The sequence below is a fragment of the Mesocricetus auratus genome, unplaced genomic scaffold (assembly GCF_017639785.1).
Source record: "Mesocricetus auratus isolate SY011 unplaced genomic scaffold, BCM_Maur_2.0 Super-Scaffold_100027, whole genome shotgun sequence".
Classification (NCBI taxonomy): Eukaryota; Metazoa; Chordata; class Mammalia; order Rodentia; family Cricetidae; genus Mesocricetus; species Mesocricetus auratus.
Window position 1 is genome coordinate 10,792,233 of NW_024429208.1, and position 72,089 is coordinate 10,864,321.

General features: G+C 46.1%; 1 protein-coding gene across 2 annotated transcripts; it reads right to left on the minus strand.

Annotated features, from left to right (window-relative positions):
* Nucleotides 1-8,101: 8,101 nt before the first annotated feature.
* Nucleotides 8,102-40,140, minus strand: Upb1 (beta-ureidopropionase 1). 2 transcript variants are annotated; one of them, XM_040732440.1, is made up of 10 exons: nt 39,900-40,140; nt 32,045-32,216; nt 29,275-29,362; nt 21,696-21,790; nt 17,952-18,113; nt 16,155-16,324; nt 11,397-11,478; nt 10,775-10,817; nt 9,719-9,873; nt 8,102-8,417 (listed from the first exon to the last, which is right to left on the minus strand). In XM_040732440.1, exons 1-10 carry the CDS (start codon nt 40,001-40,003, stop codon nt 8,316-8,318), a joined length of 1,173 nt encoding a protein of 390 aa, XP_040588374.1. In that variant the 5' UTR covers nt 40,004-40,140; the 3' UTR covers nt 8,102-8,315. The 2 variants fall into 2 exon arrangements, with proteins under 2 accessions (XP_040588374.1, XP_040588375.1); XM_040732441.1 differs by having other exon boundaries at nt 39,932-40,079.
* Nucleotides 40,141-72,089: the final 31,949 nt, after the last annotated feature.

Sequence of the window (72,089 nt, forward strand, 5' to 3'; positions counted from 1 at the left end):
TGACTTTGGGGGCTCTGAGCATGCCAGACAAGCACTGTGCCTCTGAACTACTTGTCTAGGTCTTGTTTTGTCAACACAAAGTCTCACTGTATAGTTCAGGCTAGCCTTGAGCTTGCTAAGTAGACCAGGGTAACCTTGGACTCCTGTCCTAGTTTGCTTCTCTGTTGTTGGGACAAACAACATGGTCAAAACCAAATTGGGGAAGCAAAGGGTTTATTTGGCTGACACTTAAACATTACGGTCCATCATTAAGACAGGAAGTCAAGGTAGGAACTCAGATAGGAACCGGGAGGCAGGAACTGAAGCAGAGTTCATGGAGGAATACCGTTTCCTGGCTTGCTTCCCATGTCTTGCTCAGCTTGCTTTCTTTTTAAAAAACAGTTTTAAGTTAAAATAGAATTATGTCACTCCCCCCATTTCCTCTCTACAGCCCCTCAAGTTGATTGTGTGTGTGTGTGTGTGTGTGTGTGTGCATGCACACGTGCAACCTGCTGAGCCTGATTTTGTTGTTGGTGTTGTGTGTAATGGTTTCAAGGCTGAGCATCTGCACTGGACAACCAATAAGGACCTCATCCCTGGGAAAAGCTAACACTCCTTCCCCAGTAGTCAACAGCTGCCCGTAGTCCTTTGTCTAAGACGGAGAGCCTGTGAAATTTCCCCCCTTTCGTGTTAACATGCTCATTGGTATTTCCATTGTTCCAGTTTGTTTATGTAGCCATTTTTAGGAGAGACTGTTTCACAGCAGACTTCCTGGTATTCTGGCTCTCGTAATCCTTCCCCCTCTTCCACAATGCCCCGTAAGTCAAAGGAGCAAAAGCTGTGATGTAGACGTATCCACTGGGGCTGGGCTCCCCACGATCTGCCGATCTCTGCATTGGGTTCCGTTGTGGTTTTCTGTGACGGTCTCCATCTTCTGTAGAGAGAAGCTTTTTGGATGGAGAGATGACCTCACTTATCTATGGGCACAAGGATAAGATTCCCTTGGGTCTGAAGCATGGGTCCTGGACATGGCTGTGCCCATGGCAACCACACACATTCACTCAGGACTTCACTTCCTCATTATACATATGCTCAAGGCATCTTTGGTCCCCCCATGCCTGGGTGCTCACAAACACTGGGCAGCACCCAAATGTCGCCACTCTCCATGACACTTATGGTCCTAACTTCAAATGAATTTTACAGTTATACATTTACATAAATTCCTGCGACGTTCCTTAAAATGAAGAGCATGGCTGATGAAACAGCTCAGCGGGTAAAGGTGCTTGCCGTGCAAAGTGGGAAAACCTCAGTCTGCCCCTCCTGACCAGGAAGAGGTGGGAGAGAATCAACTTTACACTGTCCTCTTACTCTATGCATGTGCCGTGACACACAAGTGCTCTTAACCGCCGAGCCAGGTCTCCAGCCTCTCCACCTTCGCTTCTGAGACAGGGTTTCCCACTAAACTTGCCAAGGGGCTGGCTTGTTAACTGGCTGCCTGTGCAAGTCCCTGAAATTCTCCACATCTTCGGGCCCGGCATTACAGGCACATACTATCACAGCCAGCTTTTGGGAATGCCAAGTCATGCTTCTGGGGCAAGCGCGTTACCAGCTGAGCCATCTCCTTAGCCTGTGGAGAGATTATGACAATAAAACACCTGTTGCTGTGACGCAGTGCAGTAACTATAGCGGCTTCTCCTCTCCAACATGTTTTTGTTTTGATTATCTTGCTTTCCCATGCATTGGTGTTTCTAGGGTCTTATCAGCAGTCCTTCCTTACCAGCTGACGTCTGCCCATTATCTCGATCTCCTTTCAACATGTTGCTCTTAGGATGTGTCTTGGAGCCTGTGCTCCTACTCTGCTGTGTGGCTGCCATGCTGGAATCTCCTGCCAGCATTGCTGGGGAATCCCCTTGCCTCCTTCCCGTGATGGGTGTCTGCTTCCGGGACCCGTCTTCTCCTTTTGCGCACTCTCCCCTTCCTTCTCCTGGATGTCATGCATACTGTAGGAGCTTGCCGAGAGGACATGTGGGACACTGTCCTTCAAAGTCTTGCCTGTCTGAAGGTATCTAACGCTTGGTTACAACAAGCACAGTTCCAGGTGAGAAGCCATCCTGCCTGAGAGCAGCGTGGCCATTATCTCCCAGCACAGCCCATGGTCTTCGAGCCTCCAGAGCGGCAGCTGAGGAGGCTAAGTCATTCTGATCCCTGACTGTGTGTGTGACCTTCCCGGGTTTCCTTGTCTCAGCATTAGGAACCGTCACCGTGAGCTGCCTGTCGTGCTGGCCACTCAGTGTCCCTTTCATACTGAAAATTCGTGTCCTTTGCCACTGGGATGATTTCTTCAGTTGTTTCATTTCCCTGGTTGTGCTTCTAAAATTCCTGTTATTCTCACACTGCGGTGAGTTTTGCATCTGTTCATTCCTAATTCTGTCCCTGCTTGACTTTCTAGGAAATCTCCTTATTTTTGCCCTCTATATGGGAGTTCTGTATGGCCTGGATGATGATCTAAACAGCTCTGCTTTTAGTTTCAAATGAGTGAGTTTGTTAAGCACGTGGAAAACAAAAGCAAAAGAATAAGTAGCAAAAAGCACACAGACAGAAGCAGCAGATGGCCGGCAAAGTAGCATCAAGTCAGGTGTTTGTTAGGTCTCAAAGAAACCTGTGGCAAATGGCTATCAAGGGTGCCTACTAACATACCAAAGTGGACGCTGCCCACCAGACCCCCAGCACAGCAAGTATCAGTTACAGAGTCCTCCTGGCTGGCGTGCCCTGTTCCCTACCCTAAACCTCTCCAGCCCCTGAGCTTCCTTCCCTAGCTCCTCGGATTTCTATATAACCCAGCCATTTGACTATATGTCCCGTTGGCTCTTGGCCCTTCTCTCCGTTCTTGATTCCTCTTTTAGCCTCCTCTCCTCTCTTTCCTGTCTCGTTCTCCCTGCTCCTCTTGCCTCTCATGCCCCAGTTCAGTCTGGATTCTTCCAGATGCCCCTGTCTGTGCCCTCCCTCCCGTCTACACCAAAACCATTCTCCCCAACGATACCTAGGAATCGTCATGTCGTCATTTTTCATTCACTTGTAACACTGAACAGAAAACTAAGAGCAAATACAGCGTCATCAAACCCAGGCTTCCAGCAGCCAACAGAAACCAACAAGGACAGCCACGTTAAGCCAATCAGCTGGGGTTCACAATTGAGAGTTTTCTCCACGGATGAGTTTCTAACTCCCAATTCCCATTGCAGACATTTTTATGTAACTGGAGGTTTCCTGTCCCAACTGCCCGGTCACAAACAACCTACTCAAAGGCTGAATATGGATTATAAATGCTCAGGCAATAGCTCAGACTTACTAATAGCTAGCTCTTACTTTTAACTTTACCCGTTTCTATTAGTCTATGTATTGCCGCGTGGTTCCTGGCTTTCTTGTCCTCCAGCATCTTGCTTCCCCATTGGCTGGCTCGTCTTTCCTGACTCTGTCCTTCTTCATCTCAGTCCACAGTCTGATTGCCCCGCCTAGGTATCCTGTTCAGCTAAAGGCTAAACAGCGTCTTTATTAACCAATGAGAGCAACACGTATTCACAGTGTATAGAGGGATTATCCGACAGCACTTCTACGCAGGAAATAAATAATAGTAACCTCTAGGAATGGTTCGCCTCACTTCTAGCTCTTCTAAAGCATGTAATGCTTCCACTACTCTTTGCTGTTCCTGTCTCCTACATCAGGTCTCTCCCCAAAATGTGTTTTGTCCTGCGGCCACCGCAGACCCACTATACACCTGAAACAGAGGGACTCCCTGAGCCCTGGATCATTTTACAAGAGTCCAGCAGTATTTCACAGGCATGTCAAACAGAAGCCCCATCTGTAGGAATCCCCAACGGGCAGACATGGGGCCTCATGGAGTCTACAAGTCTTTGGTGGCCAGGACACCCTTGAGTCCATGGGCTCTGGTACAGAAAGAGATTCAGGGTCCCTAACTGTCACCTTAGTTAGTTATCAGGGATCAGAATACAAACTCCCTAAGGGTCTGCCCTCAATGTCCTCCCAGGACTTGTTTCCCTCGGCGCCCCTCCCCCACGTCTCAGCAAGCTGCTTCCTGCACCAGCACCCTGTTTTGCTTGTGCTATCTGTGTCTGCTTCTAACAGCTGGCCCCAGCCTGGCAGCCCCTAGCTCAGGGGATTATCCAATTATCCCATTAGCCCAGCGTGCCCTTCCTTCCTCTGAGCTCTTAGCTCCCCCATCTCCCTCTCCCTTTCCCAGGGCTCCTCATAGCCTCCCTTACTATTTCCTTAGCCAGCCCTAGAGCTGAGTCAATCCCCAGTCACGAGGGACACGCACATTCATCCATCTGCTTCACTGTGCAAGGAAGGGACGTTCCTCTCAAAACCAGGGTCACGTGGCCAGTTGATGGCTGAGGAGAGTAACACCTAGACCTCTTGACATCGTGGCTGTGCCTTCTGCTTTCTCTCCGCATGAGTGACACATCTCACCGAGTGCTCGTTAGGGCGGCCCCTGGGATGGAGGAGACGCTAACACGACTAATGCTGCCCAGAGCCACAGAAGAGCTGCAGAACGATGGGAGCTGTAGGCATCACGGCAGCGACAGAAGTGAAGCCACAAGAAAAGCACTCACAGGACCTAACAGTGGAGGGACAGGCAGCTTCAACATCAGCAGCAACAAGCAACACTCACAATAAGACTGAAACCAGGAGGAGGGGAAGAGGCAGACAAAGGACGTATCCCAGTCAGCTCACACGGCCCAGAAAAGGGGTGTTTGCACCAAGCACAGTAGGCTTTTATTCAAAGTAAGGGCTATGTTTTTTTTTGTTGTTTTTTTTTTGTTTGTTTGTTTGTTTTACGAGACAGGGTTTCTCCGTGTTGTTTCCGAGGCTATCGGTCCAGCCTGGCCTCCAACTCACAGAGATCCGCTTGCCTCTGCCTCCCGAGTGCTGGAATTAAAGGCGTGCGCCACCACCGCCCGGCGTAAGGGCTATGTTTATGCCCACCACAGTTATCTGTCCCTGTTGCACCAGCCACGAGGGTCCTGCTAGGCCCCCAGGGGAAATGACCTTCTGTTCAGGGTGGAAATGGCTTCTGGACATCTCTAGTCGCTGGGACTTGAGATGACAAAAGGTACAGTACAGAGTGAAACCGTTGAGGCTGGGGCTTTGCCTTCAGGGGGCAGGGTTAAGCTTTAGCAGTTAGCAGCTGCAACTACTTTATAGTTTCGTCAAGCCTTCTGTGCTGGCACAGGGGACAACATCTGGTTGGCTGCTTGGCTGACTGGACCTCGCAGCCATGACTCCAGGGAAATACAGCTGTCAAATGGGGAGTCAAACCACCCTCCCCTTCAATGTCTTTGCTCATTTGAAGGACAAAGGGCTTCTCCATAAGTGATTTATAACAGTGCTTTGTAAAAACAGGACTCACATCCTTCCTGATCTTTCGGTGTCTGGAGTGTGTGTTGTTGAGGTGTAGCTTGCTGGTAGGGCACCCGTTTCTCATCTATGAGACTGATTTTGCTTTTGCCATTGATCCCCCCCCCCTTTTTTAAGACTTGTTTTATGGGCTGTAACTTAGTTGGAAGATATAGCTTACCTGGAATGTAGGAAGCCCCTGGTTCAATCCCAGCACCATAAAGATTTCTTGTAGCATACCAACTACTTTGGGGGATGCTGTTTTGTTGTTTGTGTAGTATAATTTGGCCAGCGTAACTCCACCACAGATGCCAATGGGCAAGGTCAGGAAGCTTGACACATTTTGCTGAGTCAGAGGCCTACGTCTTACTGGGTCTTTTCTGCAGCCTGTCATGGCTGTCAAAGCAGGGAACTAGGGAACTGGGTGGGGGTCTAGTCCCTTCACAGTTAAGTTGCTGGCCAAGAGCTTTACTTCTGTGGCACAACTATTTAACAGAAATAGGACCATGGGTCTGATTCCCTAGCATCAAAATAAAGGAATCTGTGGTCTGGGAGAAAGCTGCTTGCTAGACAGAGCCTCAGTGCCTGTGATGTAAAGTGGGAAACCGAGGGTCAAAAGGCTTCATTTAAGACGATACAGGCACCCGCAGGACTACAAGTGATGGACACTTGACCAATACCGTCCTTGCCCAAGAGTCGGCTTGGTGACATCAGGCACGGTCACATAAAATCTCCATCCCCAGGCTCATTCAACAAATGTTTACCAAGCATCTACACGTTCCAGACATGAGCCCAGCCCTGAAGCTCCACTTCCACAGGGTCTGCCTCCCTGAAGACAGGCCTGACTATTCTTTTCCAGACAATGACAAGAATGGATCATCAAACAATGGCTGGCGTCTCGACTCAGCGTTTCTGAGTCTTACAGGCTTCTTCCAGAAAGCACAGGCACACCGGTTATGGATGCTGAAGGGCCTTATCAGAAAGTTCACCACATCCACAGAGATGATCTAACACACACTGAGGTCCGAGGGCCGTTGTTCCTGCAGCGGGAGGGTTAAGGTTGACAGTGCAAACATGGTCAGGTAGTTCCACGGGACCATGCCACCCTAGGGACACCTGTCCCCAACATGGGTTGTTCATATAATTTAGCTACTGAGCATCAAGGTTGCCTTCTCTGATGAGGAACAGGGAGGGTGGGGCTCTGAAGCACCGCCTCCCACCCCTGACTCTGACCAACTACAGTCTGAGGTTCAGCGCTCTACCCCTGAGCTACACCTTCTGCACCTGGGCTTGGTATAAGGGCACAGCCACACAGGCACTGCACTGACAACTGCCAAGGACCTTCACGGAACATCTAAGTCTTTCTCTCTCTCACAACCATGCTGGAACCTAAAGCAGGACAGCCACGTGACTCCATTATACCAGCACACAGGCAGAGAACTGAGTGACCTAATTGTAAGTCAGGGTCAGCCACTGAAGTGGGAACCGTGAGAAAATGGACAGAAATAAAAGACAGCAAGAGACTCAGTAGAAAGCATTTTCTGATGTCGCGATGGGGCCGGTTAGGAAAGACTGAGACCCACAGGGAAGGCCATCAGGAAGGTCAGGTTGGGACTCTCGGGCACTGGCTGGTGACCTGCCCTACCCACATACAGATGCTTATGGTAATAGCATCCATCATGCCATGGGCAACCACTTCTGATTTTACCATAGCAAAGAGTGTCATTAATGTCTTTAAACCAAGTCTAGTGAATAGAATTCCAGAAACCCAGAACCAAAGAGGAAAACTCATCCTTAAGATTCTGTTCTTTGGGATTGCTTTTGGCATCAGAGGCAGGACTCACAGGGGATATATTAGGGGACATTATGAGGACGTGAAGGGAGCAATGGCGGGACAGGGAGCCAGGTTGAACCTCTCACCAGGGCTTGAGCTGCCGTCTAAATACAATCCCTTCCCCTCCCCGCCACAGAAGGTTCAAGACAGTTCCTTAGCACTGTAAACAGATTGAGTTAGGTCCACCTTGGTTTTATGGCATGATCTCACTCAATCAACAGGCTATAGACTTTAATTGCACTTGTAAGATACCTTAACACAATGCTGGACATGGTGGCACATTCCCGTAGTCCTAGCTACTAGGAAGACTATGACAGGATGATGGGCTGAAACTAAGAGTTCAAGACCAGTCAGGGAAATATGATAGGACCATGCCTCCTACGTCAAACCCTTTAAATACCCTAGGTGTGTGGCTGCCTGAAGAGCTGGGCTATGGCTGAGTTGACTCAAGGCATCCTAAGGGCAGCCCACCTGTTCACGGTCATGCTGTACTCTCTCGTGACTCTCGGCTGCCCTCATCCTCTCCCTACCAGCACAGGGTTTCCCACACTGACCCTCAAGAAGCTGCTGGAACCTTGAGACTGTGCCAGGATGGAGGAGAGGAGGATGACAACAGGTAAATGCAGAGAAGACTCGAAGTTGGAAGTCAGTCTGACATCTGCCTGGTCCGTGTGGCATCTCATTACAGACAGAGATAGAGAGCAGAGTGGAAATCTGGGGAGTCTATCTAAGTCCCTCCTTCCCAGGTATAACCCCATCTCCCATCCTCCTCTGCACCAGCTCCTTTCAATGGCCTGGATATGAGCTCGTAGCACCTGGGGATTTTGTAGACTGAGGTAGAATTTGCATAGCACAAAACAAAACACTTCCAAAGTATGAACTCTAGTTATATTTAATACATTTCAAAGTTGTTGAATCACCTTTTGAATCCCAAAACATTTGCAAGTCCCCAGAAGAAAACCATGCATTCATTACTAGCAGTTATCCCCCCCCCCACAGTTGCCCCTTCTACCGTCTCCCTGCCTGAGTATTGAACCCCACTCCCACCCCATCCCTGTATACATTTTAAAACTTAGCCTCATAACACGAGCTAGGGGGCTGGAACCAGGTCTTCCTTCACAATGTTGGGACTGTAGTTGGGTTTAACCGCCTCAGCAAGTTCCCGGGCATACATCTCAAGTCGGCCTGTCATCTGAAAACAAAACATACATACTTGGGAAGATTGTCTATTCCTCGATTGTCACCACATCTGGCCACTAGGGGGCTGCCACGGGGCAGAGAATATATCCAGCATGCTGATTGCCAGGGCTGTTTCAGACAGCAATAAAGAGGAGCAATTGCATTATGACCTCTGCATGGATGCCAGGGAAGTTGAGGGGTGCGAGATGACTCACACAGCCCAGCCCACTTGACTGTGACCCTCTCGGTCCGGGAGGTGTGGTCAGGCCTGAGGCAGGATGGAGGAGAGGGGAATGAGCTCACATTCATCATCACTGGGAAGGCTTTTGTTTCCAGAAAGGGTCTAAAGAGGAAACCACTCTGCTTGTTACTCCTGGGGATACCTGGTAAAAAGAGCTGGCCACATCCGTGGCTCCAACTTCTGACTGAAGTGGAACCCTGCATTAACCTCGGCTGCCCAAGAAGAGGACAGGGAGACCTTCTCATGGGCAGTACCTCATCTGTCCAATGAGAATCTGAGTCTCTGGGATATGAGCAAGGACTCACACTCAGGAATAGAGTCCAGAGTCCACATCTGGGCTCCTCCGGTCACACTTGGCAAAGCCACCCAGGTACACAGAGAGGGGACAGGAATTTTCTGTCTGTGCACTGCTGGAGGCCAGGGTAGCAAACCTTGCAGCCAGGAGCCCTTCCAAGGGTCCCGGCCTCGGCCACCCCTGTGTCATCCCAGCGTGGCAGGCACCTGCTCTCTCACACTGCTGACACCACAGGCAGCATTTGAGACGGCTCCTGAGGCTTAGGGACAGAAGATGTTTGCCCCAAAGGGATCTTGTAAGGTGGAGTCAGAGCCAGGCAGAGATCCAGTTTTCCCATGTGACCCGATTCCCACTATTGTCTCAATGTCTAGACTGTGGAGCCTGGTCACAGGCAGAGCCAGACATGCACATTTATCTTGTGACAAATGCAAATGCCAAGACAAATGCAAATGGAAAGAAAAAATGGATTCCGGAAGCCAACCCACTGTTTTCTCTAGACAAATGAAATTGAGATTAATTTGTGTGAAGACGCCCAGAATCTAAATCAAATGCAAGGAGGATGCATCGATCCCTCTGCCTGTGCATCAGTCCACACGGTGACTCCTCCCACAGCCGGCGGAGTCCTGTTCCTCTGCTCAGGAAGGAGCTGCATAGTGGGGAGTTGGCGCGTCCCTCCAAGGGCCTGTAGAGCAGACCTGGTCTCCGGAGTCCGCAGCTGCAGACTGGATGGGGGCCAAAGCCAAGCAGCAGGGAGGCAGAGGGGGACTTGGGTGCTCACCTTGAAAGTCCAGAAGTCATTCATCTGCTGGCAGAGGTTGAGGTTGAGCTCGGTGACCAGCAACCCGTCCTGATTGCGCGAGAGGCCGGGGGTCCGGCTGCCGTCAGGAGCTGCCAGGTAGCTTGAGCCATAGAAGTAGCCGAGGTCACGATGTGCTTTAGAAACCAAAGGGAAGCAGCCGTGAGCTCATCCACGGTATGGACTGTGAAGAAAGACAGGCAGGCAGGCACACGGCCAGACTCCCGAGAGGAAGCGGTCCTGAGTGCCACCCCCGTGCCTGCCGAATGCCAGTCTCCCTCCTCATGCCTAAAGGCCTCAGAGGGCCGCAGAGCTCACTTTCACGTCACTCTCCCCTCCCTGGGAGCAGCTCGGGGCCACCACAGCTGAGCCAGGTGGCCCCTCTAAGACGGGTTCCAGAACCTGCTTTCCCACATCTCTGTCTGCTCATCGTCTGGACGCATCTGAGGTCGGAACTCTACGAGTTTGGGGTGCCATGTGAGACTTCAGACGGAGGGATCTTTCTGAGGGAGACACACCGAGCCAGGAGAAACACCCTCTTGGTAAATGAAGAGGCCCTTCCCTCTCAGATCCTTGTCTAGAGAGGCCAGACCTCAGGGTTGATTTCTAGCAGAGGTGGGTTGGTGGTGGCCTTCAGATCCCAACCACCTGAGGACCTCAGAACCTGTGACAATCTGTGCTGACTCCGGGGACATCGTCAGCGTGTTGGGTGGGGTGGGGAAGGAAGCAGGAAGATGGGGACCCATGTCAGAGTCCCCCTCCCCACAAGGGGTTCTCCGTTAATTAACAGTTCAGTTCCACACAAGTCCTGGGGAGGCAGTGAGACCAGTCCCATTCCCGTCCGATCCCCATTTGGGGAACCAGGTGGCGGCCAATGAGGAGCCACACCCCAGCCATGGTCTCTCAAACTACACACAAGGAGGCAGAGGAGAGTCAGTGGTGCCTTCCTGGGCACAGGCTGTGCAGCAGACCCCGCCCAGAGGAAGTAGGTGGAGCAGGGAAGATGAGGCCCAGCAAAGGGAAAGTTCATGAACATACCTTTCTTTCCATCTCCAGAAGTGAACTCATTGGGGTAGTGTTCCTGTGAATTAAGTGCAAGGCCAAGATGAGCCTCTAGGTGGCAGCACTAGGACAGTCATTGCCCATCACCCAGCCAGCCCTAGAGCAGCAAGGGCCCAAGCAGGAAACAGTTAAAGGGAGGCTTGGGTCCTCACTCACTGGGCAACCAGCAAGCATTTGGTAAATGTTCAGCAGGCCAGCACTGTGCCTTAGGAAGCCAGCAAGGAATGTGACAGGCACGGCAAGACCCTGAGTTTTGTTTTTGGGTTCATACTCCCGGAGCAGGGAATCACTAGGTACCCGCAATTCTCAGGGCTGGGCAACCTGCCTGATGAAATAACACCCCGCCTTGTCTAAGAGAGAGAAGAGAAGAGAGGAAAGGAAGGGAAGGGAGAGAAGAGAGGAGAGGAGAAGAGGGGAGAGGACAGGCAGGATTAGAAGAGGCCCAAAACAAAACAAAACAGAAGGAAACGACCAGATCGAGCCGTTTTCTCTTGGCACCCTAAGGTTTGTACGCAGAGGGGGCAAGAGGACAGGCGAAGCGTGCCATCCGAGGCATCAGTCAGTGACCCCTTTCCTTAACCGCACCTCAGACACATACCTGACCCACGCGGTTAATGGCACAAGTGAAGCAGTGATTGGCAATGGCCGCGTTCCTGGCTTCGATTGGCCACAGGGACTCACTGTGGGGTGAGGGAGAAGCAGATTGGAGCCCTCTCGGCCCGGCCCATAGATGCTCAGCCCTAAGACACAGCCCGGCTGTGTGCAGAGCTGGGCATGGCACCAATTTAGCGCTTAGGAAGCTGAGGCAAGAGGTCTGTGAGTTAGACAGCAGCCCAGGTGACACAGTGAGGACCAGGCCCGCCTAAGTTCGCCGGACAAACAGACCTACAGCTCATCAGCTTGTCAACACCTTGCTTAACCAATAGTAGCTTCCTAAGGAATGCCAGCTAAAGGCAGAATCCATACTGGGGGCCAGAAAGAAGGGAATACCAACCACTTACACAAATAATTATATGTTACTTAAGAAAATTTCCCAGAACCACACCAGCCTAATAAACTAGTTGCTGTCGTTTTTCTCTCCTCTGTGACTACCCTTGCCCATAGACCAAAAAAAAAAAAAAAAAAAAAAAAGTCAGAGAATTCTGACCACACAAAGCAGAGGGACACATATGTTCTCATTGCTCATAGTTTTTATTTTATTTTTTTTATCACCATGTTTCATTATCCTCATAGTGGCTCCTTTTAGTGTCACTAACCCATAGAAGAAATAGGTTGAAATTGAATTAACCCTGCCATTTCTTCCTTCCTTTCTTTTGTTTTTGTTTTTGTTTTTGTTTTTGTTTTTGTTTTTCTAAACAGGGTTTCTTTGTGGCTTTGGAAGCTGTCCTGGAACTAGCTCTTGTAGACCAGGCTGGTCTCAAACTTGGCCTGCCTCTGCCTCCCGAGTGCTGGGATTAAAGGCGTGTGCCACCACCGCCTGGCAACCCTGCCATTTCTGTTGCTGCCAACTGCTGTGTTATGAATACCGTCACCACCACTACCACAAACGTCACCTCCTCAGGCTACAATCCTACAAGTACCATTAACTGGTAAGGGACACGAACCCGTCCTATGAAGCGCACTGGTCTCCCAGAGACCAGTACAGCATTTCCAGCACACCAGCTCCTTGAAATCTGAAGGCTGGGCAATTCTTAGCCAAGGAAGGAAAAAAAAAAACAATCATTTTTTCAATAAGGCTGCAATAAGGTTATGTGCATATTACATTAGGTTACTTCTTTCTGTTTGCCTAACTGCAGCTAAGGAAAAGTTCAAGAGCTGCGTGAGGTAGCTCTCTGGGTTTTCTCAGAAGCCAGTCCATACCCCAGTGCCCAGGAAGTACACTTGAGGCTCCTCTAGGGAAGGCTGAGGGGAAGATGGCGTTCCCCAGATGTATTTTAAGGATTTTTTGTTACACTTTATTTATTTATTTATTTTGCATGTATGAATTTGGAGGCGAGAGAACAACTTGTAGGAGTTGACCTTCTCCTTCTACCTTGTGGGGCCTGGGAATTGAACTCAGGTCATCAGGCTTCGTGGCAGGTGCCTTTGCCCTGTAAGCCATTTTTTTCACTCCCTTTCCAAAGGTCAGCACCTAACCCTATCCCCCCTTCTAGAAGCGGGGATGCTCCATGAGGTGACCCCAAGGTTCCATCCACTAAGACCCAGTGGATGGACGACTCATGGACATCTTGCCTTTCAACTGATAGTGGACACTTGGCTGCATTCAGCACTCCAGGAGATGTATTTTCAGAGTGGAAGCCCCAAGGCAAGACCCAAACTCTGCTCTCCCATCTTACTGCCCCAAAGCAGCCCTCCTAGACCCAGACAACACCTCCACATGAACCCAGCGCCAGCCACGGGATAACTGAACTCTAGGTCTGTTAGGGGCTTGCTGTGAAATCTGACTGCGGATGGGATGCTATTCAAAAAACAAGCCCCCATGCTTCAAAGCAAAAGTAAATTAAATGCTGTGTCTGACATTTAGAAGACACTGGATACAAAATCCATTGAGAGCCTAGAGCTTTTCCCACGACCCCAACCCTACTGGGACAGAACACAGACATCATAGCCACAGAATAGAAGCCAGCACTTCCTGCTGTACCCATCCATCACCCTTAGGAGGAAGGCAGTTCCAGGTTGGGATGTTTGCCCATAAATTCCTGGAGCCCTTTTAACTTGTAATGATACTCTGAAATCGCCTAGGAGATACACTTCTGAGAATGTACCTGAGGGTATTTCCAGAGAGGCGTGGCTGAGGAGTGCCCCACCCTTATGCAAACGTGGGTGGTACCATGCCATGGACTAAGGTCTTAGAATAAATGAAAAGGAAGGAGGAGACAGGTAGCTGAGCATTCAAGGCTGCCTCCTCCCTGCAGACACGACCTCACTCTCCTACTGTCATGCTTCCCCGGCCAGGGGCTGAACCACAAAACCGCCTGCTTTCAAAAGAAACTCCCTTTTCCTTTCAATTACTTCTTTTGGTCCTGATGACAAGAAAAGTATTCAGATAATTGATATTGGAAGTGGGGCGGTTGCTTTGAGAAACCTGACTATATATAGTTCATGGGCCTTTTGAGGGAATGCTGACGTTTGGAACTGTGGCCCAGAGATGCCATAGAACATTCTTAAGAGAGTTAATGGGCCACTGTGGTCAGAATTTAAAAGGCCTGAATGCTGATATAAACTCAGGTGGTTAAGACTCCGTTCGTTCATGAAGTATCTAGTAGGGACGAATACGACTCTATCAGGAAGTAGGGTAGACACCATCCATTTTAGATTCTGGCAAAGAAGGAGGCTATATTTATGCCAACATACTTTAGCTGGGATCTTGAACAAAGCTGAATTCAAAATGAATTTGTCTGGTCAAGGAAATTTCAGGATAGCAGAACATTCAAGTTTTGGCATGGTTACTCCTCTCTGCTCTTACCTACGTTTATGGGGATAGGGAAAATAGAAAGTGTGAGGAAAGAGGGGAGGAATAAAGGAGACAAGGGTGCCTGGAGGGTAGAAACCAGCTTGTAAAAATCAAATTTACTTGAAACGAAAGAGACTGAATTGAGAATGCCCCTGGAAAGGCTTCTCTGCTAGAAAGCCACTGTTTTGGAGAGTGTTCCCCCAGAACCAGGCACCCACTGTGGCTGTAGTAGGATATTCAGGCTACATCTCAAGCTAGCAACAGCATCTGGCAGCACTGTTTGTATGGTTTCTCAGGTGTGCAAATGCAGGAGTTATAGGGCCATGATGGCTTATATCAAGATTCCAGAAAGCCACGGAAGCCTGGCAGTGTGCAGCAGGGTCAGACTTCTTGCAATGGGGCCCTTAAAGGGCAATGAATAAAGCTATGGAACCTAAATTGTTATGGAGACCCCAAGACACTGGAGATGCGTGGACTGTAGGACATCAACTGAAGAAATCTGCAGGCATGGGAAGGAGCTGGTCCAAGACAGAGACAGAACTAAAGGGGTGGGCCTACTCAAGGCTGTAGGAGTCCAGGTCATGCCATCAAGAACCTCAGAAGCCAGGCATGAAGCTTTAAGACTTGGTGTTTTTTTTTTCTGCTGGATCCCAGTCTTGCTTGGTCTTATCTTTCCTTGCTATGCTCCCTTTTAAAATCGGAGTGTTTGTGCTATGTCACTGTACATTGGAATTGTGACCCCACCCCCACGGAGATTCACAGATTTCCTTGAGTCTCAAAAGAGACTCTGGGTTTCTGAACAATGTTGGAACTGTTAGGAAGACTGTAATGTGAGACAAGCATGAGGTTATTGCGTGGGAATCAGGATTTACAAATGGGCGTGGTCAGCGCCGCAGGTGCATCTGGCAGATCTCTCACTACATGAGGCCTGAGGACCAGAAGTGGAATGTTATGAGTTAAAAGTCATGTGTTTGAGTGTCAAGTACAAGGAGTGGATTTGTGATCGTTAATCTGCATTGCCAACTTGACAGGATTTGGAATCACTTCCGAGACATTCTCTTGGTGAGTCTTTGAAAGCATCTCCATAGATATTTAAAAGAGAAAAACAGGCCTACCCTAAACCCTAAACCTTGTCAGTATCAGACCATGAGCAGGGGTCCTGGACTAAATAAAAACTGGGAAATGAGAGAAACAGTTGAGTACCAACACTGATGTCCCTTTGCTTCCTGACTACAGATGCAATGTGGCCAACCAGCCACCTCAGACTCCTCCTACCTTCCCCACCATAGTGGCCTAAACCTTCCAGCTATGAGCCAAAATAAACCCTCCCTTCTTTGAGTCTTGTTAGCCATTCATTCATAGCCACAAGAAAAGTGACAAAGAGACCTGTAAATCTCCCAGAGCTTAGCCAAATTGGAAGGGAGAAGTGGCAGGGGCACAGCCATGTTGGTTATCTCAGCCTACTCCCTACCCTACAAGTCCCGCCCACATGCTCACCTACTCCATCCCTCAGCGACACCACCACAACACAGCTTTACCTGTACTGGAAGGTGAAGCTGGTACCCAACACTTCCCGTTACATACTATTGAAGGGAACCTTTTCACTGGTTAAATCAAGTCTCCCGGGTTATCCCCTGTTCCTCTGGGTAGCGTTACTTCCTCTGCACCACTCCTCTGGAGGGATGCCCTTCCTACTGGACATTTCTTCCCCCCACCCACAGAAACACTGATTAAATGTGCAACATCCAATCACAGGGCTTCGATCTAGACATCACGATGATCATACTTGTTTCCTACTGTTTACCAAACCCATGTCTGAGCCCCATGGGTTGACCCTGGGCCTAAGGTGGTGAATGAGGCCCAGAAAGCCACCACCCTCCCAGAGCTTTCCCACCAAGTGACCTGAGTTCTCCAATGGTGGCGGAGGGATTGAAGATGATCTCTGCTCCATTGATACTGTACATGAGCCAGTTGAGGGGGTGATGCCGCCCATAGCAAATGTTCACTGCGATCCTGCCGAACTGTGTCTGGAACACGGGGTGGCCCAGGTTTCCCTCCATGTAGTAAGTTGACTGAAAAGCACAGAGAGCTACACATTGGGGCCTCAGAGCTGAAACAGCTCTGCTGCCCTTAGACTCGGTAGAAGGGAATATCACCAGCAGTCTAAAATTAGCATTGGTGTGTGACTCTATTTTAAGTTCCAGAATTGCAGTGTTAACACACACACACACACACACACACACACACACACACACACACACACACACACACCCCAGACACAATAACAAAGCAACCCCAAGGGGAAAACACAATGGCCTAGTATTTAACCCACGGTCTGCTTTGTGGTATATCACATGATTTCCAGGGTAACCTATGGTAAGTTTTCAAATCGTGATACAAGAAAAGGTTGTGATTAGGTTAATGTTAACACGAGTTACCAACCACACATCCTTTACTACTAGAGGTGAGAACACCCAGACCCGCCCACAGCAACTCTTCCTTTTTGGAAACTGTATGTCATTTGAATGTGTTTGGGACTTTCCCAATTGACTAAGACTAAATCTGAGAGTAAAACACACACTCTCCACATGGCAGCCTGGGCATCCGCCTAGCGTTCCCTGTAGGACAAGCAGATGGCAGCCTTCTCCCCCCTCTTCCTCTCCCCTGCCTGAGCCGTGAGGCTTGCTCCTTCCAGGACTTGATGGGACAGAGTTGAAGGGAGGCTGGGGGGCAAGTTGAGCCCTGAGCAGATCTGCTCTTGGAGCTTGTGGCCTCCTCTCACTGATTTCAAAACCGACCGAGTTCAACAGCCACCAGGATATGTACACATCGTGGACCCTGAGCAGATCCTGCTGTACTCAGGCCAGGGGTGTCTGCGGGGAGCTAACGATTAACCCAGGGGTAAACAGATGAGGAGTGCATCTGTTCCACCCCACCTCCAGCTGCTACTTAGAAACGCCATCTCTTCTGTCTCCTGAGCACAATAGATGGTTTCTCACCTTGTTGACTGAAAGCAGCCTAAATCCCCAAACCAAGGATGTGTGTGGGGACTAAGCATGGGCCAGCACATCCTGAACTATTGGTCCTCTTGAAACATCAAGTTCAAATTCAGATTTAGTATCCTGGCGTTATGTAGAGTTCATTTTCCTCTTTAAATGCCCTCCCCTGGCATCCCACTTCGTGTGAACCGGCATTTACCAATGAAAACAACCCCTCTCCCAGAATTCTTCTCACCTGTGAGCCTCTGGAGTCCTGTGCAAGCACCGTTGTACACAGACACATTCATAGACACCTGAACATGAGTCAGCTGAGATACCACGTAAGTCACAAAGAGCAGCACTCGATAAAACTAGGATTATGCCATGGTTTCCTAGGAGCTCAGAGCCCCTTTACAAGGGCTCACAGGCATAATCTCTTATCTGTGCACTGTTGTATTTGCAATTCAGTTTATAAACCGATTACCTCAAGGGAACATTTTGAAAGTCAAATCAAGTCCCTGCACACACATGACCAATGTATAAATTCCATGTTGCTAAAAGTTTTTGTGACTCTAAGTATCTCATGTCCATGCAATGCAGGCAATGTTATCAGACTCTCTGGACACTACAACAGTACTATCTTTCAGCCAACACATGTCACAGCCTCCCATACAGAATTTCTCCCCCAGGGAAAGCCCACTGAGCTCTAATTGGCACGCACCTCATTGAAGTCGCCCACTCTGGGGATGTGGTTCTTCCTGGTCTTCCCCATGACCAGTCCCGAATTGGAGATCACCACCGCTGTGTTCCACAGGACTCCACCGTGATCTCCATCTCGTTCCAGAATCGGAGACACCACCACCATGTTGTGCCTCTTTGCCAGCTGGGGAATCGAAAACCATAAAGTTCCTCTTTCAGTTAAAAAAAAAACTGGAGAAGAATTTAACAATGTCCCTAAATAATTAGACTTAGTTTTCAGCTGTTACTTAAAGAAAAAAAATTTAAGTACTAAATGTCAGTGTTGTTTTGATGCCTACAGCTGGTTATGTATGAATAACCACACACCTTTAATTCTAGCATTCAGGAGGCTACCCTGGTCTACACAATGAGTTCTAGGCCAGCCAGGACTACATAGTAAGACCCTGTGGGGAGAGGGAGGGAGTGAGGGAGAGGAAGAGAGAATGAATATGAATATGAATAATCATCCTTGTGTAATGCCAGGATGAAACTATGAAGTGATATAGGCACTCTAGGAAAATATATGAATTTTCTTTAATGTTAAACAAAGAACTATGACACAATACCACTTGGGCATATATATCCAAAAGACTGAGAAAGCAGGCACCCAGTGAGACAGGTCTGTGTGACAATGAACCCATAGTCAGAGACGCAATATTTGTTATCATTAAGAGTCATGATGTGCCGGGCGGTGGTGGCGCACGCCTTTAATCCCAGCACTCGGGAGGCAGAGGCAGGCAGATCTCTGTGAGTTCGAGGCCGGGCTGGACCGATAGCCTCCTAAACAATACAGAGAAACCCTGTCTCATAAAAAAAAAAAAAAAGAGTCAAGATGAAAGGCAGAACAAAATGTGGGACTCAAAGACAATGAGATTTTATCCGTCCATGTAATCCAAGGAATTCCTATCACGTGCTGTCAGACTGATGAACCTTGAGGGCATTGTGCTAAATGACATCATCCTGTTAAAGTGCAATATATATTTTTTACCTATAAAGGAGCCCTGGAGTAACGAAATTCTCAGACGTAGACATTCACGGACATAGAAAGTAGAACGTGCTTCTCAGGGGCTACAGGGGAGAGGGACCAGGAGACTCTCCAATGAACACGGTGTTTTAAATTCCTGATGCAAGAGTTATAATGGGGACAGCCGGGGGACACATAAGCATGGCAGACAGCAAGCTTTACATTCTTCATACAATAAAAAAAAAAGTAATTGGATTCTTAAGTTACCAAAGCCAAAAAAAGGACACAAAGGCTGGAAGAGGCCACGGTGGGGGTGGGGTGGTTTGAATAGGTATGGCCCTCATAGACTCATGTGTTTGAATGCTGGCCTATAGGGAGTGGTGCTATTAGGAGGTGTGGCCTTGTTGGAGGAAGTATGTCACATGGGGTGGGCTTTGAGGTCTCATATGCTCAAGCTATGCCCAGTGTGGGACTCAGTTCTCTTCCTGCTGCCTGTGGATCAGGATGTAGAACTCTCAGCTACCTCTCCTGCACCATGGCTGCCTACATGCTGCTGCCATGCTTCTTGCCGTGATGATAATGAACTAAACCTCTGAAACTGTGAGTCCCAATTACATGTTTTCCTTTATAAGTGCTGCCATGGTTATGGTGCCTCTGTACAGGATTAGAAACCCAGACTAAGACAGGAGGTGTCCTGTAGGGTGGGAGGGAAAGCTCGGAGGTCCATGGGATCAAGATACATTGCATGCATGTATTAAAGTGTCAAAGAGTAAATGAAAGATACTTAAAAATAAAATAGAGTCAGGTATGGTAGTTCACACCTATAATCCTAGCACTTGGCAGGCAGGGGTGAAAAAAATATGAATTTGAGATAGGTTAGGTAACGTAGTGAGTTCCAGGTTACTAAACCTAGAGTCATCTAGGTTTTGAGATGTCTCAAAAAGATTTGTGATTGCCGGGCGTTGGTGGCGCATGCCTTTAATCCCAGCACTTGGGAGGCAGAGGCAGGCGGATCTCTGTGAGTTCAAGGCCAGCCTGGTCTACCAAGGGAGTTCCAGGACAGCCTCCAAGACAATACAGAGAAACCCTGTCTCGAAAAACCAAAAAAAAAAAAAAAAAAAAGATTTGTGATGAATTATCATTATTTTTTTCATCCCTACCAAGACACCTTGCCACATAGTCCTTTTTATGCTCTTATACCAGAATAGTAGAGACCAGGTAACTCATAGAGAACAGAGATTTGTCCTTGGAGTTCTGGACCCGAGGAAGTCAAACGCGCAGCAGCCAGCCACTGATAGGCCTCCGTGCGGAATCGTCCCAGAGTGGAGGGGAGAGAGGAAGAAGAGGCTGAGCTTGCTTGTATAAAAAGAAAACCACTCTGGAGCTACTGATGCAAATCCACTCACAGCGGTTTAATCCCCCACAACCCGACCGCCTCTGTAAGATGTCGCCTCTCAGTATGCCACCTCTATAAGATGCTTCCTCACACACTCACATTTCTAACACATTACGTATTCCTAACCCACCAACTCAAGCCACAGCAGCACTAAGTATGGGCTTCAGGACCCTCTGACTGAGTAGCTTCAGATGGTCACTTGTCCTCAGCACTACCTGAGCCACTGTTACCTGTGACCTTAATGAAGGCCCCTGGTCCCTCTTGATGTTGACAAGTGTTCCCTGGCCCCAGCTCTAATCACGCTCTCCCTCTAGCCTTAATCTAGGCTTACCAATGGAAACCGTCCTCATCCGGTCCCCTTTGTTTTACCACAGCAATAAATCAGTAACGCGATGAGAGGTTTCCCCCATAGCTTGAGAGAACAGATGCTTAGAATCACCATTTTGTACTAATAAAAATCAGTTTGGCTATGTTTGTGCCCCAGACTCCCTCAAGCATAGTACAAAGTCTCTGTGAAAACAGAGGCATGAAAGTGTGGCCGGTAGAACCGAGAATAAGGACACGTTACCACCAGTAATCCCTTGACTAGCATGGGTTTTTCTGATAGCGGCTTTCCTGACATAATTCACACGGCACAGAATCATTCTTTTAAGGTGTATATAGATCATCGTATTTCCAGAGTTGTGCAACTGTCACGACAAGCTAGTTTTCAGACATCCTGATCACCCCTCGTGGGACCCCTGCATCCTTTATCCGCCACACCCCTTTTCTCACCCTCTTGCCCTGACTTTCTTTCTTCTCCCTGTCGTCTCAGATTTGACTATTCCAGACAGTTTGTACGATTGGGATCAGATCACTTGTGTGACAAGATTTTAATGGGGGGTGGGGGAATGAAAACCAATTTCTACACCATGAGACAGACCTCGTACTGAAGCTTTTGTTGAATTACACAAATGGCAAGTGGGGCGGGCATAGGTCTAGAAAAGATAAATGTCTCTTATCCCCGAGTGCCAGCTCTGCCATTGGCCAGATTTTCCATGCAGTCATTCCAAACCGCCTCTCTGTGGGCTGTGGCTCTGTCACCAAACAGAGCCAAGGAGGGCTCTCGTAGCCCTGAAACTGGGAGCTTAAGTGAAAGTAGACCCTACTACAACAATGAAAGCGACGAGGTCCCATCTAATCTCATCTGGTAAAACAAGCACAGCTGTGTCTCCCACAGCGAAGGGGAACTTCTGACAGCTGTGGCTGTGCCCTGCAACCCGTGTGGGTTTGCCAGCCACTCCTCCCCACCCTCCACTCTCCCTTCCCCCACCCCCCACCCCCTCTCCACCCCCCACCCCCCACCACCTGCACAGTTCATGTGTTACCTTCTGACAGAACCTGGTGGTCAGACCATCCTCCGCCGACTCCGCAAATTCTGTCCAGGGCAGTTTCTCTCGTGTACAAAAAGCAAAAGGCATATCTGTAAAAAAAAGAGAGAAAGGTTAGAATCACACGGTCCCTAGTGAGTGTCACCACTGGGGTCCTTCTTTTCCTGGGGACAGAGAGACTTCTTTGGAAATAAGCTGTTTGATGATACTACAAACATTTGAAAACTACTGGGCAGGAGGCACATGTCCAAAGGCACTGACTCCAGGATCTCTAGATAGACCTTGCCAGGGCTTACAGGTGGAAATATTTCATTGAACTGCGTTTTGTCGATTATTTGTTTTTATTCTGCTATGTGTTTGTGTGTGATGGGGGGTGCTGAGTTCGAACTCTAGTCTTCAGGCAAACTAATCACTCTAGCTAGCACCGACTACACCTCCACACTTCTGCTTTTTCGGTGCTAAGGATTAAACCCAGGGCCTTATGCATGTTGCGCAAGAGCTCTACCACCAAATCCCGTCTCTGAAGCTAAAGTCGCTGGTTTGCATTTGCTTTTGCCCAATACAGGGTACATACGCACACATGTAGTACATACGTGCACATACAGGAACAGTAGAGAATGTGCGTCATCCCCACACATACGATGCTCACAACAGCACTGTTCAGTGCATGGGTCAGAGGGATCACACTGAGAGTGGACCCTGGGACTCTCAGCTGTGTATGATGTTATTATACTACCCCTGGGCTCATCTGACGTACTCTAATAATAATACAGCTACCTTTATGTTGACCACTGTGATATGCATTCTGATATCTCCTCACGGCTAACCGTGTCTTCCTTGTCCTGGAAGCAGCTTGGTGGAAGGGCATCTATCCAGCACTACACAAGGCTTAGCTAGAGTTAGACTCTGCACTACGGAAAAACAAATGTTTTCCACCACTAGTTGGACTGAGGATCTCGCTGCTCACTTCCTGGGAATTCTGGGTTCACTCTCTTCGTTGTTCACTCTCTGCCTCTTGGCCCTGGTTGTTTCCTCCTGAGCAGTTTGGTGTGTCGCTGTTTGTTTGTTTTTTTCTTGATTTGATGTACTGAACATGTTGACTGGGCCCATTCAGGTTTTCTTTCTTTCTTTTTTCTTTTTTTCTTGTTTGTGCTTTGAGACAGGTTTCCTCTGTGTAGCCTCGGCTGTCCTAGAACTCTGTAGACCCTCGAACTCAGAGATCTACCTGCTTCTCTTCCCCAAGTGCTGGGATTAAAGGCTTACATCACCACTGCCTGGCCCCACTCCGTGCTCTCTGGCTTCCTGTCTTACAGGAGCCCATCTCCTTTTGTTTTAAAATGACCAGCCGAATGGATGTTTCCAGATGTTTGCTGTTGCTCTTCTGGTTCCAAACCAACCCATTTTTGAGACACACGTGACCTCATGACATGGCCTGGTTGTGTTTAACCAGCATCAGCATGGAGTTTGTGGCATATTTAGAAATCATGACAATAGCCAATGGTGACCAAACATGACACCTACCATGGGAATGGGCAGCTCTACTCTCAGGCCTTGCAAGGCTGGTGCGATCGTTTCCCTTTCACATCAAAGAACGAGAACCCACAGCTCTACATGTCTCCCAGTCTCAGTAAGCCTGATCTGAAGGCTACATCAAGCAGGCATGCTACAAATAGCACTGTCAACCACCCAGATACACAGCAGGCAAAAGATGTCGCCAACAGAGTCCAGGAAGCCTTGGTTTCAGGCTCAAGATTCCCTTAAGTCCTGTCAGTCCAGACAAGAGAACTATTTTAAGGAGTCCTGCAGAAGAACTGCTAATAACAAAAATATTCCCTAATGACCATTAATTCTCAGCTTCCAGAACATAAGAAGTGACTTAAGTGTCCCCAGAGAACAGCACTTCCCATGCTGATTTCATTTCAAGTTGTTAAGGGTTCCAAATTCCTGTTTCCCTTTCAATGGCTTCTTTCCTGTATACATAAATATCCCGACACAAATAAATTTGCCAAAAGAAGATATAGAATGGATATTAAAGGAAGCAGGGGCTACAAAATTTGAGTAAGTTTTTTTTTCAACTAGAGGGGGAAGGGTTTCACATTCTCAGACCTAACATTGAGTCAGCTTCATGACTGAGACATTACTTTGTTCCTAAGAACTGCTGGCCCAGAGGAAAACACACTGATTACACAAGACAGAGTGTTATACCCTGGTATGTAGAGCTCAGGGGGTAAGGCACGATGGTTCTGAGTTTGAGACCAGCCTGGGCTACATAGAGAAATCCTGTATCAAAAGAACAATGCCAACGAAGGAGACAGTTTATGGTCTTGGAAGGTGCTTAGTTACTTTGTTATTGTTGTGATAAAAATATCATAACCCAAACAATTTACAGGAGAGTTGATTTTGGCTTACAGTTCCAGAGGGAGAGTCCGTGGTGGCCCAGGAGATATGGCAGCCGGTAGGCAGAGCAGGAAGCTGAGGGATCACATTTCTGATCTCACACACACATAGGCGACACACACACACACACACACACACACACACACACAGAGAGAGAGAGAGAAAGAGAGAGAGAGAGACAGACAGACAGAGAGAGAGAGAGAGAAAGAGAGAGAGAGAGAGAGAGAGAGAGAGAGAGAGAGAGAGAGAGAGAGAGAGAGAGAGAGAGAACAGGAAGGCAGTGAGCCTAGGCCGCTGGCCTCTAGTAACCTGCTCCCTCCAGTAAGGTTGTATCTTCTAACCATTCTATTGCTTCCCCAAACAGCACCAATAACTGAGGACCAAACTCTCAGCCACCTGAGCCTATGAGGGACTTTTCTCATTCAAACAACCACAGATGGCCACATTATCTAACAGGACAGGGTACCAAAACTGCCTTAGGAGTCTCCAGAGTCTCCCAAAGGAGGAAGCACCTCTGCTAAGCATTGATGGTTGAGCATTAGTTCCAGAAGCACTGAAGCAAAGAGTTGGCTATATCATCCAACATAGGTTTTAGTGGTTTTGTATATCAGGGATTACTGTAGTCACTGTAGACAAGCTGGGCACAGGGAAGCAGGGATCTAAAAAACAAACAAACAAAAACCCCAACAAATGCAAGCCATGGCTCCCTGGGTCTTAATGTCTAATGGACTCTACAGATAAGAGTCAAATAAGAGGGGAGGGATAAATGTAGCAAGGACAGGGAGAATAACATAATGACCACCATGTCTTTTGTCCTCTGTCTCTTCTTGGAAGGAAGGTAGATTTTCTTCTAGAGAACCTGACCAGTCTGAAGGAAGTAACCAGGAGAACTAACATTGGAATTACCTACGCCAGATCATCTTAAACAGTACTCAGAGGGTTAAGTCTCTCCCAGAAACTCATAGTTGAGTTTCAACTCTTTATTCCTCAATCTTAACAATATAATCAGATGTAAGAAAGGGGGTCAGCTTAGAACAAGGAAGGACCACACAAGCAGACAAAACGTTACTTAATGTTAGCATCCTTGGAGGTAAGAGAAGATGTCTCAAACATCTTCTGATGAAATAAGGACTTTCAGAATAGAGGAACTCCCACGAATCCAGAATATGACAACAGAAAGGGAAGAATGAGGGCTGGGGGAGATGGCTCATTGGTAAGGGACACGTTCTCCAAGCAGGAGAGCCTGAATTTGGATTCCTAGGGCCCACATTAAAAAGCTGGGCATGCTAGAGAGGTAGGGACGGAGACAGGCAGATTCCTGAAGCTCACTGGCCCCAGAAATCTAGCCAACTTGATGAGCTCCAGGTTCAGTGAGTGTCATGGTTGGATTTTTGTCAATTGACACAACTTAGAGTTATCTGGCAAGAGGAACCTTAACTGAGAAAGTGCCTCCATCAGATTTCCTGGAGGCAAGCTTGTGGGGGCATTTTCTTGGTTCAGTTTCTCCTCCACGGTCTTTGCTTCAGTTTCTGCTTCCAGGTTCCTGCCCTCAGCTACTGCCTCAACTTCCCTCCAGGATGGACCCTAGTCTATAGGATACAATGAACCCTTTCCTCTCCCAATTGCTTTTGGTCATGGTGCCTACTGCAGTGATAGAAAGAAATTAACGAATGCAGAAGTTGGTACCATGTTGTGGGATATTTGCACACTGTGTGAAGATGTATTGCTGTCATTGGTTTACTAAAGAGCTGAATGGCCAATGGTTAGGCAGGAGAGGATAGGCGGGACTTCCGGGGAGAGAGAGGCAGAGGAAGAAGAGTCTGGGCATTTGAATTTTGCCAGCAAACTCTGGGCAGGTTGGACATGCCACACTGAGGAGAGGTAACGGAGCCAACGTGGCAGAATGTAGATTAAAAATATGGGTTAATTAAGTTAGAAGAGCTAGCTGGAAAAAAGCCTAAGCTAAGGCCAAGATTTCATAACGGATAATAAGTCCCCTGCGTCATTATTTGGGGCTGGTGGCAGAAAAGACACACTACAGTACCAAGAGTGGGCTATTGCTGTGACAGACGCTGTTCTTTGAAAGAATGTGGGTAGCTTTGGGACTTTAGATTAGAAAAGTGACTTCAAACTAGAAGCATAGCTTACTGGGCCATCGCAGTAGTAGCTTGGAAGATGGGGCCGAGAGCAACACAGACTTGGAAGGCCCAGGTCAAGAGGTTTTAGTGGAGAACAATATTAACAACTGGGCTGGGCTAGAGAGTGTACCTGTGATATTCCGGCAAAGAATGCTGCTGTTTTCTGCCTTTTTATGGACTTGCCTGAGGATAAATTTAAAAGTAATGGACACATTTCTTTGGTAGAGGAGAGCTCAAGACAGCACGTATTGACTCCGTCATGTGGTTATTAGTAAGCACTCCAGGGCAGGTCTGCGTTAAAGAAGAGAAAGAGGGAGGGGAAAAAAGAAACATGAAATGTACAGCTTGAAAAGTAGAAGCAGAAACGTAGAAGGAAAAGGAGGAAATCCTGGAACTAGGCTGGGGACAGAGCCTAATGGAGTATCAGGAAACGGGGATATAGAGAGGATACAGAGAAAGAAATGTTAAGTAAAAATTGTAAGACAACATTTAATCTGTGCCCATCAGCCCAAGCTAAAACTCAAAACAGCATCAGGTGCACTGAAGTTCACAGCACCAAATAGCAACTCAGTTATTACTTTGTAAAGAGATGGCAACCCATTTTCCCCAAAGACCAGTTTCAATGTCATCCCCTCTGCTTCCAACCCCCCCCCACAAAAGCACTCGGAAGGACCCCAGTGGTACCACTCAGTCACCTTTGCAGTTCCTAATTTACAAGGAAAGCAGCCGTGACCTGACCAATCCTCTCCCTCCTTTTGTTTCTGCTTTATGTTTATAAAGCCAAACTTTCTGTTCAGCTCATCTGAACACTTTCTCTTTTTCTGGAGGGAAGTGGAGCCTGATTCTAGAATAAAGTTAATTAAACTCTAAAATAGCTGAGTGGTGGCTTACACCTTAAATTCCAGCACTCGGGAGGTAGAGGCAGGTGGATCTCTGTGAATCTGAGGATAGCCTGGTTTACACAGAGAGTTTCAGGGCTATGTACAGAAACCCTGTCTCAAAAAACAGGCAAAAAACCCCCAAAACTAAACCTCTAAGATTATAATTTCTCTTTGTCAAAGAATAAAGAATTCAAGAAACAGAGAAAGACCCAAGAATGTATACAGAAGATTCCTTTAAGCGTTTAGAATAATGGATTGAAAAGGGTACATGCAATGGAACACCTCACAAAACTGTAGCAGTATTACAAAACCAAAAGGCCTACTGTCTTCCAGAGAAGAGCAGGCAAACCAAAGACAACGAATGGGTCATAAATCTGAGCAAAGCTGAGCCTGTCAAAAGCACTGGGTGCTGGAGTCCAACGCAACAAACTTGCAAAGACAAAGACTTTCTAGCCTAGAATATGGTATTTGGTGAAACTACCAAGCAAGTTGTAAAGACACAGATTTTCCATACCCGCAGCTATCAAGAGGCTTATCTAGAATGCGCTCCTTATTCTGCCAGTTAAAGAAAATAGAAGGGAAAGGATTACTCCACAGCTCCATAGCCAAGGAAGATCCCTGGGCTATCTCTACGTGGCCAGCAGAGGGCGCAACTAATCCAGACCAAAGCAATTGCAAGCATGTGGATTCTTTTGAGATGAAAATTGATACACTGCTTAATGTGTTTAAACAGGTTAAAGGGATTTAGAAACTGATAGAAAGTGTAAGACAGGCCGGGCGTTGGTGGCGCACGCCCTTAATCCCAGCACTCGGGAGGCAGAGGCAGGTGGATCTCTGTGAGTTCGAGGCCAGCCTGGTCTACAGAGCGAGTTCCAGGACAGCCTCCAAAACAATACAGAGAAACCCTGTTTCAAAAAAACAAAACAAAAAAGTGTAATCCAGAACTTGGATGTAGGACACAATGCAAATTTTGGGGGAAAGAAAGTGATTTAGGAAACACAATGGCTTGGCAGAGCCTGAATGGGGATAGGGCAGGGAAGGAGGGTGGTTATGCTTACCGTGGTAAAGGGCACACAGATAATGCAAAACTGAAAAATTAGGGGACTGGTGACATGACTCAGCGGACAAAGGAGCTTGCCTAGCAACCTGACAACCAGCGTTCAGCCTACAGGTCCTACATGCTGCAGGGAGAGAGCCGGGTTGGTCCTACATGCTGCAGGGAGAGAGCCGGGTTGGTCCTACATGCTGCAGGGAGAGAGCCGGGTTCTGCTGGTTGTCCACTGACCTCTGCGTGATACGTAAACATGCAAGCATGTGCACGCATGTATATATACTCACCACAAATAAGTGTTTGGAAAGCTTAAGATTAGGAAGTAACTACAGAGACTAAAGGACAGTCCCAGGGAACCCACTGATGATGAAAGGATTGCCTGGGAGAACACTTATTTTCATTTTTGATAACAGACTTCGGACTCGTTTTTTATTTCTCTGACAATTAAAGCCTAACAAATAACGTTAAGAAAAGGTACTAGCACCAGAAATGTATACAACAGAAGACTCAGTCTTATATAAAGAGTGCAGCCAGGGGGCCCTGAGCTGCCATTAGGGGGTAAAGGAGACCAGCTGGGAGGAATTCACAAACGTTTGGGTGCTGCTCAGTAGGGAGCATGAACGTAGCCTGTGCAAAGCTGGGCTTGATTCCCTGGGGCTAACAGAGAAAAGGTAACACTGTTGACTCCTGGTGACTTTACCTGGATCCAGGATGATTGAGGGAGAGGGGGAGGGAGCCAGAGAGGGAGGGAGACAGTGGCTCCTTGGTTTCCAGTGCTGTTAATACATTGTCTAGGCCAGCCATTCTGGCATACACCTTTAATCCCAGCACTCGGGAGGCAGAGGCAGGCAAATCTCTGAGTTCAATGCCAGCCTGGACTACAGAGTGAGTGCCAAGACAGTCAGGGCTATAGAGAGAAACCCTGTCTTGAAAAACAAAACAAAATAAAACAAAACAAGAAACCCATCACTACTACCCACCAACAAACAAACCAACAGAAGCAAAAAGCAGATAGAAAACAAGAAGAAAACCCTCAGGCGGTAGATAGTCTTTGAGAGAATACACAGTGGTCTAAAGTTGGTGGAGAAAGAGCCGTGACAGAGACTTACTCCATGCTTCCTGGAAACAAATGATATTGACTCCACACATGGCAGCCACCTCAACAATAGACTCTATGCGCTTGTGGAGGGCAGAGACCTGGCAATTTAAAAAGCAAGGATTAGAATATATTCAGTGCTACCAGCGAAACAACTTAAAAGAATTTACCCCAGTGCTGATAGAACAGCAAAACTCCCCCCTGACCATGTAAGAGGAAGAAAGAAGAGGGTGTGGGTTTAGTGTTTGTCATCTTCATCAGACTGAAACCTGCATGATGGATGGAGGGAGAGCAGCTCTGGGCTCCCACAGATACGGACTCGGGTCCCTCCCTACCCTCCATCCTCCATATACCAACCCCATCCCGCCTCACCCTCCCCCCTTGTGATGGAGAAACAGCATCTTTCTCACGGTGTTGCTGAATGCGTGAATGAGTATGGCTATGCTTCCAGTATGCAGGGCAGGGGTGTGTCCATGTACAGGTACACCTCCTCATACACCCCTCCCACATCCTAGCTGCTGTCTGAATCCAAGGCAGGCCGCATTCAAGGCTTTAGTGGTTTCGCTCTGCCACTTCTGCTATCCTGTAAGATCCGCCCTTCTGACTGGTTTAAATCTTAAATGGACTGGGATGTGCTCTTGGCCAGGAGTGTACCGCCTCCTCCTCACCCCCGTCTTCCAGAGGATGCTACCCTTACAAACTCTCTCGGTCCTATGTGGACACCCCAACGGTAGTACTGTTCCTGCTGTGATATCACAGTGGTTCCTCTGCTATTTGTCACTCAGGGGGCCCTGCAGGCTCCTTGGCAGGGGTGGGGCAGGAGTGGAGGGCATACTTATTATCATTTGTGTCCTCAGCATAATGTCTGCTTCCCGGAAGACAATCAGGCAAGTTTGTTCAAAAAGATGTTGGGGGACGGGCATGCTGACAACCCCGAAAGCACACTTGTTCCTGTGTTCTTAGTCTCCTCCCAGGAGGCTGTGAGCTCCAGTCAGGCAATGTGACACTACATTCTCAGGGCCACCAGAACGCAAAGCATCCGTCTAGGTACAGTGGGGCTGAGGATGTCCCTGTCCCCGAAGCCTGGCGTTCTAGATGACAAATTTATTCACAAACAACAACTCCAGGGAGAAAGGTGAACTGAGAGTCACAGTGTGTGTGTGTGTGTGTGTGTGTGTGTGTGTGTGTGTGTGTGTGTGTGTGTGTGTGTTGGGGATCAAGCCTACAGCCTCACATATACCAAGTGAATATCGCTGACTTATGCCCCTCATCCCTGTCATCTTTTAACAGAACTGGGACTGGGACTCTGTGCAATAGTGCTTGCCTAGCAGACTGAGTTCCTGGGCCTTTTCTCCAGAAACTACACACGCTCTCTCTCTCTCTCTCTCTCTCTCTCTCTCTCTCTCTCTCTCTCTCTCTCTCTCTCTCTCTCTCTCTCTCTCTCTCTCACGTCCTTTCAGCTCTCTTCCACATATATGGAAGTGGAGGACCATTCTGACCTGGAATTCAAGTGACTCGAGATTTCCTGCAGATAATTCCCTAAGAATTATCAAGTGTGCTGAGGTTACCACTTATAGACAAAGCCATCAAAGTTCCAGGAAAACCTTTTCTTTCTTTCTTTCTCTCTCTCTCTCTCTCTCTTTCTTTCTTTCTTTCTTTCTTTCTTTCTTTCTTTCTTTCTGTCTGTCTGTCTGTCTGTCTGTCTGTCTGTCTGTCTTTCTTTCTTTCTTTCTTTCTTTTTTTGAGACAGGGTTTCTCTGTAGCTTTGGAGCCTCTACTGGCGGCACTCACTCTGTAGACCAGGCTGACCTCGAACTCACAGAGATCCGCCTGCCTCTTTAGTGGTGGGATTAAAGGTGTGAGTCACCAATGCCCGGCAAAACCTTGTCTTTTAATACACAGCAGTGACCAGCTGTATTGATGGGGGATGTCCTTCTGTATGCTGCGAGTATGTGTTTCTTTTATTGGTTGATGAATACAGCTGCTTTGGCCTATGACAGGGCAGAATATAGCCAGGCAGGAAATCCAAACAGAGTTGCAGAGGGAAAGAAGGTGGAATGAAGGGATGTCATGCAGTCGCTAGGAAAGCCAGATTGAGGTAACCAGCCACGAGCCTTCGTGGTAAAATATAAACTGTTAGAAATGGGTTAATATATACGTAGAGCTAGTCAGTAAGAAGCCTGAGCCTTTGGCCAAACAACTATAATTAAGAATAAGCCTTAGAGTTGTTTCTTGGGAACTGGTGGGTGGGACGGAAAAAAAAAACCTCCAACTGCGCTGTATAAATAAACCACTTGAATGTGTGGCACGGTATTTTAGGGAGCTGTAAAATATTACCACACCGATGAGCTATACAACCATAACGTCTACCATATTCTCACAACCTGTGGGGTTTCCGGCAGACAGACCTCTGGACATAGTGAGCTCCTGGCTTTATGATAAGCAGAAAAACTCGGATATGATGCTGGTCAGTGCGTCCTGGCAGAGGTGGCTGTGGGCCAGGAAGCATCCTGGGGAGTAAGCTTGAGCTGTCTAAGGGGCGCTTTCCCGCCTGGTGAGTGAAAGTTCGGGCCGGGAGTGGTAAAAGTGGCTGGAGGGTGGGTAGAAAGTCGGGGGGGTGGTGAGTGAGCAGAAGAGAGGAGCTGCAAAGAGGAGGAAAGGAGAGAAGTGACCCAGATGGCCTTCGGGTGCCTGGGCTGCAGACCCCCAGGACAGCCAGCCCAGGACTGTAGGATGCCACGAGCCAGAGCCCGGTTAGATGTGCATTGTTAAAGAGACCGCACCTGTTCTGCCACGGGGGCGGTCGTGGGCAGCGGTATTCTGTTCTGCACCAGCCCCACACGAACGACCTGGGGGCGTCTCTGCTGCTCCTTGGCTGCTTCGAACACGTAGCCCTTCAGCTCGAAGTTTCTCTCCGAGGCAGTTTCTAGAGCTTTCCTGGGCAGGTCAAGCTTCCTGAGAAGGCAGGAGAGAAGAGAAAGAGGATTTTGAAGAGTCTGATGTATTTACCACTGGGTCGGAGAAGGGGGGAACCAGAGATGTAGAGTGTGGGCTGACCATGAGTGAAACCCTGAGGCAGAGCCAACACTGACAAGAATCCCCCTACCTCTCTGTAGCTGTTTGTCAGATAAAGAAGAGTGTGGAGTGTCTCTTGGAAAGCCATCCACACGGCCAAGAGACCTGCAGAGCGGTAGGGCTGGTATGTGAATGGACACTACACTGTTCTCGAACTGGCAGACTCTAGCTTGGAGGAGGCCTGGCCAGGCCTGGCAAAGGGAGGAAGTGCTAACTATCAACAGGCTGGGGTTTGGAATTATAGAGGATCAGGGCAAAGGCTCCAGTCCCAGAGGCCAGCGCAGATAGGAAGGAATTGGCTCCCAAAACTCTGTGTCTGAACCAGGATCAGAGCGCTATGTGGATCCTAGGGTTTGGGCCAGTTGTGCTACCAGAGAGGGGATAGGGAGCTCAGCAGACAGACCTGATGGAGGCCAGGAAGGGGGAGAGAGAGAGAGAGAGAGACAGAGACAGAGACGGAGACAGAGACAGAGAGAGACAGAGACACAGAGACAGACAGAAACAGACAGAGACAGAGACACAGGGACACGGGGACACAGAGACACAGCGGAAGACAGAGAGACAGAGACAGAGACAGAGACACGGAGACAGACAGAAACAGACAGAGACAGAGACACAGGGACACAGGGACACAGAGACACAGCGGAAGACAGAGAGACAGAGAGAGACCCTGCACTCACTGACCCCTCAGGAAGCTGAGTTTCAGAAGTCAGCCCAGAGCCTTAGATACTCCTTCAGCCAGCTCCATGCCTAGCGTGGGGTGGGAGCTGCATGGGTGCTGGGTGGGTTTGATAGGGTGCAGGTGTAAATGCTCACCCAAATTTGTGGTTCATCACTAGCTGTTAGACAATTATTCACCTTCTACCACGGAGACTGTGGGTCAGGCAGCAACTACCTCCCGATGCCTGCTGCATGCCCAGGCCTGGGGTAAAGCCTCAGGGGCACAGTTCACGGCCCAGGGCCAGGAAGGGCTTACCATCTAAAGGCAAATGATTATGAAATACCAAGAACACATCAAAAACTAACCTGACAGGCATTACCTAATAATAATATTTCTCTCCTACTTGAAGTCAGTCTCTTAAAGACATTTCTTTCCAAATCACAGCCCTGTCAGCCCAAGCCCCCTGTCTCCACCCCCCTGGCAGGAGCTTTCCCTGACAGCTGTGAGTTGGGTTCCGCCCCTGACAATCAGCCTGCCTTTCAAACAGTCAAGGCTCCCTTTCCTCTGGCAGGTTAGAAATAGCTGTGGTGCCCACACCTGGCCTCCCCTCACCGTGACTGCCTCAGAGTCCTCCCACCCTTGGGTGGAGGGGACCCTCTGGTGGGTCCCAGTCCCTGGGGATGGTGCAAACAGTCCCACAGCTCCCTGGGAGCTATCCAGTGAGGACATGTGGACACAACATCACAGGGAGGAGGAGGGGGGGAGGAGGAGGGGGAGGAGGGCTCTTCGTGTTGGTTTCCCCAAGGCCCAGGAGCATGCTGTGGTCTCGGCCCAGGGTGATGGCAGGTGCACCTGTCCGTCTCACTCGCTGGTGGACATCTGTGTTTACCACACTCCACAGCTGTCAGTCTTCCAAGCACCGCCATCCTATGTGTTAATCTCCCCTTCCTCCTGAATTCCATCTCTGTCCATTGCTGCTCCCACCTCTGCCTTCCATGAGCCTGAGCACGTGATCATTCCCAGCTCCTTCCCTTGGACCTGAGGGGAGGCGGGCCAGGCTGTGCACACTGCACATCAGCTGCCTTTTGGCATTTGGGTTCTGCATCTTCTGGTTACCGTCTGTAAGATCTCTCTGCCATCCTGTTATTCAAAGGTAGAGATCCCCACTCCCTCCCCTGCCTGCATGCAAGAGTCCCAGATTTACACTGGAGGCAAGGGTCTGATTGGGAGGAGTCTGCGGGACACGGCATGGACGCTGTGAACGACCGACTGGATATGTGCTCCTCCCATCATCTGAAATACTGGAATCCTAATGCCTAGGGCCTAGAACACGACTAGACAGTGAGAGTAACTTCCCTACAAATGGTGTTAACACTTCTATTAAAGTCCAGGATAATGTGGCTTGCCTCCTGACCACACATCTACAGAACAAGAAGTCACAATTTATAAATTCACCAGACTCTAACCCTATCAGTGAATCTCTAAGTGTCACAAGGCAATAGATTTCTCTGAAAAGCCACCCACTTGATGATGTCGAAGCTCAGACAAGCTGTGATGGGCACTGATCAGCTATAGTCCACGAAGGAATAGAACCCAGAAAATGAGTTTACTCGAGAAAAATGAGTTTACTCAGGTGTCTCATGCTGCACAAACCTGTCTGTCCCTGTAGACCCGTGTCTGTCCCTGTAGACCCATGTCTGTCCCTGTAGACCCGTGCTTCTCAGCCTTCCTAAAGCTGTGACCCTTTAGTGTAGCTCCTCATGTCATGGTGACCACCCCGCAACCATAATCATTTTGTTGCTTCTGTGTAACTTTAATTTGCTACTTATATGAATCATAATGTAAATATCTGATCTGTTGGAAAGCACTTCTGCACTTGCTATGAAGAGTCGCAGCTCTCCTTTCCTGACCCCACTCCAAGGAGGCCGGCTGCTTCTTCTCATCCCGACTCCGGCACACACTCCTGGGCCCCTCTCTCCTTACTAGGGTGGAGCCAGGCCTGGCCTAATGGCCTTAGGCTTCTGCTTTCTCAGCAACCTCTCACCTTGGGAACTTCATCTCTCTTCCTGTGGTGGATCCTTGCCATTAGTTCTTTAAATTATTAAACCGGAGCGTCGTAACAAAGGAAACACGTTTGTGAAGGGGGAGGAAGATGACAACCAAGTCTTCTCCAAGCCTTAGCTCCACACCTCAAAGGCAGCCCTCTTAACGTTTTGTGCATCCTCCCAAAGAGGTGCAGCAACGACAAATGTAATGGCAGTGACGAGTGACAGGTGTAGTGGCAGCATTCTGTATCTCCTGCTCTCCGTCTTGCCTGCCTCGCTCCATAGCGTAGAGGCATGTGGGCATAATGACTTTTCTATCAGTGAGCGACTGCATAGATCGCTTCAGTCCCCTATGACTATAGTGGACCTGGAAGAGTCCCATCACCTCGTGACATCCTAGTTGTCATCGTACATTATATTACTGTGTTTGCAGTGACCCCGATATAAGCACACACAGTATAGCCAGTCATATAAAAGTCCGGCATATACAATTATGTGCCCAACATAATGCTTGATCATAATAACCAGTAACTGTGTTACTGCCTTCTGTAAATGCTTCGCTTTTAAATTAGAATGGACCATAATGGTTAATATAAAGCAGGACACTGTATTGCACCAACAGCAGCATAATAACTCATGTTCATAACCACCCTTCATGGCATCAAGTGTCTATGTTAAAGGGTTACAGTTTAGGTCAGTGGTCCCTACTTACTGTGCCAGCTGCTTTTTGCAGATGTACCTGGGAAGAGAAAATCTTCATTGATGGAGTGCCCCCGTCAGATTGGCCTGCAGGCAAATGTGTGTGGTTATTTCTTAACTAATGATTGATGTGGGAGGGCCCAGCTACTGTGGGTCACACTACTCTTAGGCAGGTGGTCTTAGGTTCTAAAAGAAAGCAGGTTGAGCAAGCTATGAGGAGCAAGCCAGTAAGCAGCTCCCCTCCATGGCCTCTGCACCAGCTCTTGCCTCCAGGTTCCTGCCCAGTTTGAGTTCCTGTCCTGACTGCTTTTGATAATGGACTGTTATATGGTTGACTTCCCTTCAGGCTTGACTGTGAGCTATAAGCTGAATTAAACCCTTTCCTCCCTACGTTGCTTTTTTTGTCATTATTTTTCTCACAGCAAGAGAAAGAAAACTAAGACATCTAGCATGAGCCAAACCGCCCAGATTCCATTTCTAATACCACACAAGGAAAACACTAAGGGAAGGGGAGGGGAGGAAAAGGACCACGGCAAAGGATTAGTTTACACCACCCAGGCTGGTGTAAGTGCCCTCTGTCAAGCAAACACAACCACAGAGTCACCTGTTTTGTGATGACCACGCCCCTATGGATAAACGACAAGTGACACACAGCCTGAACATTCCTCCCAGTGTTCATAGACCCGTCACGTTCACCGCTAATGGTGACTGGGTCTCTCCCATTTAAAGAACAGAAAAAGGCGAGTGTGTAGAAGCGTGCACACCCGCTCTCCCCTCATTAGGATGCTTCCACGCAAACCCTCATCTTGGTCCTTTATCTGGCCCCATTCTCTGGCTCCCACTCGACATCTTAGGGACCACCTCGCCTTTTCATCACCCGAGCCACAACTACCTTCGTCCAACAGACACCTCAATGTCATCTGAAGTCACTTGGAGTCCTCCCACCTACTCACTCGTACCCAAAACTCTCTGCTTCCTCTGGCGTCTTTAACGTACATGTCTCTAGCATTCCTTTCGGGGTTTTTCCCCCATGCTGCATTTGTTCTTTGTCCCTCTGGAATGACCATCTGAGCACTGTTCCCAGGCTCCCAGAGATCCCTGCGAGACCCTTTGCCACGCAGCAAACAACCACTGACATTTCCACCTGAGACCTCATGCGTACCTATAGGATCCTATGCGTCCATATCTTTTTGTCATTTGTTTAGTAAATCTAGTTCTTCTATGCATGCATTATTGGACACATACTTGGCTAATAAAATTAACCATCACAGCCGAGCGTTGGTGACACACGCCTTTAATCCCAGCACTCACTCGGGAGGCAGAGGCAGGCAAATCTTTGTGAGTTCGAGGCCAGTCGGGTCTACAGAGTGAGTTCCAGGACAGCCTCCAAAACAATACAGAGAAACCCTGTCTTGAAAAACAAAAATAAATAAATAAAAAATAAAAAATTAACCATCACAGATGAAGAAACTGGTATACTTTTTGAAACAAAGTGATGGAGTGGTTGAACCTTTAAGCCCCAATAATGTTGCATCCTATCATTTTCACTGAATAGATCTCCTGTTTTGATGACTTCTGGTGAACGGTGAGTTCCTTTTCTCCAAAGGTTTCCACTCATCAATCAAGTGGTCACGATGTAGGGTTTGCCATGGTTGCTACTGCTTCCAGAAGATTCTACCAGACAAAGCTGTTGGCAGTCATCTAGTGAAGTCCCTATTGTGGCTGACCAAAGAGACTCCTTTGACTGCCAAGACGTCATTCTGCTCGATATGATATTCCCGAAACCTCATGGATGTTCTTCGTGTCATTCTTTAATATTTCTATAAGCAACGTCCTAGGCATTCAGGTTTCACTTTTCCCATGAAATCTTTGACACAGTCAAGAAAGTGAGTTTCTGACCGGGCATTGGTGGTACACGCCTTTAATCCTAACACTCGGGAGGCAGAGACAGGCAGATCTCTGTGAGTTCGAGGCCAACCTGGTCTACAAAGTGAGTTTCAGGATAGTCAGAGACATAACACAGAGAAACCCTATCATGACCCCCACCCCCCAAAAAAGAAAGAACTGAATGTCTAAGTTCCCAGGAGCTCCTAAAAGCATTTAGTCAGATTCTGGTATCTGTGTGACCACGTTCAACACTGGCCTAGCATGCAGGAGACCTCGAGTTTGGGTCTCAGTAATACCAGCAAAAAATAAACAAAAACAACAGCCCACCCAGGGCAGGAACCATGTGTTACTAGTAGTCTTTCTCATGTCCTAGGCAAAACTAAGTGTGCAACAAATGTTGGAGGGATTAATGAGTGCTTCTTGGTTCTGTTCTCCCGGGATCTCATCTGCCTGGTGTTGGCAATGCTTACTCATGTAGCTCTCTCGCTTGGCAAATATTTACTAAACATCGTCAGGCACAGCAACAAATCTGGAGATACCATGATTTGGGGAAGTACAATGACTGGTACAAACTGGCCTCAGAAGAAGGCAGGAGAGTTTAAACGGGAAGAGTTTTTAAATATTTTAAAGACAGAACCATTCTCTATCTTCAGTTGGAAATTCTCCCCAATAGCACAAGAATTAAGCATGCCTGTTCACACCTTAAGAGATAAAACATGAAAAGGCTGTCAGGGAAATAGGACCCAAGAAAAGAATGGAAACCAAGAGGCCCTTGTTCAGTTACTGGGAGCCAGCCCCCAGTCACAGGTTAGCACTGCTTAGCATTTTAGCCACCATTGCAAATGCGCCCTGCTCTGTGGTTCTCCAAATGCTGATACGCTCCCTCTCACTTGGTAGTCCTTGACTTGGCCTCCCCTAAACCCAGAATGTGTGCCTGTCACTTCTGCGGGAAACATTTCTGTCTTCATAATGTCCCTCGATTTTACCTCTGATGCAAGCAGTATAAATTTCATGACAATACGCTCACTTTACCCTTAAAACAAACCAATTGCCACCCCTAGAAATCGGGCCAGGATACTCCTTGCTTTAAGGAAATCTCTGGGAGTCTTAATTCTAACACTTGTAGTGTGACTAATGTGCCGCTGCTGTTGTACGGTTTAGTATGGGGCTGTGCAAACCCAGGCCTCCAGCATGCCTGACACACCACTGAGCTATACCACCCACCTACATGACTGACTGGTCTTGTAAGTACAGTAGAAAGTAGAGCATTTGGGAGGCATCTAGCCCTTCATAGCTTATGGAGACTTGTGTTTTTTTTGGGGGGGGTGGGAGGAGGGTTTTTTTGTTTTGTTTTTTTTTGCTAAAATGCCAATGAAGCTGTTCTACTATCCACTTGTGGCAGGTTTAGCGGATCGGGCCTCCACCGTAAGGTTGCTAGGACCCACTGATTTCATCAATTCTCTTTGGCTGGTGAAGGTCCTAAATACAAGGTCACGGGCACAGGGAGAGGTCATGGAACAAACAGGCTGGATTGAACAGGCCACTATGAGCAAGGAAGCGGAAAAGCTTTAGCAAGGTCAGAGTCTGTATTTCATCCTAACAGCGAGAACACCCCTTACAGGGTTTAAGCCAAGGACAAGGACATAGTCCATTCAGAGACAACTTTCTGGTTGCTCCAGAAAAACTGGCTTGAAAAGAAAGTCCAGGAGGGGGTATTTTCTCTGGCTTTGTTATGCCCAACGGTACTACTCTAAAATAAAAGTCTGGCGATCCTCTGCCAGCTTGCCCAGAGTGGGGAAAGTTGTGCTGCCAACTCTCTTGGCTTAACAGTCCAGAAGCTTCTTAGCTAGTTTGATTCAGTAGTCCTCCACCTCCAAGACGCTAGGTCACAGCAGAAAGAGAGATAAGGAGACCCTAGCTGGCGGCACTGAACAGACACGCACCTCCCCAGAGGAAGCTGGGATCTGAGTCAAAGCTAGTAACTTACAGAGGCAGCTTGAAGAGATAAATTCCCTTTCTTTCCTATTTTGTTCCACACAAGGTGTGTGTCAACTGGTGGGGGGGGGCAGGGCGGTAAAGCAGTTTGCAAGGGGTCACCCCCTGAAGGCTCTCCTCACAGTTCCTTCTGTGGCTTCTGCCAGCCTGCATGAGTCTTCAACACTGGTCCCACAGAGCCATCCTCAGCCCAGAAGCCCTTCCCTTGCCCCACAAGGCCACACAAGGTAGCTACAATTCCGCCCCCCTCCCCAACACAACCCCTGGATCCCTGACCTAGTCTGCTTGCCATAGAGAATTCGCTTCACCTCGCCCAACTCATCAGGAGGCAGATGCTGTTCCAGGCACTGCTCCAAGGACTGCCACTCAGGTCCCGCCATGGCCAGAGGCTGCAGGTTGTCCTGTCCCACAGGAATGTTCTGCCTACTGGCCCCAGAACCGGGAGGAGAAGCCGGTAGAAGCTGGGCAGCTCTCCAGCAGCGCTGTATTGGACTATTGGAAGCGAGGGGGGCCCAAAAGCACATAACACTCTCCTCGTGCCTCTGCTGACAGCAGCCAATCCGCGCTCAGGACCTTCATAGTGACACCCGCCCCATTGGCTCTCCACCAAGTGCCAGATTTGACCAGACTTGCCTTCTGGACCAGTGTGGGTCACGGCTGGAGGCTTTCCCTGGCAGCTTTCCCTAGCCCGGGTGTCCGCTCTGTCCTCTCTCCCATCTCTCTTGTTCTTGCTCATCCCTGGAAATCTCCCTTCTCCCGCCCCAGTCATAGCCAGACATCTTTGAGAGGCCGTGAGTGGGGCCTGGGCTGAGGGGATTTGACCTGGGTCTTGGTTCGCAGAACAGCGCAGACCCCCACCAGGCATGGGCAAGAAGCAATACTTTGGTGTCTGAGTATTTCTGCAGCCAGAGTCCTGGCGCTACAACCATGCCAGACTTTAGGTTTCCTTTGAGTCACAGGTCCGGTGAGTCAGGCACTATATCCTCGTATCCCAGGCACTTCCCTGGAGTCAAGTACTTCAGATCCTGGATCCCAAGCAGGGACTCTCCCTCTGTGCTCCCGGGTCTCAAGCGAGGACTCCCCTTCTGGACTCCGACGCTGCCCGCAGGGCATGTGTCCACCAAGGGCGCTTTGCCAGCTGCCTTAACTTTTCTCGGATGTGGTAGTGGTGAAAACTCTTGCCCCACGCTTGGGAGCTAGAGAAGAGTTCCCTTACAAACCTCCAGTGAATTAAGAAAGCCTAGCCAGCTTGCTCCAGACCGAATGGTGAGGGAAGCAGTCCCAAGACCCTGATTGAGTTCTGTGGCCTGGGGAGCTATCCTGGTACACCTGGTCATCTGTTGCTTTATCTGTGAACTGCAATCCTGTGACTAGTTTACAGCCTTGCTGGAGGTTAGCTCAGGGGCAGAGCACAGGGCCTCCTTGCTACAGGCCCTGGGGAGAGAGGGTGGGGCTTAAGATATTTGGTTTATCGCCGTTTTCATGCTATCTGACCGTTTCTAGTGTCTTCCTTTTCCAGAAACTCAGGGCTCTGTGTGTGAGACTTCACAGAGAATAACACAAAGGCAGGTGAGAGTTACGTTTTCTCTGTGATTTGGAGTGGAGATAAAGATATAAAGACAGCCGCCCTCCATGCATAGGTCCCACAGCTGCATATCCAACCAACCTTGATCAAAACATTTCCTCCAAGCTGTGCCCATTTTGAAAGATTCTTTTTCTTTGCATTATCCCCTAACGAATGCAATGTGTCAGTTGCTTAGATGGCATTTGCATTGGGTTAGTGTTCGTCTTAGTTACTATTGCCATGGTGAAACACCATGGTCAAAGCAACTTGGGGAGGGAAGGGCTTATTTCACTCACAGTTCCACACAACAGTCCATTATCAAAAGCAGTCAGGACAGGAACTCAAACAGGGCAGGAACCTGGAGGCAGGAGCTGATGATGCAGAGGCCATGGAGGGCGGCGCTTACTGGCTTGCTGCTCGTGGCTTGCTCAGCCTACCTTTTTTTTTTTTTTTTTTTTTTTTTTTGAGACGGAGTTTCTCTGTATTGTTTTGGAGGCTATGGATCCAGCCTGGCCTTGAACTCACAGATATCCGCCTGCCTCTGCCTCCCGAGTGCTGGGATTAAAGGCGTGCGCCACCACTGCCCGGCCTCAGCCTACCTTCTTAAGGAACCCAGTGCCAGCCCAGGGATGGCACTACAACAGTGGGCTCTCCTTCAAAAGTCCATGGTTGCTCACAACAAAGAACTGGGTTTAACATCCCTCAAGGTCAGCAGCCATCCGTATCTTCAGGACCAGTTTTTCATGAATTTTCTTCCAGCCTCACTTGCAAAGCTAAACTGCCTTGTTAGAGAGAAGCACCTGTCTAGGGTAAGGACAGAAAATGACCCACCCCTGGGTGCTCCTTGTTTCCCACGTGAGAATTCTGTAGACTTGCTCATTTCATTTTGGAATTGCCTGTCACTGTCCTACTTGCTGGAAAGCACTAGTTTGTTAGTGAAGTCCCTGTGCTTAGGATAGTATAGAAGCTCCATCTAGGCCAATCGGTGATGGTATCATGTCACATTGGGCTTGTTGGTAATGACAAAAACCATAGCTACCATAGGAAAGGTGCTGATGTATCAGGGAGGGGAGGTTTGTGTTTAGCCAGGAAAGACTTTGAAGGGGAGGAGGGACTAGTGGATGTGTTGTCCAGAACACTCTACCTCATCATCTACGCCTTCCGTTGCAAGCGTAAACCAGTTCTGTCCAGTGGAGGTGCAATTGTTCATTGCACTGAGTAATTTTGAATTCACCTGTAAATTACTTTGTCTGGTTTTTAACACCCTACTGCTTCTCTTGTTGATGAGTTGAATAGCAAGCTAATGACAAACTACTCAAGATCATTCTATGTGACAGGTGTGTTCATTACATATTTAGTTGTTATCTCAAGAGCAGTGATCCTCAGCCTTCCTCATGCTATGACCCACAGGTTGAAAACTGCTGCTCCAGAGGCATGGGAAACCTCCCAGTACCCCACAGGACTCACCCTTAGAGTACCCGACTGCCAACTGGGATAGGTTTAAGCAAAAACTCTTATTAAAATGAATGAAACTTTGTTGAATGGGCATAGACAATACCCCTTACCTTACTTATTGAAGGATTGCATCTGATTAGAAAACAGATTAAAGCCAGATGAAGTGGTAGTGGCCCAAATTTGTAACCCCAGCAATGGAAGACTGAAATGAGATGATTAATACTTGGGGGTTAGCCTGAGTTATATAGAGATACATTGTCTCAAAAATATAAACACACACACACACACACACAAAAGCAAGAGTAATCAAGTAGACAGCTCTTCCTTGCTGATTACTTCTTTATTTTTATTGTTTTTTATTTTATGGTTATAGGTACTTTGCTGGCCTGTATGACCATGTATCACGTGCTTGCAGTGCCTGTAGAGGACAGAAGAGGGCATCAGATCCCTGAAATCCAGAGTTACAGGGGGTTGGTAAAACTGCCTTATGGGTGCTGGGAATTGAACATCACCTCTGCAAGAGCAGGCAGTGCTTTGTTTTGCTTTTTAAGATTTATTTATTTATTATGCATACAGTATTCTGCCCCCATGCATGCCTGTACGCCAAAAGAACACCAGATCCCATTACAGATGTTTGTAAGACACCATGTGATTGCTAGGAATAGAACTCAGGACCTCTGGAAGAACAGTCAGTGCTCTTAACCTCTGAGCCATCTCTCCAGCCTACAGCCAATGCTCTTAACCACTGAGCTATCTCTCCAGCCTCTGCTGAGCACTTCTTGAAATCAGGAATTTAAGTTTATAACAACAAGATTCAACTTCCTCACTAGGCCTTTATACCCTTCTCTATTCTTTGGGTTAAGTTTTGCTTCTTTGAGATCTAGGTTTTCCTTTGGTAACCAGGATTTAGAAATACAAATGTGGGACTAAAGATTGTTTATGTTTGGAGAAAATGATTAGGTTGATAATTCAAGGAAATAAAAACTTTTTGAGAAATTAACAAATGATAAAATCTGAAAATTATACCTGGCAGTGGTGGTGCAAGCCTTTAAACCCAGCACTTAGGAGGCAAAGGCAGGTGGATCTCTGTGAATTCAAGGTCAGCCTGGTCTACAGAGTGAGTTCCAGTACAGCCAGGACTACACAGAGAAACCCTGTCTCAAAAAATAAACAAATTGGAAAATTATTTTATGTATATGTGCTATATATTAAGTCAATATACATGTTCGTATTTATAAGCCATTAATGTGGCTTTCAAAGTTGTCTGAGAAGTGAGTGAGAGCTCCTGAATTAAAAGACCGACATGAGTCCAAATACTTTGCAAGGTTTAAATGACTCAGAAAAAAATATTACTTAGAAATGACTTACTTAGATTGTCTTGTTTTTTCGTTTTTGTTTGTTTGTTTGTTTGTTTTGTTTTGTTTTTTGAGGTAATCTCACTGGAATTGGTTTAGAACTTACTATGAAGGCCAGGTCGGCTTCAAACCGTCAATCCTCCTGCCTCAGTTTCATTAGTGCTGTTATGGTTAAGTATGTTCCAGGATGTCTGGGATTATATTAGTCTAATAAAAAGCTGTAGGAGGCACAGAGGGCCTTGGGCTCACAGATAAGCACTAGGGAATCCAGGAATGTTAAACATGCAGGCTTGTCTCCTCAACGAGAGTTGTATAACCCGTTTTCTGTCCAGAAGGCTGGGGGCAGAGATAGTTAATAGCCTGGTGACCTTTGTCCTAGCTGTATCACAGAGCCACACCAGATCCTCCCCACACTCTGATCATTCGCTTGCTTTTCTCAACTAATTTACAGAGCCTATCTTTATGGAAGATGTCACATGGGCTCAATCTATAGAACCCATCTTTATGCAAGATGTCACGTGTACTTATAAAGAGTTTCCATGTCTTAAGCTTTAGTGTGCACATAGGATTGAGTTAATTATCCCAGGACCCCCCTCCCCACCCTAAACTGTGCTGTGCTTAAATGTGCCTAAAATAAACTGTTCAGCCAAGGTGACCGAAATACTTCTTCAATGAAAACTTTAAAGCACTGAAAAAATAAATTGAAGGAGGTGCTAAAACCTCCCCCACCCATGCATAGAATTAATATTTTGAAATAACCGTGTCACCGAAAGTGATACACAGATTCAGCACAGTCTCTCTCCATGAAAACGCCAACGACAGAGCCATTGAGTTGGCTTAGTGGTAAAGGCACTTGCCACCAATCCTAACCTAACTTCTATCCCAGAACCCACACTGTGGAAGGTGAAATTGGCCCCTCTCACCCTACACAGAAGTCAACTCAAAATGAATCAAAACTTTATTGCCATGCCAGAACTCTTCTTGAAAGTGCTAGAATTAAACACAGGTAAAAACTTTCAAGATACGCATGTAGCTGAGAACTTCCTGAAAAGAAACTCTACTGCCACAGGAAGTAACCCCAAAAACTGACAAACAGGATTAGATGAAATTTAAAAGAAAATAATCGTCAGAGGATGAAACGACCCACAGGATAGAAGGTCTTTAAAAGAATGAATACAGATAACAACTAATATTGAAAAGGTGCTCTATATGCTCAGTCGCTGGGAAAGCTGCTTTGAGATTCTCTCTCCCCGACAGAATGGCCGCCATTATCAAGAAGACAAAGGCTTGCTTGTAGGTGTGCCTTCTTTACTCCAACCCCATTTGCTGGAGACTCCACCTCTTGGTATGACCTGGGGTCCCCTGAGCCCTCACATTCCTGTCTCTCCAGACTTAATTTTTGTCCTACTGCTTTCAGAAGCCCCTCCTCCCAGCACTTGCACTCCCTGGGGACACCCCGTTGGTGCTAACTCAGTCTCTCTAGCTCTTTCCTACAGACCCTCTCAGGCGTTCCTCCTCCACTATCTCCATTCCTGTCTGCCACCCACCCACCCACAGAAGCACCCTCTATCAGGGCCACCTCAGCTATCACACTTGCCTAGAATCCAGAAACAGCACCAAAGAGTAGAACATCCACTCAACAAAGACAAGACCAGATATAGACACCAAGAAACACCTCAGACATCATGACTTTGGATACCTAGATGCCAAGGCAAAAACTTCAGACATGACCAGCCAAGACAATATATATGCCTCCACCAGATGTCAGTAAGCCTATTGCAGAAGGCCCCAAGAAATTCAATATAGCTGACGCACAAGACAAGGACTTCAAAATAGCAACTATGAATATGTTCAAGGACCTGAAAGAGGATATGAATAAATCCCTTAATGTAGTCTGTGAAAACACAAACTGTTGGATAAAATAATGAAAATAATTCATAACATGAAGGCAGAATTTAACAAATAGAATCACTAAAGAAAATGCAAACTAAAATAATACTGGAAATGAAAAATTTAGGATGTCAAACAAAACCTTAGAGGTAAGCCCCACCAGCAGAGTACAAGACACAGAAGAGAGAATCTCAGGTGTTGAAGATAAAGTAGAAGAAATGGATACCTCAACCAAAGAAAATGGTTGAATCAAAAAACTCCAGGAATAAAACATCCAGGAAATCAGGGACACTGTGAAAAGAGAGACTATGACTAATGGGGATAGAGGAAGAAGAAGAAACCCAGGTCAAAGGCACAGAAAATACTTTTAACAAAATGGGGGGGGGAGGGGGAATACACCAACCTATAAAAGGAGGTGCCTATCAATGTACAGGAAGCATAGAGAACACCAAATAGGACTAGAAAAGGAATTCCCCATGACACAGCATAATCAAAATACTAAATGTCAGAAGAAGGACTATTAAAAGCTACAAGGGAAAAACTAACACAAAACCAATTTACACCTGAGTTCTCAATCAAGATTCCAAAAGCCAGAAAGATTTGGACAGATGTTCTACAAAATCTAAGAGACCATAGAGCCATTCTAGACTACCATAACCAGCAGAGCTGTCAATCCCAATTGATGTGGGAAGAATGGCGTTTCATGATAAAACCAGATAAGCCATATCTCTCTGCCAACGCAGCCCTATAGAAGGCACTCAAAGGAAAACTTTAGTCCGAAGATGCTAACCACGGCCAAGAAGACACAAGGAACAAATAACCCCAGAATAGTTCATTAAAAGAGGGAGGAAGACCCACACCCTAACAATAAGACTATAGGAATTAATAAATACCATTCGTTGAAAACTCTCAGTGTTAATGGTATCAGTTCCCCAATAAAAAGACACAGACTACCAGAATGGATTAGAAAACAGGATCGATCGTTCTGCTGTATGCAAGAAACACATCTCTCTGTAAAGAATAGACATTTCCTCCAGGTGAAAGAACAGAAAAAGATATTCCAAGCAAATGGACCCAAGAAGCAATCAGGTATAGCCATTTTAATATCTGACAAAATGGACTATCAACTAATCACAAGAGATAGGGAAGGATACCATACACTCACAAAAGGAAAAATCCATCAAGAGGATATTTCAGTTCTTAACATCTATGCACCAAGGAAACACTGCTACAACTAAAGGCACACATTGACCCTCACACACCAACAGTGGGAGACTTCATTACCCGACTCTTGCCAGTAAGCAGGTCATCCAGACCGACACTAAACAGAAAAATTATGGTGTTAAATATTATCATAAATCAGCCGGGCGTTGGTGGCGCACGCCTTTAATCCCAGCACTTGGGAGGCAGAGGCAGGCGGATCTCTGTGAGTCCGAGGCCAGCCTGGTCTACAAAGTGAGTTCCAGGATAGCCTCCAAAGCCACAGAGAAACCCTGTCTCGAAAAACCAAAAAAAAAAATATTATCATAAATCAAACAGACCTAGCAGACTGTACAGAGCATTTTGCCCAAGCACTACAGAATATACTTTCTTCTTAGCATCTCATGGAACTTTCTCAAAAAGTGATCATATACTAAGACACAAAGCAACTCTCAACATCTGTAAAAAATTTGAAATAAAACCCTGCATCGTATCTGACTACCATGGATTAAAGCTGAATATCAACAATAACAGAAACAGCAGAATGTATACAAACTTATGGAAACTGAACAACTCACTTCTGAATGAAAAATGTGTCAGGAAAGACATCAAAAAGGAGCTGGGCATTGATGGCGCACACCACTTTAATCACAGAACTCGGGAGGCAGAGGCAGGTGGATCTTTGTGAGTTCAAGGCCAGCCTGGTCTACAGAGCGAGTTCCAGGACAGGCTCCAAAGCAATACAGAGAAATCCTGCCTCGAAAAAACAAAACAAAAATTGGAGAGATATCTTATTAGTAGCCTAGTGATACACCTGAAAAGTCTAGAATAGCAAGAATGACACCCAAAACCAATAGACACTAAGAAATAATCAAAATCAAAGCTGAAGTCAACAAAAATATAAACAACAAATACAAAGAACTGATGAGACAAAGAGGCATTTCTCTAGGAAAGTAAACAAGACTGGCCATATTAACTATAAGAAAAAGAGACAAGATCCAAATTAGTAAAATCAGAGATCAAAAGGGGGACATTACAAATGATACTGAGGACATTCAGAGAATCATAAGGACAAACTTTAAAAATCTGTACTCCACCAAACTGGAAAACCTAAAAGAAATGGATGAATTTCTTGATATATATGATATTCCAAATTTAAATCAAGATCAAATAAGCAATTTAAATAGACCTATAACACCTAGTGAAATAGAAGGAGTAATTAAAAGTTTCCCAGCCCAAAACCACAAAACAAACAAACGAACTAACAGCAATCCAGGGCCAGATGGACTCAGTCCAGAATTCTACCAAACCTTCAGAGAAGAATTAATGCCTATATTCTCTTCAAATAATTCTGCAAAAAAGAACTGAAGGAAAATTTTCTAATTCCATATATGAAACCTTGATAACAAAGTCACACAAAAACAGAACAAAAAAGAAAATTATAGACTCCCTTATGAACAGAGATGCAAAAATTCTCAATAAAATACTTGCAGTCTGGATCTAAGAACATATGAAAAAGATCATGATCAAGCTGGCCTCACATCAGAGATGCAGGGATTGTTCAACATACCCAAATCAATAAATATAATCCACCCTATAAACAGACTAAAGACGAAAACCACATGATCATCTCATGAAATGCAGAAAGGATATTTTACAGAATCCAACATCCCTTCATGATAAAAGTCCTGGCAAAAATAGGCATACAAAAGATAGCTCAACACAATAAAGGCAATCTATAGCAAACCCACAGCCAATCAACCTAAACAGAGAGAAACTCAAGCATTTCTACTAAAATCAGGAGCAAGACAAGGATGCCCCTTTCTCTATATCTATTCAATATAATACTTAAAGTCTTAACTAGATCAATAAGACAGTTGAAGATCAAGGGGATACGAATAGGAAAGAAAGAAGTCAAAGTATATCCTTATTTATAGATAAGTTGGCTTTATATATAGAAGACCCTAAAAACTCAACCAGGAATCTTTCAGAGTTTATAAACACTTTCAGCAAAGTAGCAAGGTACAAAATTAACACATAAAAATCAGTAACCTTCCTCTATATGAATGACAGACTATATATAAAAGAAATCAGGAAAACAGTATCTTTCACAATAACCTGGGAAATATTGTGTCATAGTTCTAACCAAGCAAGTGAAAAACTTGTATGACAAAAAACATTAAGACACTGAAGGAAAATTGAAGACATCAGAAGATGGAAGGATCTCCAGTGCTCATGGATTGGTAGGATTAATGTTGTAGAAATAGCCATCCTACCAAAAGCAATCTACAGATTCAATGCAATCACCATCAAAATTCCAACACAATTCATGGAAATTGAAAAAAACGATCTTCAGCTTCATATGGAAACACAAAAACTTAGAATAGGTAACACAATCTTGAATAATAAATAATCCTAGACCTCAAGTTGCACTACTATAGTAATAAAACAGCACAGTATTGGTATAAAGATACACATGTTGATCAACAGAATTAAATTGAAGACCCAGATATAAGTTTCTACACCTATGGACACCTGATTTTTTTTTTTACGAAGAATCTGAAAACACACACTGGAAACAAGAGAGCATCTTAAAAAAATGGTGCTGGTCAAACTGGATGACTGCCATGTAAAAGAATCCAAATACATACATATTTGTCACCCTGAACAAACCCAACTCCAATGAATCAAGGACCTCAAAATAAAACCAGATACCTTGAATATGATAGAAGATAAAATGGGGAATAGGCTTGAACTCATTGGCACAGGAAAGGATTTTCTGAACAGGACACCAATAGCACAGACACTAAGACCAGCAATTAATAAATAAAACTTTATGAAGGACATCATCATTTAGGAAAAATGGCAGCCTGGAGTACAGGAAAAGATTTTTACCAATTACATACCCATCAGATAGATGGTTAGTATCTAAAATTATAGAGAATGAAAAGACTGAACATCAAGAAAACATATAACCTAATTTAAAAAGGGATATAGAATAAGCAGAGAGCTCTCAAGAGATAAAACTCAAATGACTGAGAAACATTTAAAGACATACTCAACATCCTTAGCCATAAGGAAATGCAAATTACAGCTACTTTGAGATTTCATCTTATACCAGTTGGGTTGGCCAAGAGCAATGTAACAAATGATAACACCTGCTGGCAAGGATGTGGGGAAAGCAGGACCCATATCCATTGCTGGCAGGACTGCAAACTTTTAAAGCCACTCTGGAAATCAGTGTGGCAGGTTCCTCGGGAAGCTGGGAGTAGATCTACTTCCAGTCCCAGCTATGTCACTCTTGAGCATAAACCGCATACGCTACATCCTACTACAGAGGTGCTTTCTCATCCGTGCTCATTGATGCTCCTTTCATATTAGTCAGAAGCTGGAAACAGCCTAGACACCTATCAGTGGATAGGTACATATCAGATAATGAGACTGTAACACATTTACACAACAGCATATGACTCAACTCTTAAAAAAATGAAATTATGAAATTCACAGATGTGATGACCATACTTGGTTATCAGCTTCTCAACATCCGGAATTAATGAAAACCCAAGCTATTGGGTTCACCTGTGAGAGTTTTTTCTTGAGTGGATCAGGGGAAGTGGGAAGACCCACATTAAAATCTGGGCCACGCCTTCAGGAGGCAGCCTGTAAAGAACATGGAGAAGGACGCTCTTGCTCTCACTCAGTGGCAAGCACATTCCTTCACTGGCATAGAGTCGACTTCTTCTGGGTTCGGACATATCCTGAGGACCAGCTGCCTGGGCCGAACAATCATTGAGTTCTTAGACCTTCCATGGGTGACAGCCATTGTTGGAATAGTCAGACTACAGCCTGTAAGTTACTTGAATAAATGTGTGTGTGTGCGTGTATGAATTCATTCATTCTATCAGTTCTGATTCTCTAAAGAACCTGGGCCAATACAACCTGTAAATGGATGGAACTAGAAAAAAAAATCATCCTCGGTTAGGCAACTCAGACCCAAAAAGACAAATATTGTGTTTTCTCTTAAATGGACACACTAGTTTTTAAGTCTTCCAAATGCATGCTGCAATCCATCTAACTACAGAAGTTAGGTACATTGGGAGAAACATAATATATTATAGACTCTATAAATTATACAGAGAGAAGCAGGTGTTGAGACTGGAGAGGAAGGATTCAACTGGGGGGAAGGAAGAAGGGATAAGGTAGAGAATATGGGTAGGACCAGCTAACACTAAAGTTCATTTGAGGGGCTGCATGAAATCTGCTACTGTAGGGCATATTTCATGCATATGTATATGTATATGTGTGTGTATATATGTATATGTATAAAATCACTACATCAGTTCTGTTCCTCTAGAGACCTAACTAATATAACTTATTAGTATGTTATTTATGTAAAATAAATAATATATATTAAAATGGCTTGCATATGGCCCAGCTAATCCAACAATGGCTATCTCCCAGTGGTAGGTCCAAGAATCCAGAAGCTGTTCAGTCCAGGAGGCTGGAAGTCTCAGCCGGTCTTCAAGACATGCTGAAGAAGTGAGCTCTCTCGAATGCCAGTGAAGCAATGGATTGCCTATGGAGAGTGTGCAGGCAGAGAGAGCGAGCAGGCTTCCTTCTTCCTTTATGCAGGCTGCTGGCAGAAGGTGTGGCCCAGACTAAAGGTGGGTCTTCCCACCTCCCAAGACTGGACTGGAAGTGGATCTTCCCTCTTCAAATGACTGGATAAAGAAAAAGCCCCTCCCAGGCATGCCTGGCCGTTCAGTTTTCGTCCATTCCAGATGGAGTCAAGCTGACAAGCATGGATGGTCATCACATGCATGGAACCTACATTTAACCCAGAAGGAACTAGACAGCCAGGCTGGCCTGAGACCTAAAGCAATGGGCCCAGACATCACGATTTGAACACATCACGATTTGAACACATCACGGTCTGACACAGATGAAGTAACTCTCCTCCCTTGAGTTGTTCTGTTGCTGTTTGGTTTGGTGTCCCCGCCTCCCCCCTCAGGCACTTGTCAAAGGAAAGGGGAAACTAACTAAGATGGGATTAAAAGCAGGCTGGAGGCAGATCCTGGGTCACAAGGTATATTCAGAGAGCAGTAAGAGCTGGTCAAGGAAAAGAAAGACTAAACGGGGCCGCAGAAAGCGAGTAGAGGCAGCTGGCTGTCAGAGGGCTTTTAAAATAGCATGAACTGGGTCTCTTGGAAGAAGGAGCTAAGCAGGAGCATCGTAAGGGGAGATCAATGAAGGGAATGAGGTTGGCATCATCTGTGTACCCTACCCCTGCCTCCTGCCCCCCCAATCCCCCCCCATGGCTGTAGGAATAGGTGGCAGAGGACCTTGAGGATGCAGAAGCCATGAGTGAGCCCGTGCTAGCAGACTTCCTGTCCCCACTCTTGCTGCTCCCCCTTCCTCCTGTTTTCATGACTATTCCATGTCTTCCCTGCCTCACCCTCACTTTAGTGAGGCGTCACTCAGGGAAAGACCTTTTCCCCTCTGTGCATCAAGCCTTTGCATTGGGAAAATTCCCAGGAAAAGGAAGCCAGCAGGTTTCCGCGTCATCAGGATACCCACTGAAGGCTGCATAAGGCCAGTGCCTTGCCAGAGCCGCAGGCAAACACGCCTGTCTCTTGCCATAATGTCAGAATTTACTGAGTAGCAATAAATTCACACCGTTCACAGTTTCAGTGACAGCAATTTGTCATAAAAACAAAAAATGTCTACTTTTGTATCTTGGCAGAAGCAAAGGCAGGTTCTTCATCCCGATCCTAAATTACGAACTCCCGTAGCACACAGCACACAATAAATACATCTCCGTACGTGTCGACGGGTTACAGAATAAATAGACGCTAAGGCGGCCACCACGGAGGTTTCAGAAGTGACCGAGAAAGGATCTGTGTAGATAAGATAATGAGAGCAACACCAGGAGAGGAGCTGCTAGAGGAAGAAGTCGAGAGAGGGAACAGAGCTGCAGAATTCTGCTCTGAGGTGAAAGGCCACACTGGGTCCGGAGCAGGAAATGAGTCAGGAACAGGAAACAGTGGGTCAGGCCCAGGTCCAGATGGGCCAACAGGTACATGTGCAGCCAGTCAAGTAGGCTGTGTCAATAGCAGGGGCAGAATCCAGTCAGCAGGGGTCCTGAGTCCTCAGGTGACAAGCTGATGTGGGGCCATGCCACCACAGTGTTAACTATCTGTTACTTTAAGGGGCCCTGACAATGGACTTACACCTTTTACTCAATCTGATGTGTTCAGATCTACAGTTTGGTTTCCCTGATGTGATTTTAATATGTTCATGTGCCCCCACAATTTTAATTCTCCCCCAATAAACTTATAGGCTGGCTCCTTTTCTAGTCCTAGGAATAGGTCATTGGTCAGTCTTTGCTGGATGGGGCTGTAGTCTTCCTTCTCCTCAAAATGAAATAAACTGTTTGTAAAATAGAATCTCTTAGAGCAGTGGTTCTCAACCTTCCTAATGCTGCGACCTATTAATACAGTTCCTCATGTTGTGCTGACCCCCCCAACCACGAAATCATTTTCATTGCTACTTCATAACTGTAATTTTGGTACTGTAATGGATCATAATGTAAATATCTGGCCGGGCAGTGGTGGTGCACACCTTTAATCCCGGCACTTGGGAGGCAGAGGCAGATGGATCTCTGTGAGTTCGAAGCCAGCCTGGTCTACAGAGCGAGTGCCAGGACAGCCTCCAAGGCTACATAGAGAAACACTGACGACTTGAAAAACAAACAAATAAATAAATATCTGATATGCAGGATATTTGATATGCAACCCCAGTGAAAGGGTCGTCCAGCCCCCCAAGGGGGTCTTGACCACTATCTAGAACAATGAATCAACCACCTTAAAAAAAAAAACAGTTTTATACAGTATGGAGCAACTTAGAGTGGGGCGTAGCTTGGTCCCAGCAACCAAGCAGAGCGGTTCACCGTTTCAGATGTGTCACCTCATGGCCACTTCCATTGGAGAGGTGCTCAGGCCTACCCTACCTAAATTGGCTCCTGCTTGTCTTAGGTAGTTTGAGGGTGGAATTGGGCCCATTCATAGCACTTAGTGAGATTTCCTCTTCTTCTTTTTTTTTTTTTTTGACTCCAAGGAACCGTATGGACAGTCTCCTCACTGCCCCCAAGCAGTTATGGAGCATAACTCCCTTTGCCTGTGACCTTTTAGGATTAAGAAAAACAAAACCCTCTGGTAGGGGTGATGAGAGAATGGGTTTTTCTGTCTTTGAGGAAAAGCAGGTTTTGTAGGTTGTGCATCCCAGGACACCCTCCCCTACAAGTTATGCCTGCTCTGCCCACTCCCGGGTGACAATAGTGAGCACAAGCTTTCCTCTTCACTCCAGGGAGTTAACCAGACCTTGAGCTCTCAGCGGGTGTGCTATTTCCTTGGCACAGAAACCCCACTAAAGCCTCGTTTAAGTGGTACTTCCCCCGAACTGAGGAAAATAACTCTGTATTGATTGGTAAAGGGAGGCTCTGATTCCCAGCCTGGGAAGGGAATTCTCTGAAGACCTAGAAGAGGCTTCATGGCCAACTCAGAATGTCTCCAATGGCCTTGAAATTTTCTCTGGCCTGCTACAATGATGACTAACCACGACGGTCCCGGTTCACTTGACTGGATCTTAGAATCACCTAGAAGACAAGCCTTTGGGCGTACCTGTGAGGGACCATTTAGGTTAGGTTCATGGATTGGGGGGAGGGGGAATGGGACACAACACAGGAGTCACCCTAAAAGGTGACATCATCCCCAGGCTCAGGGTGTGGACTGCACAAGGAGGAAGCCAGCTCAGTTGAGCAACCCCCCCCCCCTTACTGCCTTGTGCTCCCACAGGCCACATCACGGCCGTGTCTCCCTACCTTTGACTACCAGGTGATTGACACGATGGACATGAAGTTCCAATGCCCTCAGGAGCCTCACTCTCCGCTTCTCACTCACTCACACCTTTCCATCCATGAGATGCTGTTGGGGAAGTCTTATGTCAATAAAGCACGGTTGAGCCAATAGGGAGCCAAGATAGGAGGGACTAGGAGTCCAGGAGGACTCTGGGAAGGAGAAACACGGGGAGTCGAGATGTAACGCCATGGGGTAGAAAGCCCGGAACTATTCTCCGGTAAGAGTCATACTTAGATTAACAATTATGGGGTAATTACTTAAGTCAGAGCTAGCCAGTAAGAAACAAGCAAGGCCAACAGCTTCATAATTAATATAGCCTCCTGTGTGTTTATTTGGGAATGATGCAGCTCTAGAACCAGGCTGGTGGGAAGGCTTCTCTCAAAGAAAAAGGCTTCTATTTACAAGATGCTGCCCCCCACATTCCGGGCAGGCCTTGGCACCTCAAACCCATTTAAACAGATCCCTCACAGAACCTAGAAAATTCTTCACCGAGACTCTCTTCCCAGGTGTTTCTGGGTTACATCGTTAACAAAACTAGCCATGACATGTCCCCTATGTATCCCAATCCCAATGGCTCCCATGTTTATACAGACTGGTCATTTCCCGTATTATCGGGACCAGCTCACTCAATTTTCCTCCTTGCTTCAACTTGCTCTTGGCCTTGGTTCCAGAGCGGTGCAGAAGTTTAGGGAGGAACAGAAGATGGCATGGCACCAGCTCTCTCATTGGGCTCATTTTATGCTGTGGTCACTATTTCCTGTCACAGTCGTCCAGTTTCTAAGCATGTTTGTGTGTCCTCGCTCCTGCGTTGTCTTGTCTCCAATTTATACTCTTTTGACTTAGAGTGAAAGTTATTTCCTTGGTGGGACTTATTTCATTGTTGCTGTAACTACTGTCCTTATGTAGACCCACTGAGGACCCTACTATTGTCTAGCTACGTCTGGGGCTGTGAGCATTCCAAATGTCCGCCTTTGGTTGGCACCTTCTTCAGCCAAGCAATTCCCACTCAAAACTCAGAGTCGCTCGCGCGTCTTCTCCGTAGTGAAGCCTCCCTGAATCCTTCAGGTTCTTTTCAAGTTCTCACTTCTGTGTCATCACGGCACCATGCGCAGTTATCACCTTGTTGTGTTTCTTACAGCTAGAGATATAACATGTCTTTGAGCTCACAGTACTTTGCATATAACCAGTACTCTGGAAATTGTTGTTGAGACCAACTGAACACCGTTATCAGTATATGTAAATACCCATCACTTACCAGCTCATATATGTATATATGTATGTGTATATATAAAAATATATATTAACTCAATATCGTATTTGCTCTGTTTTAACAAAAGACTACTTTGAGCTCTGGAAGACTTATAGTTGTTTTGCTTCAACAAGGCTCTCTGCCATCTTTGTACACTTGACACTTGGTATGGAAGTGGTCTGGATCCTGAGTAGCTCCAACGACTAGATATTGGGAGTGATGAGTTGGCCCACACCCTTAGGTTGCTTCATATGACAACTCTTTATTCTGAGCAAACATGGATTGTCTCTCTCTGATTAGCCTTCTGAGTCACAATTCCTTAGATTATGATTTTGGAAGGATCCTTCTTCATGCTGTTTCTGAGTTATAGAGAATTTACATCTGACCTATTGCTATAGGTAACATAACTATCCGTTTGTATTTGAGAAATTATAATCTAAAAGACCTGTTTGTGTTTTGAGAAGTAGTTGAAGAGGAAGAACACTGGACTGGGTACATGAGCAGGTTTTAAATTGGCTTTTACTATTAGTTCTAACTTCTACATTGGGGGGGGAATTATTTGGTATGTCCTAAACACTAAGTTAAAAACATCAGAATAATAATAAATTCTATGATTTTGTGATTGGGGGAGTACGCAGCAAGACACTTTAAAAAATGGGGTTAGCAAGAGCAACTGTATCACATGTAAGCCCGCCACCAAGAGGGTAGCTTATATATTAATGTCTTAGGTTAAGAAGTGGTTCTTATTTTATTGGAAAGACATATGTAGAAGGATTGCACAATATCCAAGGGGTTGGCCCTCTTGAACCCCTTTCTTACTGTATAACTGTGTATCTCTGTTTTAATTTCTTATTGGAAAAAGAAAACTACTAATACTTTACTTTGATTTGAAACAATCAAACCTACTACGTTTAAAGGTATTTCATAGCGGGGCAGTGGTGACGCACGCCTTTAATCCCAGCACTCGGGAGGCAGAGGCAGGCGGAGCTCTGTGAGTTCGAGGCCAGGCTGGACCAACAGCCTCCAAAACAATACAGAGAAACCCTGTCTCATAAATACAAAAAAAAAAAAGCTATCTCATAGTCTATGCAGTGTAATGTCTGCCATTTTAATTAATGGAAAAGTATGTGCATGGAATCTGTCCACAGGTACTTATAAACATTCTATCTTTATCTATGTAGTAGATAGTTATGCTTGCTTAGTTTTTCTAGGGATGATAGATGGCTTCAAACCGATTCATTTATAGTCTTTATGCCAATTCTTCTGGTGATAATAAGTTAATTGAAAGATGGATAATTTTGAAGAAGGTTATAAGTCTGTGACCATGAAATAAAGCAAAACTTGACTAGTCTAAGCTGAAATTCAGTCAATGACCCATCACACAATGATCCATCATTTGCCTATAGTTTGTTCTAGAAAATGAAAGCTTGTGTATCATCAGGGATCCAAAACCCTAGAATATTTAGATCCCAAATTCAGGAAATATCATGCGTTTCTTTCCCAAACAATTACGTAAATATGTAACTGGATTAATAGTACTATATATGGCATTTAGGAATATTCACTTAGTTATAAGCTTAATGTGAGTTTAGACTGCCCAAAAAGCTAATATGGTCTTAGATTGTGTTACAGTATCTAGAACACAGAAGACAGGATCATCTTATCTGTTATGTGTTTATATGTAGCACACGTCTATCTCTAGGTAAGATATATTGCATATTTTTTTGTTTTTTTTTTTTGAGACAGAGTTTCTCTGTATTGTTTTAGAGGCTGTCCTGGAACTTGCTCTGTAGTACAGGCTGGCCTCGAACTCACAGAGATCTGCCTGCCTCTGTCTCCTGAGTGCTGGGATTAAAGGTGTGTGCCACCAACACCCGGTGATATATTGCATTTTAATTGTCTTAACTATGTGGAAAAGAAAGCAAGAAGCTGCTGATGGGGTTATCTAACACTGAGGCTTGAAAACTATGGGAACATGTATACAGCAAAACAAAGCAAATGAACCCGGAAAGGATGGTACCCCTTGACCTAAATTCCTAAAGGGGAGGTCATATATAAAAGGTTTTAATTTGTTCCATCTATCCCAAGGATAGGAGTGAAATTAATGGATAGAAACTAGGATAATTATTTTCAACAGACTGTGTCAAAAGACGAGTCAGGATGCTAGCAGGAGATGACTTCTTAGTCCTTCATATGTTCAGGTACAGTCCCGATGGCCACTCAGTCCTTCATATGCTCAGGTACAGTCCCGATGGCCACTTAGTCCTTCATATGCTCAGGTACAGTCCCGATGGCCACTTGGTGGGAGTATTGAAGAAGAAAGTCAAGTAGGAGATGATTCCTTGACCTAGAAAGACCATGATTTATGTGTAGTGCTGTAACATGAACCACAAAACAAGCAAACAACAAACAAAAATCTTTTATGGAAAATTTGGTCCAAATAACTACAAACAAACCATAAAATAATAAAAGAGACAGCTGGTATCTGAAGACAGAGAAGTCAAGAAATGTGAACGACCAAGTGGTGAGATTTCATTACCAAACAAACTTATGCTCAGTACTTTACCATCCATAGGAACTGGTATCCTAAAGCCTGCCACAACCCCTAGCCTTGGAGTCCCTTTGAGAATTCTAAGTTCCTCTCATTTAAGCGGGTTGTAGATTTTTGGCCTGTGTCCACAAGCATGCCTTCTTCCAAACTCAGCCTTTACAGTCACTAACCAAAAAGAAATTCTAGCTGCAGCTGGTACCATCCATGTGCTGAGCCTCTGGGAAACACAGCTGTATCTATGTTGACTCTGTACTTTACCTGCAGATCCTGCGGTGTTGGTTTCATCCGCCTGTAGCAAGCTACTCAGCTTGTCTCATGAGAGTCTTACAGTCATTCAGCCTTTGTTCGATTCATTGGTTACATTTATAAACACACACTTAGTGAAGCAGGCATCTGGATCAAATGTTAATGCCATCGCTGGTGCTTGCCCACATAATTATGATAATAATTTCTGCTTCTTGAGATCCTCCTATATGCCAAGTGAGGCGAAAGGCCTATAGTGGCAGGCATATAGAGGACTAGAGAGGTGTGTCACCTAGGTTTGTAGTTGACAGCCCTCACAGAGGATGAGAATTACAGACGCAGCACATGGCTAGTGTTTATTAATGATATCAGTGTTCATGGTACTATGAAATAGCATTACCAAAAGTGCCACCAAAGTCCAGATGTGGGAGCACAATTGTGAGCCAGAAGGATGCGTGGTGAACACAGGAAGGCCAGTCCAAGTGGGAAAGGTGAGGCTGTAATCAGAAGACAGCCACAGCTAAGTAACTAATCCATCCGGATCGCAAGCAGACAGAGGGGTTTGCTGGAATAATGTATAAGAAGCAGACCTACTCTGTTGTAGAGTCTGGGAATGCTTTGAAACCATTCCTCAAAGAAAAAGATTGCATGAATTCGTAAACACCAAAAGAATAAGATCCGTGTCTGACATTGTCCCATTAAAGGGAGGACTATTGCAGTGCTTAAGTCACCTTCAGAGACAGCAGAGCTTACAAACTAAAAGATGATACTATTACCTAAAAGTGTGCATTGATTGAAGCCCTTGGAAGGGTCAGTCATACTCTTTCTTTTAGGGAACTCAAGTCTGCAGGCTTCCATTGCTGTTAATATGGTGTAAGAGTCAGTTATGTGTAAATGTGTGGAGTGTTTGAATGGTGGATGAGTGGAATTCAAAGAAAGAACAAGTAAATCTACTGTATGGAGTATCAGTGAGTGAACCAAGTCCCTGGTGGCAAATCCACAAAAGCCTTCATTCTCAGACTTTGTATTGGGGAAAGGAAATACTATTGATCTGTTGGCCTGAACTATAACATACTTAAACTGTGTGAAAACACTGACCAAAAGAACTTTGAAAGGGGGGCTGGAGAGATGACTCAGAGGCTAAGAGCACTGACTGCTCTTCCAGAGGACCAGAGTTCAATTCCCAACACCCACATGGCAGTTTACAACTGTCTATAAGTCCAGGATTCACCACCCTCACACAGACCTAATACAGACAGAAACACCAATAAAAATTTTTTAAAAACTAGCCTACAGATTTAGCTTACAGCTTACAGTCCATCATGGAAAGAAGCCAAGCCCGTACTCATGAATTTGGAAGCAGGAACTGAAGCAGAGGTCATAGAGGGATGCTGCTTACTAACTTGCTCCCCATGGCTTGCTCAGCCTGCTTCCTTTTTTTTTTTTCAACGATCCCACGTGGAGTTTTATTGGTAGACAGGGAGGGAAAGGGGGATGAGAGGTAACCAACCCATGCAGAGCAGAGAGAGAGAGATAAGATATGAGAGAGAGAGAGAGAGAGAGAGAGAGAGAGAGAGAGAGAGAGAGAGAGAGAGAGAGAGGATGAGATGGTGCGAGTAAGAGAGCATAAGCAGGCAGGGGTCAGTACTTTAAAGGGGTCTTTGCACCTGCGTGGTTCTCATGGAACTCTGGGCTGGCCAGAGTGCTGCCTGAGTGTATCCTGCCAGGTAACAGGGCAGGCCAGCATAATGCCTGAACCTTTAATTCCCACCTTTATTTATGATTAAAAAGAGATAGGGGTGTTAGACGTGGCAGGTTCAGGATCAAGGACATTGAGTTCTTAAGACTGCTTCCTGTTGACCTAGGGACATTGATCATCTTTGGGGGAACCTGAGAAAGTTGGGGTGTTGCCACACTGGTTGTTCTATTGTAGTCCAGGCTGTATGGGACTCTCTGCAGTCCATTAGCCTGCTTTCTTATACAATCCAGGACCACCTACCCAGGGTAGGCTTGGGCCTGTCCGTATTAGTCATTAATGGAGAAAATGCTCTGTAGACATGCTACAGGCCACTCTGATGAAAGAAATTTCTCAACTGTGACTCTAGTTTGTGTAGGGTTGACAAAATCTGACCAGCAGAGTATTACACTATTATCGGAGGAGAGTCAAACCTGAAAATCCCAGAACACTTTTATTTCTGATTTTCTATTTCTATGAAGCAGGTATAACTCCTCAAAATCTGTGACAATTTTTCATGCCTGGATTCATTTTTACCACCACGTTAATGAAGACAAAAATCATGGGGGAATGAATGAAGTTAAAAATCATATTAAAGTTGTAGGGTGTGGTGACTCAAGAAATAGTATAGAGACTAAGAGTATTGCTGCTCTTCCAGAGGACCTAGGAGTAGTATAGAGACTAACAGTTTTGCTGCTCTTCCAGAGGACCTACGTTTGATTCCCGGCACCCACACGGTGGCTTAAGTGATTTATGTAAAGGTAAGGGTATTTAACTTATCAGTTTTCCAGATACTGAAAGTAGATTTTTATTCTACCAGAAGCAATATGGATCTCATTTAGTCAAGCTGGGTCTCAGCTAAGGCTGGTCTTGAACTCTTGGATCCTCCTGCCTCCACCACCAGAGCTGAAAAGAGAGGTAGGTCTGTTCTACTCTGCCAGGCTCTAAGTGATACATTTTTAGGTGATATATTTTTAGGTTTCAACTTGCTTATAATTGGGCGAGTTCCATAACTGATGGAATCCCCTTTATGATGTGTGTGTCTGCTTGGTTTTGAATTTTGTTTGTTAAGGCTGAGACTGCTCCTGAAGGGGCGTGACTATTCTGTGTTTCTTCAGTATGATATGATACTGATATATGATATGATACAATATGCTAATAGCACTAGTTTGTGTGCTTACTTCAAGGGTTACAGGGCCTTGTCCTGTACCTCATACTTGCCTAGAATCAGCAGTGCTCCTGTCTCAGACTCCTGAGTACTGAAACGTTCCATCATACCCAGTCATTTGAGTTTGTAGGTGTGTGTGTTGTTGTGTGTTCATTGTACACGGTACTGGTTTACATAAGCGCATTTTCATACTAGTAAATAATGCACTTTGAGCGTTTGCCCCTCCATTTCACTCCCATCTTCCCCCTTTCCACCTGCCTCCTGTTCGTCCCATTTATTCCTATAGTTCTGCTTCTACTTTAATGTCATGCATGACTGTGTGTGTGCGTGCACATACATACATACATACATACATACATATGTCTAAAAATTTAGAACCTCAAAAGAGGTTAGCTAGCAGTATGAACCACAGGTGGTATGAGGGGGACAGGAATAGTGGAACAGAAAGGATTAAGTGAGGTGGGGGATCAGAGGGTAAGGTTAAGAAGAGGGTACATGGAGGGACAAGGAACACTAAATACCACTGTGCTGTGAACCCCGTGAGCTACAGTAACAACTGTCCTGGCAAGCTATGGCCATTGGTGCAATGATGTCACAAGTGTTCCAGGAGTAATCTACTTCTTTCTGACAGTACTTAAGGCCTGCTCTACAGCATTGACCTGATGCATAGTATTGTTAACTGGGCCACGAACCCAAGGCTGAGTGGGTTATAAGCCCGAGGTGGGGGTGGGGGGCTACTGATATTATTTTGCTAAGTGAACAGATTATTAAACTGCCTCTAAATACTAATCCTCATAGCCATAGGTAAGTATCGCTCTCAACTATCGTCAGAGGAGCTTGTAGGAGCTTATTTTCACAATAAATGGAGGTTAATACAGATTCGCAGTTGGCCAAAGTGTAGGAGAAATAAAATAAAAACCCAGGCCTCACAAAGGAGAGAAAACATGCAATCTTTGTCTTTCTGAGACTGACTTAATTTGCTTAATGTGATTATCTCCAGTTGCATCCATTTTCCTGCAAATGACATAATTTCATCCTTCTTTCTGGCTGAAAATTTTCCATTGTGTAATTATAACACATTTAAAAAAATCCATTCCTTAGTTAGTGGGCATCTAGATTGGTCCCCTAACTTATCTGTTGTGAAGCACTACAGTAAACATCTATGGGCAAGTATCTCCTGTAATGTCCAAAGTGTACCCCACCACCAGCCCTTACAAAAGGACAGGTCCTCTGACTCCTCCAAAATTGAGTGTAGGTTCAGCTCAACCTGGATTATAGGAGGGTTTCTGGCAGTTAGATAAAAGCCAGAATTCCTCAGGAACTGGTTCCCATCTGCCAAAAGGAGTCATTTCCCTTACCTCTTGCAGAAGGGACATATAGCTCCATTCACATGTATCTGTGGTTGCATATCAAAGCTGGTGCAGTCTCCAGGCTCCCTCCGTCCCTAGTCATGAGTTCTTGTTATACATTTCAAAGACCCCACCCTGGCCTTCTCAGGTCCCCTGCTCTCTTTATACCCCTGCCCCACAACTACTTCTCCATAGTCACTATTCTGCCTGGCCCCTCCCCTGTTCTCTCTCCTGTTATTCCCCCTTCTCTTGAAGGTAGCCCTGACCGTGTCCAGTCTGCTTTCCTTTCTCTCTCTGCTCTGGACTCTTCCAGATGCCTCTGGCTGTCCTCTCTCTTTCTTTGGAGGCTGTCCTGGAACTAACTCTTATAGACCAGGCTGGTCTCAAACTCATAGAGATCTGCCTGCCTCTGCCTCCCGAGTACTGGGATTAAAGGCATGCACCACCACCATTCCGTGTCCTCTCTCCTTCTTATGTATAATAAAAACAGTTCCTTAATAGTGGAGCAATCATATCTTCACCCCCTCAAATACATCTTTATGGTATATTAACTTGGGGTTACTGGGTTGTATTGGTCAGGGTTCTCTAGAGTCACAGAACTTAGGGCTTGAACCTCTCTCTGTCTCTGTCTCTCTCTCTCTGTCCCTGTCCCCCCCCCGTGTGTGTGTGTGTGTGTGTGTGTGTGCATACACACACTTATGGGATTTATTGGAATGAGTTACAGGCTGCAGTCCAACCAATCCAACAACGACAAGCTGTGAATGGAAAGTCCTAGCATCTAGCAGTTGCTCAGTCCCACAAGGCTGGGTGTGCCAGCTGGTCTGTATACCTGAAGAAGCAGGCTCCGACGTCAGTGAAGGAACGGATGTGCCAGCAAGGCGAGGGCGAGCCGGCAAAGAGCAAAAGCTTCCTTCTTCCATGTCCTATACAGACTTCCAGCAGAAGGTGCGGTCAACACTAAAGGTGTGTCTTCCCACCTCAAAAGTCTGGACTAGAAGTGGATTCACCCACCTCAAACTGGGCAGAAAACCTCTCACAGGTGGGTCCTCCATTTCTGAATTGTAGTTCATTCATTGTAGTCAAGTTGACACTAAGAATAGCTATTACACTGGGGGAAATACCTGGAAGTGGTATGGCTGGGTCATATGGTAGTTCTACTTGGGGGAGTATTTTTATTTTTGCAAGGGGAAAGTGTGTACATGTGTGTGTACGCGCGTGTGTATGTGTATGTTCATGTGTGCACAGAAAGATGTGTGTCAGGTGCGCATGCATATGCTTGCAAGTGTGTGGGGATCAATCTCCTGTGTCATTGACCAGGCATCATCCTTCTTAGTTTTATCTAGGCAGGGGCTCACTGGGACCCAGGACGCGCAGGTTAATCTAGGCCAGCTGGCCAGGAAGCCCTAGGTAGCCTTCTGTCTACCTCCCTATGCTGAGATAAAAAGTGCATGCCGCCGTGACTGCTTTTCTATGAGTCCTGCAGATTCAGGCCCGGCTTCTTCAGCAAAGCTTTGCTCCTGTGCTATCTCCCCAGCCCCTAATCAGATTTTTGTTTGAAGACCCTCTATACTGACGTCCCCAGTGGCTGAACTAATTTACAGTCTTATGTCAGTGATGATGGAAGTTGTACCAGAACCCTAGTAATATAAACAGCATGGCACTGACAGAGAAACACCCAAAATGACCAGTGAGATAGAATAAAGGGCCTATATGATCCTGCACAGCTACAGCCATCCACTTTACTGCAAAGATACCAAGAACACACCGGAGATGGAGTTCAGCGGTAGAGTACTTGCCTGGTCAAAGATCCTGCTATGCCATCCTCCTACCCTACCCACAAAGGCTTGTGGGCCTGTCTCTTTGATGAAGATTTTAGCATTTTAAAAGCAGGAAACAATTTTATTGATGTCAGTGATGCTTAATGCAGGGCCTTGTAAGTAGCTGTGGGACTCAGAGGAAGCTATTTAATGAGTCCATGCCTGAAGCAAACATTCAGAGAGGTTAGATGCAGAAGCAAGCAGGCGCCTGAGATCTGTGTGCGAGCCGCTCGCTAGTGCCTAGGTGGGACTGATTTCCGGCTATCCTCCAGAGTTAGCACTTGAGAGAGTACTGAAACCGGCCACCGCATTTCCTACTTGGAGTGCAGTAACTGCTAGGCAAAAATTCGTTCAAAGGATCTGCAGTGAGAATCAGTTCTCAAAAAGCTGCTAATGGCGGGAGGGACAAAGACTGGGTTGTTAACTGAAGATGAGAATTGGGTTTTTAGAACGAAGGCCTCTGGGCAGTATTTGTGAACAGTGGTACGGGGAGACGATGGAGGGGCAGCGTGGTTTGTATCGTGGTCTAGGCCACAGAGTTACCCCTTTCCACAGCCCATCTTCATAATCGTGGTCTCCTACGCACCTCACGTGAGGCTCAGCACGGATAACTAAGACTCGCTTGACCGCAGTGACCCAGCTCTCTCCACCCCAAGCAGCTCTTTCCAGCCCGTTGCCGTCTCCAACGCAGCACAGCAGAAAGGGTAAGCCAGGAACGGTGGCTCACACCTTTAATCCCAGCACCCCCAAGGTGGGGAAAGGGAACTGCTGTGTGAGGCTAGCCTGGGCTACACTGTGAGTTCCAAGCTAGGGTGAGACCCTGTCAGAAAAATAATCAAAGGAAAGAAGGAAGGGTAAAAGGACGGAAAGAGAGGGGAGGAACAGGAGGGAGGGAAGGGAGAGAGGGGGTGGGGAGAGGGAGAGAGGGAGGGGAAGAAGAAGGGGGCGGGGAGGGGGAGGGGGAGGGAGGAAGAGAATAGCTTGTTGATCTAGATATGGAAGGGGGAAGGGATGGCAGTGGGGCCAGTGTCGCTATGGGAAAACGACCGGGGAAGAATAGGGACATTGTCCTTGACAGTAGATGGGACATGAGAGCAAACCTGCCCATAGTAAGGCCAGGACATGGGGCTGAGCAGGCTTACCAAAGCTTGGCTGCTCACCTCTGAGGGAGTGGGTGTCATGAAGACATCAGGAACCACTCACTAGATGATTAATCATTAGAAACCACAGCTGGAAGTCAGTGTTTGATAAATGGAGGAAAAGCTGGTTAAAACACTTTTAATACTACTTGAAACTTCTTTAGCTTCCAGAGGATTAAACACACACACACACACACACACACACACACACACACAAACAAGCCTCTTTTTGAAAAAAAAGTTAAAAAAAAAGATTTATTTTTATTTCATGTCTGTGTTTTGCCTGAACGTGTATAGACCATGTACATGCCCAATGCCCGGGGAGCCCAGAAGAGGGATCCCCTAGAACTGGAGTTACAGATAGCTGTGAGCTGCAAGGCGGGGGCTGGGGGTCAAACCCAGGTCCTCTGAAGAGTACCCAGGGCTCTCACCTGCTGAATTTTCCAGTCCCAAGATCCTTCTTCGTTTTTGAAATGGTTCTATGTGTGTGTGTACATGCACACACACACACACACACACACACACACACACACACGAGTGTGCATTCCAGATCCTCTAGAGATGGAATTGCAAGTAATCCTGGGCCATGTGAAATGGGTTCCGGTAACTGAGCTCAGCCCTGGGTAGACTCCTAACTGCTAAGCCGTCTCTCCATCCCGGGCCATTTTCTTTCTTTCTTTCTTTCTTTTTTTTTAAGGCCCCTAAAAGGAGTGGAGAACCATCCTGTTTTTAAAAAGTGAGTACGCCAAGTTTGGAGAGAGTGAGAAAGGGAGGTGCAATATCAGAGAGAAAGAGGGGGAGGACTGGGGTGAATATAACCAGAGTGTCTTTCATGAAATTCTTACAGACCAGTAAAAATATTACATCAAAGACTAGACAGAGTAAAGCAGCCATGGCAGCGTGTAGCTGGAGTTCCGGCTTCTCAGAGGCCGAGGCAGAAGGAGCATTTTAACCTACACGGTTCACACCAGCCTGAGTAATAGTGAGAAACGCGCTGTCAAACAAGACAACAAATACAAGGCCAGAAAAGTCAGCCCGTTACCAACATGTGCTTCACCAGACAGCAAGCAGGACAGCAGGTAGACATATGGAAACTGCTGACAGAGTGTCCTTAGAGAATCGGAGACTAAGCAGTAATTATATACCACTACATACCTCACATACAGGCTAAAATCCAAAACACTGACATGTGAAATGCTGATTAGGAGTTAGACGATAAGAGATCCCATTCATTGTAAAGAGAGTTTGACAGGGTTTGTGTGTGTGTGTGTGTATGTGTGTGTGTGTCTGTGTGTCTGTGTGTCTGTGTGTCTATGTATGTGTAGGCAGGTCGTGTATGGGATATCACTACATTCATTTTGGCAGTAAACTTAAAATAGCATGCTAGGCATGATGGCGCCCCTTTAATCCTAGCACTAGGAGGCAGAGGCAGACGCAGGCATATCTCTGAGTTCAGGCTAACCTGGTCGACAGAGCTAGTTCTAGGACAGCCAGGGCTATACAGAGAAACCCTATCTTGAAAGCCAAAAATAAACAAGTAAATAAAATACTCAGTGCAGGGTCTCATGAAATCCCAGGCTCACCTCAAACTTGTTATGTAGCAAAGGATGACCTTGAACTTCTGATCCCTTCTGCCTTCATCCCAAGTGTACTATAGTTACAGGCTTGCACTACTGCACCCCATTTGTGTTGTGGTAGTCTTTCGGCATACACTCTACCAGCTGAGCCCTTAAACATCCCCAGCCACAAACATATTCAAAATAAATCCTATATTTTAAAAGGGGAGAGAACCGAGAAGTCAGTATACTACAGAAAACCAATAGAAACAGTTTTATGTTCACCCAAATAGAAATTCTTGAAAGAATAGGACCTAAGACATGTAATTTTTTTCTTTTTAACTGGAGATTCTCAAGGTGATGGAGAAACCAAAGGCATTCCAGCAGACAGCATTGAGCCCTGGTGTGAAGAGAACTTCTTGGAATCCTGGCTCTGTCAATAGGTAATTTCCATCATCTCACTGGGTCTGTTTGCTCAGCTGCAAAATTTTGGGGGGGGGTTGATCTACGATGTCTAAGGTGCCTTTGAGTTTGGAATATCTGCTTCTGTACATGCACATAGTATAGCCTAGTGGTTGGAAGCACAGACTCAAATGCTTAGATGTAGTTTCCTCCTCTCATACCTGCATACGTGGCCATGAACAAGGGGTTCATCGCTGCCCTGGGACTTGGCTTCCTCATCTGCATACTAGGGATAAAGGAAGTGAGTACTCCCTTCTTGGGCGTGTAAGGAATCAATAAAAAGAGCTATTTTAAAAATGCCTGGCGCAGTGAATACTGGAGGGAGAAACCTTTATAATGTATTAAAAAAATAGCTGTAGATGCTATAGTGCTGTAGATGCTATTCCTCTAATACCCATTTGGCACCACTGACATCATAAAACTCCACACCTCACTGTAACTGCAAGACACTGAAGGTAAACGAAGCTAAGCCAGCGAAGTCTGCCAGGAATGAATGGAATCTTAAGAGATGGTGTGGTCGGGACCTCTGGGTTACAGTTCGGTCAGAGTCAACTGAGAAATATTCCCATAGTTCAGTGGAAAGTCACTGAAAGCACGGCGAAAACAGCGGTACCCTCTTCGTTGGTGTTTATCTGCTAGAATACACTGCTGACTCCAGAGGTCTGACATATTGTTGTCCTGGCAGATTCGGGACTCTAAGCAGGCTTGGTAGATTTTTCCAACCTAAATGCTAAGTATCTACAGCAGGTTTTTGCTAAACCAGTGATGCAGCAAGACTCAAGCCTGTGAGAGTTTGCTGTCAACCCAGTTTCAAGGATAACAAGAAGTATATTTGAGTTCAGACTGTTTTTCACGCAGGGGAAATGATGCAGTAATTATCACATGTTATTTCAGGATTCAGGATCTCATGTGTCTGTCCTTAGACTGTTCTCTGCCTTCCTTTTGATGGGTAAAGAACATGGATGCCTAGAGGTGTGGCAGCACCAAATTTGCTTAGCTGAGGCAAGAATAGTACAGCCTGGGCAGCGTAGGAAGACTCTGTTTTAGGTAATGGAGAGGAACAAATGCCAACCTAGAAGGATACTGCAGTGGCAGAGTGCTTTCCTGGCATGCTCAAAGCCCATCTCCAGCAATGCAGCATGCGCGCGCGCGCGCACACACACACACACACACACACACACACACACACACACACACACACACCTTGAAAGATAGCATATGTTTAATGACCTTCACTGAAATTTTTAACGTTTTCTCAATCTCACCATAGCCTGAGTCTCATCTACTAATGTAACTTCCACAACTGGAGCAAAAGTGGGAAAAAAAACCTACATTACTTGTCCATAATCTTAGCATCTTTTGACTCTTTGGAGATCATATTTATATATTTTTTTACAATGAAACGGATGTAGGATGACCATACTTTCAAGATCTGCCTGGGACTTAGTGCAGTCAAGGTAACCTGAGTATCTCAGTTGGACTCTGTCTTAGAGAAAATAGACAACATTTTAAAAGTCAGTCTTAGTTTCTTTTCTTGTTGCTGTGATAAAATACTCTAAAGGATTTAGGGGTGGGGAAGTTTACTGTGGGTCACAGTTCCAGGTTACCATCTGTCACTGCAGGCAGTCACAGGAACTCAAGGCGTCTGGTCACATTGCAGCCACAGTCAAGGAGTAGAAAGCAAAGAACGCATGTTAAGTCCCTGCTGGCTCTCTCTACTCTCACACAGTTCAGAATCCCTTGCGTAGGGAATGGCGCCACTCACAGTGGGCAGGTTTTCCCCACTTTAAGTATTCAAGACCCTCTACCACAGACAATCCCACAGGCTGAGATGATCTAGACAGCCCTTCATGGAGACTCTGGAGATTCTAAAGCCAACCATTACTCAGTATGAATAGTTCTTACATTATCTATTTCCAGACTTACAAAGTGTGTTGGCTAAGTTTATGCCAACTTGCCACAAGCTAGAGCTATTGGGAAGAGGGAGCATCAATTGAGAAAATGCCTTTATAAGATCAGGCTCCTAAAAATGCCTATAAGGCAACAGGCATTTTCTTAATTAGTGATTGATGGGAGAGGACCCAGGGCATTTGGGGCGAGGCCACTCCTGGGCAGGTGGTTCTGTGTTCTATAAGAAAGTAAGCTGAGCAAGTCATGGAAAGCAAGCCAGTAAGCAGGGTTCCTCCATAGTCTCTGCATCATCTCCTTCCTTCCCTGTTTGAGATCCCGTCCTGGCTACCTTCAATGATGGACTATAATGTGGACATGTAAGCCAAATAAACCCTTTCTGCTCTGCCTTGCTTTTTGGACACAACGTTTCATTACAGCAAGAGAGATCCTAAAACACAAAGGAAGATCATAATTCATCGTTATACCATGATCACTAAAAGTATCACTAAAGTATTGGTTATCTGGATCAAAGAATCATCTGCTTCTCGTGATCCTTTTTTAAAGAACAGTGATGGTCCTGGATGACCCCTGCACCGGGGTCCACTCGATGCACAAATAAACTTCAAAACATAGGCCCCTGCTACATACCAGATACCACTCACTAGACATTAGTCGTTACAACATACTTTTACTGATTTTCTAGGAAAAAATGCTGTGCACGTCAATACATGCAAACTGTATATATTTTATTTTATTTATTGGCACATAAAACTTGTACACATTTATGTGACAGTGTGATACATAAATATGTTGACTAATGTTCACATCATGGAAAGACTATCTACTCCAACATCATTTCCTCATGATGCAAATATTCAAAATCCCCTCTTAATAGAGCTTTTAAGTGTAGTGCCTATAGTCTGTTATCAATGCGATTGCCTTTGGTCCTTACTCTACAGTGGATGACTGTCATTTATCTTTCTTGTCTAGCTGTAACACAGTAGCCTTGGCTACCCTTTTGCATTCCGCACCTTCCTTGCTATTTTCCCAAGGCCTACTAATCACATTCCTGCTCTACTATTTTTACAGGGCAAACGTTTTCACATTTCATATAATTGAAACCATGTGCTATTCGTCTCTCTGTGATTGGCATATTTCAATAACATAGTAACCTACCACCCTATGTGTTACAGATGAGGGGTTTGTGTCCTTTTGTAGCATTATAGTATTCTGTTGTGTATATAAAACATTCCTTATCCATCCACCAGTTGATCAATATTCAAGTTGCTTCCATGTCTTTGCTTTTATAAATGATGCTGCAATACATGTGAGACTAAAGCTATCCCTTGATTCTGATTTCATTTCCTCAGGATATATGCTTGCTAGGTCATATGGTAATTCTGTTTTAATTTTTAAGGAACATCCATACTGTTTTACATAATGGCTGAACTAATTTCCAATCCCCTTGTCAATGTAAAACTTTCTTTTCCTCCATGTTACCATCAGCACTTCTAATTATTAATCTTTTTAAAAAGTATTTTATCTCAACCATAATGTTTTTTTTTCTGGGTCAAGGGGATACATATTTTTGACTGGCATTTTGTTGATAATTGATCTCAGAATGTTTTGCATACCTGTTATAGCTATTTGGGTTTTTTGTTTGTTTGCTTTGATTTGACTTTTTGAGACAGGGTTTCTCTGTAGCTTTGGAGCCTATCCTGGAGCTCAGTCTGTAGACCAGGTTTGCCTGAAGCTCACAGAGATCTGCCTGGGATTAAAGGCGTGTATTACCACTGCCTGGCTTCCTGTTAGCTATTTGTATCTCTTCTTTTAAAAGATCTTTCCCATTTTCAACTGGGTTATTTATATTTTGCTCTGTGGTTTGTGTTTGTTACTATTAAGTTGTTTTCTGCTTTGGAAAAATTGG

Coding starts and splice junctions, on each gene's coding strand:
- Upb1 (XM_040732440.1), bottom strand. CDS start 40,003: ATGGCGGGACCTGAGTGGCAGTCCTTGGAGCAGTGCCTGGAACAGCAT. Junction 18,114..21,695: donor CCACCAGGTTCTGTCAGAAG/GTAACACATGAA, acceptor TCGATTCCCCAG/CTGGCAAAGAGGCACAACAT. Junction 16,325..17,951: donor GAGTGGGCGACTTCAATGAG/GTGCGTGCCAAT, acceptor TGTGCTTTTCAG/TCAACTTACTACATGGAGGG.